Here is a 69,707-nt window from a genome sequence, read left to right as displayed (position 1 = left end):
ACCCAGAGAAAGCCCCACCCAGAGACACACAGGTGCTGGAGAACCGAGCCTGGTCTTCTCATTTTCTATAAGGAGGGCCCAAGCTGAAGACCAGAAGACTGGTCTGGAAGGGCCAGCAAAAGAGGCTGATCGGAAAAGGACGACAGGTTACTCAAAACTGGTGGGGGGGAAGGGGGTAATAAATTAATTAATTAATATTAATTTGGTTTTTTGACAATGAGAAATAGGAGCCAGTTCTAGGCTGCATAAATAGAGGGATAGAATCAGTGGTGAAATCCAATTTTTTTTTACTACTGGTTCTGCGGGCGTGGCTCGGTGGGCGTGGTGTGGCTCGGTGGGCGTGGCTTGGTAGGTGCGGCAGGGCAAGGATACTGCAAAATCCCCATTCCCACCCCACTCCAGGGGAAGGATACTGCAAAATCCCCATGCCCTCCCCACTCCAGGGGAAGGATACTGCAAAATCTCCATGCCCACCCCACTCCAGGGGAAGGATACTGCAAAATCTCCATGCCCACCCCACTCCAGGGGAAGGATACTGCAAAATGCCCATTCCCACCCCACTCCAGGGGAAGGATACTGCAAAATCCCCATTCCCACCCCACTCCTGGGGGAAGGACATTGCAAAATCTCCATTCCCACCCCATTCTGGGGCCAGCCAGAGGTGGTATTTGCCGGTTGTCCGAACTGCTCGAAATTTCTGCTACCGGTTCTCCAGAACTGGTCAGAACCTGCTGGAACCCACCTCTGGCTGTATTGATCTCATAACTGTCAACAGATGGTCTCTAACAGCTGGGGTAATTTTAATCATGGTTTGCCAAGCAAGCCAGATTGGTTTGGATAACACGTCACGCCGAGCCATCCGGCTAGCTCTACAAGGTGTAGACTTTGGCTGGAGGAAGTGATTCCACAGGAAGACCAAAACTAGACTGTATTGAGATAAACTATACGCGGTGGCTCAGTGGCTAAGATGCTGAGCTGGTCGATCGAAAGGTCGGCAGTTCAGCGGTTCGAATCCCTGGCGCCGCTTAGCGGGGTGAGCTCCCGTGACTTGTCCCAGCTTCTGCCAACCTAGCAGTTCGAAAGCAGGTAAAAAAATGCAAGTAGAAAAATAGGTACCACCTTTGGTGGGAAGGGAACAGCGTTCCGTGCGCCTTTGATGTTGAGTCATGCCAGCCACATGACCACGGAGACATCTTCGGACAGTGCTGGCTCTTCGGCTTTGAAACGGAGATGAGCACTGCCCCCTAGAGTCGGGAATGACTAGCACAGTGATGGCTAACCTTTTTTTCGTCGCGTGCCAAAAGCGTGGGGGGGTCGAGCGTGTGCGTGCCCACACCCATAATTCAATGTGCCCCGCCCCCATGCATGCACACACGACCCCCCCGTGATGCCCCCGCTTTCGGCATGTGATTGTACGGTGGGCCCGGTAGGCCTGTTTTTTGCCCTCCCCAGGCTCCAGAGACTTTCTAGGAGCCTGGGGAGGGCGAAAATGGCCTTCCCCATCCCCCTGGAGGCCAGAAACAGCCCGTTTCCCCGATTTCCGGTGGGCCCGAAAGGCCCGAAAATCAGCTGGCTGGCGTACGCATGCATGCTGGAGCTGAGCTAGGGCAACGCTCGTGTGCCCACAGACATGGTTCCGTGTGCCACCTGTTGAACATGTGCCATAGATTCGCCATCACGGGACTAACACATCTGTTTGAGGGGAACCTTTATCTTTATACCAGCAGGACTTCCGTGCCTTGCAGTGGCTTATGGTAAAACACGGGATTCATGGACTCCATGACCACCGTGGCTTTCAAATATTGTTATCTAGGTGAGCGTTTCAAATATTGTTATCTAGGTGAGCGTACCTTTGATCTTGTTTGTGTTTTTTGTAGAACAGGTGTTCTACGATCTGGAGATGGAGGGATTATCCTTCATTGTACAATCGCATCGTGCTTTGAATCCGAGGTGGTAGATAACTCGGGACGCTCCGGTTCAAAGTTCTTTGAACTGTTCATCACAGGTGTGCAATGGGTTGCAAATGATTTCCAGAGGATGTTCCCCAGGTGTGGCAGGTGACTTGATTCAATACCTGATAAGCTGCTTAAATGCTTAAGGGCTTAAGGCGCTGGCTTAGAAACAGAGACTTCTATTCCGCCGTAGACATCAAAGCAGACTCTAGGCGACTTTGAGCAAATGGCCAGGAGTCCATGAGTTCTAGTCCTACCCTTAGGTCTGAAAGAAAGGTGACTTTTCCAGCCCATCACTCTATGGCCAGCCCTCCTCACAGGGTTGTTATTGTTGTTGTGCAGAAAATAGGAGGAGGAAAGGAAGTAGTATGTATGTGTGCTGCGTTGAGTTATTTATAAATCAGGTAACTAAATGGGATAAATGTCAAATAACTAAATGGCAGGAAAGGTGAGAGAGAGAGAGAGAGAGAGAGAGAGAGAGAGAGAGAGAGAGAGAGAGAGAGAGAGAGAGAGAGAGAGATCTCCAAGCATTCTGTGGGCACCGAGAATGACAATTAAGACTTCTGTTTGGAAGTGCCACCAGATATCTGGATCTCACTATCATATGTGGCGGACATGTGTAAAAGCCAAAAAAAAAATATTGGACAAAAATAAAGACACGGTTGGAAAAGATGATAAAACGACGCATTGAGCGAAAACCAGAAATATTTTTTGCTGGGGATTTCCCCCGAAAGTTATAATAAAGAGAACGCATTTATTTAATTATCCATGTTCTAACTGCAGCTAGAATTGTATTTGCACAACATTGGAAAAAGGGAAGAGATTCCTATTGATGAGAAGGTGATTAGGAAAATATTAGAATGTGCAGAAATGAACAGATTAACGCTAGCAATCGAGGAGAAAGAACAAACTGAATATTGTATGATAGAGGAAGTATTTTATCAGTGGTTAGAGAATAAAAAGGGAAACTGGAAATAAAAGGAGAAGTAAAGAAGACTAGAAAATATGTTGAGTTAGAGGTATAAATAAGATGATAATTGTTAGTATGATGATGAGGATAATTATGCTTAATGTCATCATTATTGTATTCTTACTAGAAGACATGTTAAGAGGAAAAATGAATAGGCTTATAATGTTCAACTGTTTAACATACTGTAATTTTAAGAGTAGTGAATTAATATTAATATGAATGATGTTGTAAATGTTGAATTTACAATTTGTCTTATTTTGGGGGAAAACAGGGTATCAGTAAGCACCAAAGGCAATTAAAATAAGCTGACTTTGTATAAATATACAAAAGTATGAAGGCTATTGCTTAACGCATTGTAAGCCGCCCTGAGTCTCCGGAGAAGGGCGGCATATAAATCAAATTAAAAAAAAAAAAAGAGAGGACTGTGGAAAAACCTGATGGCCTAACCAATCCTCCTCCCTCCTATTGAGAAGCAATTCTCCTGGCCGTGCTCCACTGCCTCAGTTTCCCTGGAATTGCAAGAAGGTGACCTACGCTGGCGTTCATTGACTGGAATGGACTGTCCAGAATGCGGTGTGAATTCGTGCAAATCCCACTTTTTCTTTGCCTTTTGCGCCTTGTTTCTGTGCAATTTTAAAACGGAGGCGGCTTTTGGGCACCCCAGGGAAGAATACGCTCATGTCCCATTCACGCCAGCGATAAATTGGCTCAGCGCTGGTCCGAGAACATAGTAAGGCAAGCGAACAAAATACCAAAAGGTGGTTCAACGTGGGAATTTATGTACGCACATGTTACAGAAATAACACATTTCACAACTCACTGTAAATACTTAAGTTTCACACGGGCACCGCTACGCTACTAAAACTGAAACAGCGATTCCAAATTCAGCGCTGTGGCTTCCCTCTTGGCAAAGCATCCTGAAATACTAGGATTTTGGTGCCCCAAAATTTCAAGCAGAAAATTACAGTACTCAAAGAGAGGTCCGAGGGGATGATAATGGCTTTAAGCATTGAGGGCAGATCTGCTCGACGTACACGAAAAACTATACTGCTCCGAAGTTCTCGCTGTTTACCATGGTTCGGGGGCAAACTACCTGTTCGATTCGCCTCTGGGGAAATGGGCGTCCAGTCCTACTATTCACAAAGAAAAAGAAACGATGTACCAGCACATTATCTTCTTCGCTATCTTCTTCACACACTCGCTTCCCTAATCTGCCAAACTCTTTTCTAGTGTACTCTTGACGATTGCGGTCCACGAGAGTTTGACTATGAGAGAGGCATGAGATTCCGAGTGGCGAAATACTGCAGTGGGTGTAAGTTTCTTGGTTTGGTTTTCACTGTGCTCATCGGGGAGGTTAAAACAGCAGAGCGGCCACCGAGAGCTAGAATGCAGGTTGGTGAAGAGGACCTGAGAGCCATTGGCGTCCGTTTTACTTTCTTCTTCCCGAAAGTCCAGCCAAAAATTGAGTCGTAGGTGTACAGCGCCTTTTCTCCCTACCTTGGTTACAAGCCTTAGTCACCAATTCCCCCCCCCTTTTTTTTTTAAATTCACCTTTGGGAACACTTTATTCTCGAGATCGTTCTCCTGTTAGTCGTTGGCCACAAAGTTGAGTTTGGCGTGGGCCTGACCAACCGGTATAAGAAGAGAATGGAAAGGGAAGGAACCAAAAGAGCGGAGAGAAGGGTGCTTGGCACATGGCCGGGGGGGGGGGGGCTCACCTTCTTACCACTTCAAAAACTTCCTCACCCAGCTCCATAGCTTGGTGATCCACAGGTTGACCCCGAGGTCCATCAGGTATTGGATCTCGGGGGTCAGCATTTTGCGGCAAAGTTTCCGATGCTTTTTGTGAATCTTTTTTTTCAAATTGTAGCCCAGGATGCATTTCTTGCCCAGGGGCTGCCAGGGCTGCATGGCGGATTCCTGGATCGAGTTGGCGTCCACGGGGCGGCCTCCGTCGATGCAGATGCTCTTCATCTTCTCGTTCTCTTCGTTCAGCCTGGCGACGTCCTTCGCCATCCTGGCCTTCCCGTAGGCCTCCACTTTGTGCCAGAACGTGGCGTTGAAGTACTGGTAGAGCTTGGCGTCTAGGAGATTCCAAACCGTGGCTTTTTGGTAGAGTTCGTCGGTCAGCTTCGAGACGGTGGACCCGTTGCGGGTGTTGAGCTTGAAGTAGAGAATGTCTTCCAGCTCCCAACACAACAGGTCCTTCAGAAGCACCAGAGATTCGTCGAAGTACTCCAGGAGCATGACCAGATGGAAGCGTCCGTCGATCTCGCGAATGTACTGGTCGACCAGGGGACTGTTGGGGTCCATATTGTTGTCATAGCCCAAGTCGAAGAAAAGGAGGTTCTGGAGGTAGTGCGCGTTGAACCCTTTCGGGTCGTAGTAATGCCAAGGGTCCCTCAGGAATTCAGCCAGCTTGTCATCTCCCAACACTTTCCAGGTCAAAGGAATGGCGCCCCCAAAGTAATGGAAAGAAGACTCAAAGAGGTAGGCCGGATCCCGCAGCACCGTCACGAACACGGCGTCGGCCGGCAGCAGCTTGCGCACTTCCTCGTACTGAAAGCGCATGTGGTTACACACGATGTTGAAGCACACGCCGGGCTGATATCCCTTTACCTGATTTCGGTCAAAGAAAGACGGGTAGTAGAAATCATTACGTCCGTTGGGGAAGGCGAACTTGAGGCGGTGCTTCTCCCCAAAACGGAAGAGGATATTGAGGAGGGTGCTACTGGCTGTTTTGTGGGTCTTCATGAACATGATGTTTCGTTTGGGGAGGCATTTTTCTCCCGGTGAGCCCTGGCTGCTGTTCCCTGAAGCCGAGAGCCGGGCCTGGGTACGGTAGGACGAACATGAATAAGGGATGGGAATCCTGGGTGAAGGAGAGAAAAAAAAGAAAAACAAATGAGGAAAAATAAATGACTCCTTTCCCCCCCCCCCCGAATTCAGGAGACACCGTCACGAACTTTCTCAAATCTGCTTGGCAAAGGTTTGTTCTAGTCCTTCCGTTGGCCTCCGGTCCCCGTCACTAAGATTTAAAGCGTCTGTTAGTGACAGGAAACTGGCAATTTTGGTTGGCAGTTAAAACAAGTACGGTGCAGGATTTTGCAAGCAAAATTTAGCACAGTAAGATCAAAAGAGAATACAGGAGTGGCCAAACTTGTGGAAACCTTTTTGGGAAAAGTGTATTTTCTAAAACTAGTTAATAACACCACTTTTTTTGGAAGGGAGTAGTACAGTGGTGGGTTTCACAAAATTTTCCTACCGGTTCTGTGGGTGTGGCTTGGTGGGTGTGGCTTGGTGGGAGCGGCAGGGGAAGGATACTGTAAAATCACCATTCCCTCTCCAATCCAGGGGAAGGATACTGTAAAATCCCCATTTCCTCCCGATCAGCCGGGACTCGGGAGGCAGAGAATAGATGGGGGGTAGGGCCAGTCAGAATGTTTACTACCGGTTCTCCGAACTACTCAAAATTTCCGCTACCGGTTCTCCAGAACTGGTCAGAACCTGCTGAAGCCCACCTCTGGAGTAGTACCATAAAATTATATATCCATGGAAAGATAATTTAATTGTGAATGCAATGCCATAACTTTGATGAAGGATTTGCTATTAGAATAGCAGTTGCAGTATAAAGAAGAAAAGGGAAACACGTAGAAAAAAACGAGATATGCAAACTGACTTTGTATAAATATACAAAAGTATGAAGGCTATTGCTTAACGCATTGTAAGCCGCCCTGAGTCTCCGGAGAAGGGCGGCATATAAATCAAATTAAAAAAAAAAAATGCAAGGCGTCCCTGCGCCCCCCTCCATCGCTTCCATCACCTCGTCCCGCGTACACCAGATATTTACTCACTCTGTCATGCTGACTTGCAAAGGTGGTACAGCGTACGAATACAGAACCAGCATGAAGCTGGTGAGAAGAGTTCCCAGGACGAGGCCTTTACACATGGACTTCCAGTTCTTCCTTTGGGGCAACATTATGATCGTCTGAAAGAAGAAAACGGAGAAAAACATCGTTTTGGTTCGTTCGCCCGACAAAATCGCCCTACGTCCAAGAAAAGAAAAAAAAAATCAGAAATACGGCTGGAAAGGGGACCTTGGAGGTCTTCTAGTCCAGCTCCCGATGCGAAATGCTAAGCCATGATGCATCTGGATTTTATAGCGGCTTAGCCACTGGCTGACGGCTGCTCTTCAGGAGTTCCAGAGCCTAAACCGATCGTACGAGAATCGGAGAAATGAGAGTTACGGGAAGGATGACGCAGACTTGCGGCCGGTAAACGCAAGCAAGCACGGGAGATCTTGGCTCATCCGAACTACATAAAATCACGAACGGAGAAAATCTAACTGCCTCGATTCTCTTGCCCTGAATCACTGCATTGGATCATTGCCGGGAATGATCCTCCTAAGCCCTGTAATAATAATAATAATAATAATAATAATAATAATAATAATAATAATAATAATAATAATAATAATAATAATAAAAAACAGAAGCATTTAAAATGACAATCAATGACAATCTGAAGGTGCCAAGGTGAACCTACCTTTCCGTTCATCCAGCCTTTTGCAGGTGGAAGGGAGCGAGGCTGAGCGGCGAGATGGATTTTCTGATTAATAATTTAATCTGGAGTGGAGAACACAGAGGCGCACCTACCTATCCGGGGCACTTTGGACTCATGTTTTAGCTGACTTCGTCATTTGTTCCTTATTGTGCTCCCCCCCCACTGCAACCACATCAGAAAGGGGAAGGGGAAGGGGGAGAGCCTCGCTAAGATACCTGCGCATTTGCATACTTGGTCAGCCTGCATACACATACACACCCCGCTGTCTGTTTTGCAGCCGAGAAGAGAGAGTAATAAAAGGCAACGGCACCTGCCTGTAGCCAGCAGGAGTCCAGAGGAATCGAGCTCACCGGCTGGATGGGAGAGAAATGCCGGCTTATTTGCAAGATCCAGAGAATGCCGGAGTGCAGGACGGCAACTGCATTGCACCAGGGTTGTCCTCTGTGGCAGGCCAAGGAAATTTCTCTCCAGGGCCTGCAAAAGCACAAGGCTGGGGAAGGTCACGGCGGGCCTGCAGAGGTGTAGAAGGGATCCATCCCACAACTGGAAGGCGCTGGTGGAGGAAGAGAGCTTGGGAAGGCGAAAGGAAGACGCTTCCGCCTACGGTGTTTTCTATTCACGGATCCTAGTCCAAAGTATCATAGCAATCTTGTTTGAAATCGGATCAAAGGAAAGACGGAGCTAGAGGTTCCGTAACGTCTTCACAATTTACAACCGAGAGATCTAGCCTGGTGTTTATTTTGAGCCTGGAAACCTAAAACAATCCCCCCTGCTTCAAAAAAAAAAAAGGGGGGGGGGAAATACCCCAGAAACAAAAACGACCACAAGAAAAATGCTTTTTTTTTTCCAGAAAAACACGGTAAACAAAATGAAACGGGTCGTATTTTCCTCATCTTCCCCCCAAGATGTTCAGGGTTACGAAGTTAGAGTTCAAAGCAGTAAAATTGCTACCAAAAATAGAAATTCGTAGAATCATAGGGTTAGAAGGGACCTTAAAAGTCTTCTAGTCCAACCCCCTGCTCAAGGCAGAGTCCTTGATACCGTCACAGACAAATTGTTGTCTGAACTTTTTTTTTGAAAACTTCCTCCTTCCTTCTTCTTTCTTCTTTTTCCCTTTCTTCTCTTCCTTCCTTCCTCCCTCCCTCCCATTGTCCTTTTCTTCCTTCCCTCCCTCCCATTGTCCCTTCCTTCCTTCCTTCCTTCCTTCCTTCCTTCCTTCCTTCCTTCCTTCCTTCCTTCCTTCCTTGTGGTTAGAATGCAGTATTGCAGGCTAATTCTGCCGGCTGACAGCAGTTTGATCCTGACCGGCTCAAGGTTAACTCAGCCTGCCTGCCTGCCTTCCTTCCTTCCTTCCTCCCTCCCTCCCATTGTCTTTTCCTTCCTTCCTTCCCTCCCTCCCATTGTCCGTCCCTCCCTCCCTCCCTTCCTTCCTTCCTTCCTTCCTTCCTTCCTTCCTTCCTTCCTTCCTTCCTTCCTTCCTTCCTTCCTTCCTTCCTTCCTTGTGGTTAGAATGGAGTATTGCAGGCTAATTCTGCCAGCTGCCAGCAGTTTGATCCTGACCGGCTTAAGGTTAACTCAGCCTGCCTGCCTGCCTGCCTGCCTGCCTGCCTGCCTGCCTGCCTGCCTGCCTTCCTTCCTTCCTTCCTTCCTTCCTTCCTTCCTTCCTTCCTTCCTCCCTCCCTTCTTGAATCATAGCGCCAGAAGGGACCTTGAAGATCTCGTAGTTCAACCAGGCAGCAAAACCTACTGCATCCTGCACAGATTACTGTCCAATATTTCTTGAAAACCTCCAGCAAAGGAGCACCCACAATTCCATCAGCTTTCTACTAATGATTGCTGTTTTCCCTATAAACAAAACGAATTATGAAGTCTTTTCAGCCAGCACGCTCCATAAGCTTACAATTGACAAGGAAGGCGAGGAAGTAGAAAATGAAGATGATGAAAAGGTGAAAAATAAAGACGAGCCTTATGCAAGAGCATTATTGAGAAACGCTGCTCTTGTATAAGGCCCAACTTTTATCTATTTTTGAAATAACGAATACCATCTATTCTTCATTTCTCAACATTAGTGTTCTGCCCCAGCTCCGGATTTCCGAGGATATTGACACACACCAACAGTCCTTATCAAATTTATTAAGTAGCAAGAATAAACAAAACCACCAAAGGTTGGCAACCAGCCCAGAAAACAAGATATGATAAACCAAAATACTCTGATAATAAATACGAGTTGTTTCCAGCAAGAAACTTACTAACGGCGTGCGACTTAAATAGGCTAAGGGAGTGGCCAATTATCTTCAAGCCTTACTCTCGAAGAGACCTCCTCCTCTTGAGTATCCACTCCTGCCTTTTGGCAGCCCTGCGTGCTCGAGCATTGAGGAGAGGCTCCTCCACTTCGCTCTCTCCACTTGAAGGAGCCTCTGGAGGTTCTGAAGGCCCTGGCTGAGTCTCTGCCTCTGGCACCACATCCTCTTCAGCCTCCTCGCTGTCCGATGCGAGCGCTGGCTGCGCAGGGTGCTAGCGTGACACACCAGCCTTCTCTTCGTCGGGATCAGCCACAATCCGCGCAGGCCACTGGCGGGCCACAACAATTAGCAACTTTAAGATGGTTGGACGTCAAATCCCAGAATTCCCCTGCCGGCATCTTAAACTGCTTAAAATTGCTGAGGTTGAGAAACATCGTGCTCGAGTATTAAAGAGGAGATTAATCCTGTCCCCCATGATAGTCTTTTATTCTTTCAACAAGAACAATGCTTTAATCTATCACATTGCTTTCTCTTGTTTTTCTTAATGGTGCCAACCATAACTCATAACTCATAGCAACCTAGAACTAAGGAGAAACTTCCTGACGGTGAGAAGAATTAATCGGTGGAACAACTCGTCTCCGGGAGTTGTAAATGCTCCAACACTGGAAGTTTTTAAGAAGATGTTGGATAAACCATTTGTCTGAAACGGTAGACTTCTGAACCTTTGCCAAGATAGGCCTTTGGCAGTTTGCCTAGTTGGACCAAGGTTTGAGATAGGACTGAGGAATTTGTGTTGGAAGGAATTTGCTTTAATTTAGTTGAACGACGCTGGGAATGAAGTAAACCGGTCGAATACCACCTCTGGAACAATCCATTTTTATTCTTTCTAACAGCCAAATAACTGGTAGTTTATTTGTCCCTAGTACCCTGAGTAAATCATTCCAAACCCATAAATCAGAAGGATCCAGTTTCTTTCTCTTCCTTGGAGTTTGGTGTCCATTGCTACATATCACCAATGGTTTCCCTAGCTCAGAAGGGAAGGATCCTTATTTTCCAATTGCAGCTTTTTCTGGGAACGCGTCATGAAAAGGCTTTTTAAAGACTACTTTCCTCTCCATCCCGGCTGAAATAGCCTCTCGGGTTGCTTCCCGTTTACGCTATCCTGGTTTTCCAATTTCTTCTCTTCCTTTTCCTTTGGCTGCCACTGAAGTTTGTTGAACCATCCACAAAGATGATTAGAGGGACTGGAGGATGGCGGGTAGAGAAGCTGAAATCCCATCTTATCCGTTTAGTGTAAGCTGCCGTGGGTGTTTCTAACACTCTTATTCTAATGCTATTTGTTTCATTAGTTGCTCGCTCTAATCTGCCTGCTGAAACAACTTGCAGTCTTACCATGCTGAAAAATACGAGATTCAGCAAATAGGCTCGGTAGATTTATTACGCAGCGTTCCAAAACATGGGGAGGGGGGGCCTGAATTTTTGTGCAGTGCAGAGGATGCCTAAGCTCCCAGGAATGACCGTCCTGCTCACTGGCCTTTGTCCACATTCGTCAAGACCTCCTGAAGGAAGGGGTGGGAGGGCGGGCTTTTTGTCTTGCGAGGGCCTGTTTGATACAGCTGAGATTCTCCTCCCCGATGAATAATGAATGGAAACTGTAAATTGATCCTGAATGGGGAACAAGATTCTTTTATTCCTTCCTTGACATTCAACACCACCGCTTCTGTCTCCGGCTGACTTTCTTCCACAGGAGATCCTATAGAGAACCCGGGAGGAACCTGACACAAACTGGCCACAAAAAGACGACTCTCAATTGGCGAGAGTGGTGCTTCTTAGCCTCTCTCTGGTCTGGCCAAAGAAGGGCCCACCTGGAGCTTTGAAAACACAGCTACACTCTTTCCCCCTCCAGGGTCTTTGCCAGTGTGGGAAGTTAGCACCCACTCCCCTCTCCTAAAAGAATGAAATATTCTAGGAAATATGCAAAAAAGGCAGAATATTGTATTTCTCTGGATGAGGGAAGGAGAAACGTGTTTTTAAAGACAAAGATATTTGGTTCCCATTGAGCAAGGCTGGGCCAGCCTACGATAGTGGCCAAAATTGTGAGAACCTTTTGGAAAAGTGTATTTTTGAGGTTTGATGGCTAATAACACCACTTTTGTTGTTGTTGTTGTGAGTTTCAAGATAATCCTATTCCATTGCTAGAATGGCCTAGGAATAGCCCAGACCTTCACCCAATTGAAAATCGATGAATTTTCCGACTAAAGAAACTTGTTAGTCAGAAGCAACCCAGCAATCAAACCTAGTTAATAGAAGCCATCATTCCATCTTGGTTTCACATGATAACAGCTGCAGAACTCAAAGACTTGGTTCACTCCATGGGAAGATGTTGTAAGGCCGTCATTCATGCTAAAGGTGACCCAACTGAGGATTAGCTGACATGGTGATAAATTTTGTATATCTCTTTTTTTTCTAGGGTGATCATTTTTGTATATCTCGGTTTTTTCTACCTGTTTCACTTTTCTTCTGTCACTGCTGTTCTAATAGCAAATCCTTCATAAAAGTTATTGCAGTGCATTCTTGATTAAATGATCTTTCCATTGATATATAATTTTATGGTACAACTCCAAACAAAACAAAAAAAAGTGGTGTTATTAGCTAGTTTTAGAAAATGCACTTTCCCCAAAAGGTTCCCACAATTTTGGCCACTACTGTATCTACAAGACAGAAGACCTTCAGCTCCAGGGTGATGGGATTAAGACATGACCCTCCAGGACATAACAGGATTATCAGTAGAGCTCACCACATGGCACAACCATCTGGAGACAGTGCATCACCCTCCAAGTTTCATCCAAACCTGAGAGCTCAGACAAAGTCAATCTTAACCCCTGACAGCGAACAATAGAATACATGCCCTTGTCAGAGGAACAGGAAGCTGAAGGGCAAAGCCCAAGAGATGGATATTTCTTCCAACGGGCAGCAAAGCCACCACGATGCGGAAATGCCGTGCCCTTGGCCAATAAAGAATTCTATTCTTATGGAAAGACACGTTGATACCTGCTATGGAAGAAGAAGAAAGGCTGCAAAAGTTGATGGAGTTGGCCGAACCGGCAAAACTGACTACTCCGGTTAAAAGAAAAGAACAATAAGTACTTTTCTTTTCATGTGGAAACCGCTTCTGAACTTTGTGCTTGATGTGGAAAAGAATGTAATTTTGACTTTGGGGTTTACAGATTAGATTGATAGATGTTTATAAAAATGACTTGTTCATATTATTATGGAGAAACAAAAAGCTGTGATTTGTCGAAGAAATCAATGCTTCCTTTTCTTTTCTTTTCTTTTCTCTTTTCTTTTCTTTTCTTCTTTTCTTTTCTTTTTTCTCTTCTTTTCTCTTCCCTTCTCTTCTTCTTTTCTTTTCTTCTTTTCTTTTCTTTTCTTTTCTTCTTTTCTTTTCTTTTCCCTATCTTTCCTCACTTCTCTTCCCCCTTTCCCCTCCCTCCTCACTGATCTTTTATTTACTTTTGTATTTTATAATCCTTAATAACCTAATTAAAAAAAATGTTTTTTATTAAATTTTGCCAGTCTACCATTATCTGCTTTGACTCACCTCCATCTGGCTTGAAGTTAAAACCCCTGCACCTGCGCCCTGCCCCCCCCCCCACGCAGGTGCAGCAGAGACCCGAAAACCAGCTGGCTGGCGGGAGGCCCATTCGTGGCGGAGCCGACCTGGGGCGACAGCTCGCGTGCCCGCAGAGAGGTCTCTGCGCGTCACGACAGTGTTATAGTCAAGGATTGTGCCTCCCTAACTTCTATTATCCGTGTTAAATTGCTGCCTACTGTGGCTCGTTTTGCTTGGGCTGAAGGAGAAAATAAATAACTGGCTTTTGCAGAGGCATCGGCCTGGATAATGTAACCTCCGATCAGTGGGTTTTGGTTTTTTTTAATGCTTGTCAGATCTTATGTGGCTCCTTAGATATACAGGTAGCCCTCAACTTACAACAGTTTGTTTAGTGACCGTTTGGAGTTACGAGGGCATTGAAAAAAAGCAACTTTTTTTCCACTCCCCCCCGAGGAAAAAGCAAGCTCTGACACCTTCCAAACTCTGCCAAGCTGAGCAGAACCTTTTGGAACAAAAAGTCCTTTTTACCTGAAGGGTCTTCCTGTACCTGAGGTGCTCTCCCAGAGAAAAGGGCACAACCTATTCCCCCAAAGCACCTGAATGGCAGGAAAAAGAAGTAATGGAGCGAAGACGACCGAGGAGAGAGGCAACCTGGAACTGAGGAGGAATTTCCTTATAGTCCGAATAATTCATCGGTGGAACAGTTTGCCTCCCGGACTTGGAGTTGCTGCTACTCAAGGGTGCCAATCAAGAAAATATTGCACGACCATTTTCCTGGGATGGAATCAGGACTCCTAGATTTGGCTAGGGGGTGGGACTAGAACAGGGGGTCCCCAACCCCTGGTCCGCAGACTGGCATGCCAGCAAACAAGTTGTCGAGCCTGATCTCCTGCTCGACAACACATATGGGAGGAGGAGGAGAGGAGCCCGTGGGAACGCGACCCGAAGATACCTGGAAGCATTGGGGATACTCTTCACAGGAGGCTGGTGATGGTGGCACAGGCTGTTTAGGCAACCGGATGCGTCGGGGGAGAGGATCGGCAGTGAGTGGAAGGATCACGGACGAGCAGAGGAGGTGGAAGCATTTCACGAGCTGGCACAGAGATAATTGATCGCCCATTTGAATGCCTCACTCAGCTGGATATAACTCAGCTGTTCATTATGTGGTGGGACGGGTGGAGCCTGCACGGATGCATAAAAAACGCTGAGAGGCAGTTGCTCTCAGCGCCAACTTTAAACTATTTTAACTAGCGTTGCCGTGGAGCTACCTTGCAGCTGCAGTAAACCATTTGCCAACTCCAGTTTCACAGTGGGTTGTTTGGGGCCGTCAAGGTTTGTTTAGGAAGTTGGCGCTGCTCCCTTTTGTTTTACTCTGCTATCAGCTGATAATTGAGGCAGCATGGCAGAACAGAGCCAGGGGTCCAGGTACCTGATTCAGTGGAGAAGGAACAGGAGCTTACGGAGACTGTAGTACAGGAGGAAAGTGAGACCGAAGGAACGAAAAGCACACCAAGAAGGTGATACAGTTGAAAGCCCAGAGGAGACAGGAACTGGCTTAATGCGACCATCCTCCGGCAATGGGTGACACAGTTCCGCTTTGGCAGGGCCTCGGGGGGGGGGGGCAAGGCACCAGCAACACCCCCTGCAGGAGAGCATTTCCAGGGGTGGCGAGAGCGGAGGTGGGTAAAGGATGAAGAGGGAGGGTGGAGAATGGAGTTACTCCACAGGCCCTGCACCCACTATTATGGATGTTTTAAGAGACAGGTTTGGGGAAGCCAGTTTTCGAGACACGCCATCCTGGCAACCGTGACCAACAGGGTTGGAGCTGTCCACCACATGGCAGGGACACTCTGGGCTGTCTGGGATAGAGACTCGTTTGGCCAGCCTGAAATTATGACTTGAGCAAGCCAGTGGCCGATCCAGGAAGAAGGAGAGTCAGCCCTGACAAGGTACCAGCTTCCTCACTGGAAGAAATTGGCGGCTCTGAAACAAAGGGGCCGACCGGCTAAGGACTACGTGAAAGAGTTTCGAAAGATTGCAGGAAAATTAAGAGCATGGCCTGAACGTTTGCTGGTGCATCAGTTCCGGGGAGGATTGGACCGTGAATTGAGGCAGGTGTGTGTCTATAGAGACTTACCGGTGCATCTAGCCGATTGGTTTAGGGCAGCCATAGACTTAGATGTTGGCTTGAGGGAGTTTCGACCATGAGGCGACACTCCGCTGAGACGGGCAGTGGACAGAATTCCACAAAATAGGGAAACCACCTTTAATTGCCCCCTGGGTAGTTATAAATTCCAAGTTATGCCATTCGCTTTGCATGGCGCTCCGGCCGTATTCATGCAATTGATAAATGAGATTCTGCATGAATATTTGTACCGGGGAGTATTGGTCTATTTGGATGATATAGTCATTTATACCAATACGATGGAAGAACATATCCAATTGGTTCGCAGTGTACTGGAGAAACTGCTGGCAGCCAAATTATTTGTTAAGGTTTCCAAATGCGAATTTCATCAAACCGAATTGGATTACTTGGGTTATAAAATATCGCAGGAGGGGTTAAGGATGGATCCCAAGAAAGTTAAGGCAGTAATGGAGTGGCAAGCCCCGAGGACAAGGAAGCAGTTGCAGAGTTTCCTTGGCTTCGCCAACTTTTATAGGCAGTTCATTCAATCCTTTGCTAAAACCACATTACCTCTAACCAATCTGTTACGCACATGGGATGTGGACATAAAACCAAGGTCAGGACAGCTAATAAGGTGGACCTCTGAATGTCAGAAAGCCTTTGAGGAATTAAAAGCCTTGTTTGCCAAAGAGCTCATATTACAACATCCTGACCAGAATAAGCCCTTTGTCGTACAGGCTGACACGAGTGATGTGGCAGTAGGGGCGATCCTACTACAGAAAAACGAGCATGGTCATTTACAGCCCTGTGCGTATACCTCTAGAAAACTCACTCCCGTAGAAAGAGGATGGGCAATCTGGGAGAAGGAGGCTTTTGCTGTATGCTGGGCACTTCTTACTTGGCGACATTTACTAGAAGGTGCACGGGAGCAGTTCGAAGTTTGGACTGATCACAGAAATTTAATAGCATTGCAAACCTCTAGGAAACTGTCGCCAAAACAGGTGCACTGTTCCTTCCTTCCTTCCTTCCTTCCTCCTTCCTTCCTTCCTTCCTTCCTTCCTTCCTTCCTTCCTTCCCTCCCTCCCTCCCTCCCTCCCTCCCTCCTTCCTGTGGTGGAACAGTGGTTAGAATGCAGGGCTGCAGGCTAATTCTGCCCACTGCTAAGAGTTTGATCCTGACCAGCTCAGATTGACTCAGCCTTCCATCCTTCCAAGGTGGGAAAAATGATGAGGCCCAGATTGTTGGGGGCAAGAGGTTGACTCTGTAAACTGTTTAGAGAGGGCTGGAAAGCACTGTGAACTGGTCTAAGGGCTATTGCTCTTCCTCCCTCCCTCCCTCCCTCCACCCCACCCTACTTTCAAACTCCCAGTTCTTTCTTTTGCTGCTGCTGTTGCTGCTGTGATTATTCATTGTGCGACATTAGTTGCTCCCTTAATATCGTATGTTTTTTGTATTTTTTTGTCGTCTTCTTGTAAAAATGAGGGGGCATGAGTATAATGCCAAAAGGTGGGAGCTCTTTTACCTGCCTGATGAGGGGCTACAGATTTGAGCTCCACCTGTTCTCTCTGCCTATCCTCTACGCTGCTTCTCCCTTCAGCCTGCAGGTTAATCATTAATATGCCCCAGTGGCAGAGAGGGAAGCAATAATAGCTACACACCCATGATGTCCCAAGGTAGGTTTACAGATTTTGCCCTTTAATGTGGAAGCGTTTGCTATGTGACTGTTTCTGTCATCACTCACAAGGGCGTATGGCAACAGGTAATAACTCTGAACAGCATCTGAAAGAAGCAGCCCAAATTTTAGCGTGCTTTGTTTAAACAATATTTTAATTTTAATTTTAATATTCAGGGGCGTGTATGTTTTTTTTTTTTAATCTTGCCTTGCCTGCTTTTTTAGTCCTGGGGAGTTTAATCTTCAACCATCCCTGACATTTGCTGAGTTTGGATTAGAATTATGAGCTGTTAGCTGTTTTGCCCGCTCCTTTTACATAGGATGTAGCTGAGAATTTAGTACAAGGGAAATCAGTGGTGGGTTTCAAAAAATTTTTTACTACCGTGGCTGTGGCTTGGTAGGCGTGGCTTGGTGGGCGTGGCAGGGGAAGGATACTGCAAAATCTCCATTCCCTCCCCACTGCAGGGGAAGGATACTGCAAAATCCCCATTTCCTCTTGATCAGCTGGGACTTAGGAGGCAGAGAATAGATGGGGGGGCGGGGCCAGTCAGAATTTTTACTACCGGTTCTCCGAACTACTCAAAATTTCCGCTACTGGTTCTCCAGAACTGGTCAGAACCTGCTGAAACCCACCTCTGAAGGGAATATGAGAGAGGATGCAAATGAAGCAGATAGATAGATAGATAGATAGATAGATAGATAGATAGATAGATAGATAGATGATAGATCGATAGATCGATAGACGATAGAGATGATAGATAGATAGATAGATAGATAGATAGATAGATAGATAGATAGATAGATAGATATAGATGATAGATAGAGATAGATAGAGATGATAGATAAGATAGAATGGACAATAGATGGATATTAGATGATAGATTGATAATATAGATAGATACTGGTAGATAGATAGATAGATAGATAGATAGATAGATAGATAGATAGATATGATAGATATGATAGATAGATAGATTATAAATAGAGATGATAGATAGATAGATAGATATGATAGATATGATAGATAGATAGATAGATAGACAGAGATGATAGATGGATAGATAGAGATGATAGATAGATAGATAGATAAGATAGATATAGATGATAGATAGATATAGATGATAGATAGAGATGATATAGATAGATAGATATAGATGATAGATAGACAGACAGACAGAAAGATAGATAGAGATATGATAGATAGATAGATAGAGATGACAGATAGATAGATAGATAGATAGATAGATAGATAGATAGATAGATAGATAGATATGCCTTCATGCACAGAGTTTGGTTGGAGCAAGAATTCACCAGGGCTAAAACAATACCAGTCAGTTAGAACATAGAATATAGCATAATGTATAGCCATCGAAGTTGACTCAGCCTTCTGTCCAACCTTCCGAAGTGGGTAAAATGAGGAGCCCGGATTGTTTGGGGTGGGGGGCAAGAGGCTGACTCTGTAAACTGCTTAGAGAGGGCTGTAAAAGCACTGCGAAGCGGTATAGAAATCCTAAGTGCTGTTGCTTATAACAGGGTTGGAAGGAACTTTAGCGATCCAGTCTAGTCCAACCTCCTGCTTCTACCATCCCTGTCAAACAGTTCTACAGTCTATTCTTGAGCACCTCCAGTGATGGAGCCCCCACAACTTCTGAAGACCATTATTGGAGCAACGTCCACAACGTCTGGTGGCAAGCTGTTCCACTGATTAATTGTTCTCCCTGTCAGGAAATTTCTTCCTTAGTGCCAGGTTAGATCGAGGTTTCCACCCATTACTTCTTCTCTTGCCCTCCAAAGCTTTATAGAATAGGTTCCCCACAGGGGTGGGTTCTAATTTTTTTTACTACCGGTTCTGTGGGCGTGGCTTATTTTGTGGGCGTGGCTTGATGGTCATGTGACAATTATTTAGGATTTAGCAGAGGTGCTGGTCTACCAGGCTTTTAACTGCATGCAGAGCTGTACCGATCTACCCATTTATTTTTGCAGGCACTGATCTACTCATGTATTTTTGCAGGCACCGGTCTACTCATTTGTTTTCTTTTAACACCGATCAGCCGTAGGGAGGCCCTTTGAAGCCCCGCGGCAAGAGTTTAAACAGTTTTTTTCCCTCTAGCCATCAGCTGGGACTCAGGAGGTAGCAATAGATTGGGGGTGGGGCCAAATAAAAGATAAGAATAACACGGGGGGGCAGAGGGGGGCAGAACCGGTTCAGTGACGTCATATCGTCACCGCTACCGGCTCGGCGGAACCGGGCGGAACCCACCACTGGTTCCCCACCCCACCCCACCTTCTCTCTGACAGCCTCTCAAGTACCAGAAGAGTCCTTTTCTTCACGAGACTAGACTTACCTAGCTCCCTGAACCGTTCATTGTACGGTCGGACTTGCAGATCCCTTCTCATCTTGGCGGCTCTTCTCTGCACCCGTTCTAGGGTCTCTCGGGATCTTGTTTTCGTAGAACGGTGACCAGAACTGGACGGAGTTTTGCCCAAGTGTGGAAAGACAACCTCCCTTCCAGTCTGAATTTAAAGCCCTTCGGATAAGCGCAGCCAGTTAAAACCAGCTTTACATCTTTTCAAGCAATCCCGGAAGAAGTAAGTCGGTCCAAAAAAAAAAAAAAAAAAAAAACTCCAGGCGCTGATATATTTTTCTTATCAACTGGCACACATGTCAATGTATGCAAACATACCTTTTCCCCTGCTGGAAATCACCTCGCTGTTACAGCGGTGGCCAAAATTGTGGAAACCTTTTTGGGAAAAGTGTATTTTTGAGATTTGATGGCTAATAACACCACTTTTTTTTTTTTTTTTGGTGAGTTTCAAGATAATCCTATTCCATTGCTAGAATGGCCTGGGAATAGCCGAGACCTTAACCCAACTGAAAATCGATGGAGCCGACTAAAGAAACTTGTTAGTCAGAAGCAACCCTGGAGCCTTGGTGGCGCAGCAGACTAAACTGCTGTTGTTAAAGTAGCACTTAGCTGCCAGCTGCCTGCAATTACTGCGAGTTCAATTCTCACCAGGTTGTTGTGGCCCCACCCTCTGAGCCTGTCCCATCGGAGGAAGAAAGCTCCGAGCATGAGGAAGAGGAGTCAGCCAGGCCTCCCTCTCCAGGCCCCTCCCCTCTGGCATTGTCTCAAGTGCCGGCCGAGGGAGAGGAGACAGCTGATTCGAGTCAAAGTGATAATGACACATCATTCCTGGACGCACACCTCCGAAGGCGTGATAAACGTTTGCAGCAGCTTGGGAGGCATGCTAGGGATTAGAACTGAGTCACTGGACCACACCCCAGAGACCACACCCCAGAGACTATATAATAGAGAGTGGTGGTCAAGGATCTTTTGTGACGAACAAAGCAAAACCTTGGACAGTCACTAAAGCCTCGTCCGGAACTGCTGGGAGGAATATTATTTCTGTTTGGACTTTCTTGAACGTTGGTATCTTATCTGTCTGTTTGTGAAAATAAAGTAACTTGGCAGACGGTGTGTCTATCGCTGCCAAGTCGGAGATAAGAACTGGGTGCGTTCCAAAGTGTTTCCTTAACCCTTGACTGGCTGTGTGTGTGTGTGTGTGTGTGTGGGGACGGGGACAGATCATCGGTTGACTCAGCCTTCCATCCTTCCGAGGTAGGTAAAGTGAGGACCCAGATTGTGGGGGCAATAAGCTGACTTTGTATAAAATAGAACACCGCTTAGGGGGGCCCAAAAAGCCCTACTAAGCAGGTATAGACAAAAGAATGAAGGCTATTGCTTAATGCATTGTAAGCCGCCCTGAGTCTCCGGAGAAGGGCGGCATATAAATCGAATTAATAAATAAATAATAAATAAATAAACCAAAGCAATAAAACCCAGTTCATAGAAGCCATCATTCAATCTTGGTTTCACATTAGAATAGCTGCAGAACTCAAAGACTTGGTTCATTCCATGGGAAGACGTTGTAAGGCCGTCATTCATGCTAAAGGTTACCCAACGAAGGATTAACTGACGTGGTGATCCTTTTTCTATATCTCGTTTTTTCTATGGTGATCATTTTTGTATATCTCATTTTTTTCTACGTTTCACTTTTCTTCTTTATACGGTAACTGCTATTCTAATAGCAAATCCTTCCTAAAAGTTATTGCGTTACATTCTTGATTAAATGATCTTTCCACTGATATATAATTTTATGGAACTAGTCCCAAAAATAGTGGTGTTATTAGCTAGTTTTAGAAAATACACTTTTCCCAAAAGGTTCCCACAATTTGTATATCTCGTTTTTTCCTATGGTGATTTTTGTATATCTCATTCTTTTATGGGGATCATTTTTGTAGCTCTCGTTTTTTCTACATGTTTCTCTTTTCTTCTTTATGCTGCAACTGCTATTCTAATAGCAATTCCTTCATCAAAGTTATGGCATTGCATTCTTGATTAAATGATCTTTCCATTGATATATAATTTTAGGGTACTACTCCAAAAAAAAAAAAAAAGTGATGTTATTAGCTAGTTTTAGAAAATACAACTTTTCCCAAAAGGTTCCCACAATTTTGGCCACTACTGTATATGAAATATCACCCCGCTGTCCAGTTTTCCTCTCCTGTCCGCATTTCCCATCCCCTGCTGTAGTTCTGCAAAAATAACCTGGGTGTTTGCACCTTACCTTTTCCCTCTCTTAAGCCCTTTCTTGCACGCCTTCTTCTTTGCGAGGGTGTCGAAGCGAAGCTTGCCAAGGAAACCTGGATGATGCTTCTCCGACATGGAGCAGCCTCTCTTCAGGGAGATCCGTCCCAGGTGCTCCAGAAAGCTTGTTCTAGCTCTTCGAACCCAATTTCTCCCACTTGGGGCTAGCTCTTTCCCTCGGGAATTTCAAGGGACCCTCCCTCCCCCATCCCCTGGACAGAAAACGTTCAGCAGTTCAACTCCAGCTACTGTACTGCCACCCAGGCTGACTCTCCTCCCACTTTCTGCGGCACAGAGGAGACATTCACCAGCCTCCCAAGCCCGCACCGGAACAAAGCGACTGCTTGTATCTCGCTGCGGGACTGGCATCAAGAAAGACATTGTTCCTGGCATAGCTGCTTTTTCTTTCCCTCTTTCTCTAGCTAGGAAAGGCAAAAGCCAGCAGACTTCCCCCAGCCCAGTCTTATACTACAGGTAGTCCTCGACTTACAACAGTTCATTTAGTGACCATTCAAAGTCTCTCTCCCTCTCCCTCTCTCCTTTCTCTGTGACTCTGTCTCCCCCTCTCTCTGTCTCTCTGTCTCTGTCTCTGTCTCTGTCTCTCTCTCTCTCTCTCTCTCTCTTTCTCTGTCTCTGTCTCTCTGTCTCTCTCTATCTCTCCCTCTCCCTCTCTCTCTCTCCTTTCTCTGTGACTGCCTTTCTCTCTCTCTCTCTCTCTCTTTCTCTGTCTCTGTCTCTCTCTATCTCTCCCTCTCCCTCTCTCTCTCTCCTTTCTCTGTGACTGCCTTTCTCTCTCTCTCTCTCTCTTTCTCTGTCTCTCTGTCTCTCTGTCTCTCTGTCTCTCTGTCTCTCTGTCTCTCTCCCTCTCCCTCTCTCTCTCCTTTCTCTGTGACTGTCTTTCTCTCTCTCTCTCTCTCTTTCTCTGTCTCTCTCTCTCTTTCTCTGTCTCTGTCTCTCTGTCTCTCTCTATCTCTCCCTCTCCCTCTCTCTCTCTCCTTTCTCTGTGACTGTCTCTCTCTCTCTCTCTGTCTCTCTCTTTCTCTGTCTCTGTCTCTCTCTATCTCTCCCTCTCCCTCTCCTTTCTCTGTGACTCTTTCTCTCTCTCTCTCTTTGTCACTCTGTCTCTTTCTTTCTCTGTCACTCTTTCTCTGTCTCTGCCTCTGCCTCTCTCTCTCTCTACCTCTCTCTCTCTCTCCTTTCTCTGTGACTCTGTCTTTGTCTCTCTCTTTCTCTGTCACTCTTTCTCTGTCTCTGCCTCTCTGTCTCTGTCTCTGTCTCCCCCTCTCTCTGTCTCTCTGTGTCTCTCTCTTTCTCTCTCTCTCTCTCTGTGTCTCTCTCTCTACCTCTCTGCCTCTGTCTCTTTCTCCCTCTACACCTCTCTACCTCTCTCGCCGTGTTAGAATCAGCAGTTAGCTAGCATTGGTGTTACTTTTTTCAATGGTGAAAAAAGTAAGGTTCTACATTTAGGTAAGAAAAACAAAACAACAGGTACCGTATATGTGGTACCTTGCTCAATAGTAGTAACCGTGAGAGGGATCTTGGAGTCCTAGTGGACAACCATTTAAATAGGAGCCAGCCATGTGCAGCAGCTGCCAAAAAAGCCAACACAGTTCTAGGCTGCATCAACAGAGGGATAGAACCAAGATCATGTGAAGTTTTAATACCACTTTATAAGGCCTTGGTAATAAGGCCACACTTGGAATACGGCATCCAGTTGTGGTCGCCACGATGTAAAAAAGATGTGGAGACTCTAGAAAGAGTGCAGAGAAGAGCCACAAAGAGGATTAGGGGAGGATTGGAGGCTAAAACATATGAAGAACAGTTGCAGGAACTGGGTATGTCTAGTTTAATTAGAAGAAGGACTAGGGGAGACATGATAGCAGTCTTCCGAATATCTCAGGGGCTGCCCCAAAGAAGAGGGAGTCAAGCTATTCTCCAAAGCACCTGAGGGCAGGACAAGAAGCAACGAGTGGAAACTAATCAAGGAGAGAAGCAACCTAGAACTAAGGAGAAATTTCCTGACAGTGAGAACAATTAACCAGTGGAACAACTTGCCACCAGAAGTTGTGAATGCTCCAACGCAGGAAGTTTTTAAGAAGAGGTTGGATAACCATTTGTCTGAAGTGGTGTAGGGTTTCCTGCCTAAGCAGGGGGTTGGACTAGAAGACCTCCAAGGTCCCTTCCAACTCTATTATTCTATTCCTATGCTATGCTATGCTATGCTATGCTATGCTATGCTATGCTATGCTAACATCTGCAGTGTTTCGACACTTGCCAGAAGCTAAAGAGATTGGCCACAAAAGTTTCATTTGTAGGAAGTGTTGGACTAGCAGGCCGAATGTGGCTTTTATCTGTTGAAGGATTCATGACTCACTTGGAACTTACTGTGTAGGATGCACATTTCTTGTCCCCGAGATAGCATCTCCTTTTCAGGAAGAAGAGGCCCTTGCAAAAATCAGAGCTAAAAGCAGCCATCAAAGCAGTTACCTGAAAAGTGCTTTTTGAATCGTGGGATTGGATTCTCCTCTTCTCTTGGAAGCTGCAAAACAAAAATGCAAAAGATTCTGTTAGAGCTGAAATACTTACGCAGTCTTAATAGATTCCATTCTACATCAGATACTGTGTGCAATTTGTTTTTCTTTTTTTTTTTGCCAATAATCTGTTCCAAATCAAATGACACCGTTGCGAGATTGCTAAGAGAATATTCCTGTTTCTTTTCTGGCCTGGACGACAGTTGAAATTTATGGCATTGCTATCTTTCTCATTGTTAAAGAGATTTTACGAGAAGAGTCCTCCATTCCTCTAACCGCAATTAAATACCTTATGCCACCAGACTCCAAATTTTGGGCTTAGACAATTTAGAACTACGCCGACTTCAGTCTGACTTAAGCATAGTACATAAAATTATCTGCCACAATGTCCTTCCTGTCATTGACTACTTCAGCTTCAACCACAACAATACACGAGCAAATAATAGATACAAACTCAAGGTAAACCGCTCCAAACTCGATTGCAGAAAATACGACTTCAGTAACAGAGTGGTCAATGCCTGGAATGCACTACCTGACTCTGTAGTTTCTTCCCCCAAACCCCCAAAACTTTAACCTTAAACTGTCTACTGTTGACCTCACCCCATTCCTAAGAGGTCTGTAAGGGGCGTGCATAAGTGCCTACGGTCCCTGTCCTAATATTCCTTTTTACTCTTACTCTTTTCATGTATTCAAATTATGTTTATACTTTCACCTGTTATCTTATATACGCTTGACAAATAAAAGCTTATGACTTATGACTTAAGTTGATTCCTAAAAGAAAACATTTTGAAACATGTTCAGGTTCTTGAAGAAGTATGATATACTGAAGCAGGCTTGTTTACCAGTAAACCCAAGTTTATCTGTGGTTAATCTTCTAACAGCAACCATTTATGATTCATGACACTGGACAAGGTATTACAAGAGAACAGCTCTGCTAATGTTCTGGTAAGACATCGAGAGTATGAATTTTGCAGTCAACCAACTTCGTCCCAGGTGAGTGTAGACTGCTATCTTGAAGAAGACAATCCCAGTTCATATGGGAAAATTCTAAACGTAAATTTAGAATTCAGAAGCTCATATTTACCTGTGCTATTTTCTCTATATAAATTATTTTTTAAAGAAGAGGCCTTTAGACTTGGAATCAGTCCTCCACCCCCAGCCCCCGTTTAATCTTACTTTGTGGGAAGGCCTATCTTCAATTCAGTATGATGTTTCTTCCTGGCAAACAGAGGGTTCAAATTAGAATTTTATAAACATCTCAGCACAATAATATTGTGGAAAAATTGCCCTGAATATCCTAAAACCAGGAATCTGGAAGCATTTCCCACCCCCCAACTAACAAATGTTGTTAAACTTTTAAAAAGGGACTTGTCTGAAATGTCTCCTGCAGGGGGTTGGACTAGAAGACCTCCAAGGTCCCTACCAACTCTTATTCTGTTACTAAAATGCAGACAATTTTTATTTATCAGATGCATAGAGTTGCGGGAGTGATGTAGGGTTTAAATTGGGGGGGAAGGGGAAATGGCGGGTGGGGGAAAGGGAAGACAGATTTTATGCAAGTATAAGTTACGTGTGACACAAGAACCCTGTTGGTTAGTAATGTGTTTGTTGTGCACATATTAGATTGCCTAAAAAAGGTTATTTGTTTGCTTTTAAGGTCTGTTTTTTCTATAAATTGTTATTTTGCAGCCTACAATGGTTGGGGCTATCAGACATCTTGAAAAAGCAGGAAACGTCATCCTTTTTACTATTTTTATTTTTTTATCCTTTTTATTTTTTATATTTATTTTTATTCTTGATGAATGTATTTTATTCTCCTTATGTACACTGAGAGCTGTTCTGTCCTCCTCCCTTACATCAAAGGCACCACAGACAAAACACTAGAGCTCAGGATGCTACCACACAACCCATTACCCAGGTCGTTACAACACAAAAGACTAATGGGCACACAGCCAGGACCTCGGCCACACAGGATGTAGTAATCTGCAAACATCAACTCCATCAACTAATCAAGATGTAACAACACAGCCAACCAACCCGCTTACAACAACAAAGCCAGCACTCCCCACCTCCCCACCAGTATTTACAGACGGCATCTCCGATCACGCTTTGCTCGCACATGCACGAAGCCGAAGACACCAGCCTGAAGATGACGAGTAGGACCTCGTTGAAACGTCGCCAAGATACTCTCAATCTAACACGGGAATAGACCCGAATTCGCCAAGACTTGCATACCTGTACCCATGAAAATCTACGAAAACATATATATACGTTTATATTATATATTATGAATTATATAAATGTATATATGTATATATAATTTATATATATATATATATATATATATATATATATATATATATATTATATTTAATTTTTTATAAATTTATTAAAATAAACTTAAAATATAAAAAAGATCTATATATCGATTTATAGATGTAGATATACAGATATATAAATTTATTTGTATCTAGAGCTAGATTTGTTTTTGTATTACTTTTTCTCCCTCTACTGTTTCAAAAATATATATATATTAAAAAATCCTCTTCGTAGTCTCGTATCCTGAAGCATTTTTAAGCTTATTCTTGCTTTTTTGCCTTGCCATATAAATTTCCTTATTGTCTTATTTAAGTATTGAAAATAAGTCTTTTTTTTCTAATGTTTTTTTAAAAAAATTACGTCAATTTTTTTTATTATTAAATAAAGGCCAAATATTTTTTAAAACAATAAAACAAAAAAAGATGGTTAGCTCGCATCAGCTAGGTTAACACAACGCATAAAACCTGATGGTATCAATCATAGTTTGTCAAGGGAACCAAATTAGTTGGGCTCACACTAAGCCACAAGCCATGGTTTACAACAACAAACCATATTATTGCTTTAACCAGGTAAGGAACTCAGCAGCAAACTACCAATATGGTATCATTTCATATATCAACTACATCAAATAGATAAAACGAATAGTACTACAAGGATCTTATTTTGCAGGACATTGAAAAAAACAAGATGGCAGTCAGACCCCTGTTGAATCCTCATTTGCGGCCGCCATTTTGACTTTTTTGACCCACCATGACTTCTTGGCTTCATGGGAGAGCACCTTCCCCCTCATTTTGGTAAAGATATACGTAGTAACTGCCTTTCATCCAAGACATTAGGGCCCATGCTTGCAATTCGCCATAGCTGCCATTTTGCTAAAAATCGCATTTCTTTAATCCAAAGGCCCAACGGAGCCCAGCCAAGGATCAACTGCTCTCTTCCTGTGCGTCACTAAGCCATCGTTTAGCCCAAATTGATCCCAAAAGCCACAATTGGCTGGGTTCACACATCATGACACCACATGCTCGAGTGGGGAGGTTCCCTTGCTCAGCCCAGCCGACATTGCAAACCATAGCTGAGGAGTCGGCTGGCTGGAAATGACCAGTAAACCACCATTGAAGCAGGCCGTGGCATAAGGCCACGGGAGACCGTCACACAGCTGGGCCCAGCCCCATGGCAGCTTAGCCAGGATGGCAAACCATGGTCTGTTGGAAAGGCCTGTGAGGAACAGCCCCATGGTGGCTTAGCCAGGATGGTGAATCGTGGTCTGTTGGAAGGGCCTGTGAGGGACAGCCTAATGGCAGCCTAGCCAGGATGGCGAACCATGGTCTGTTGGAAGGGCCTGTGAGGGACAGCCTAATGGCAGCTTAGGCAGGATGGCGAACCATGGTCTGTTGGAAGGGCCTGTGAGGGACAGCCTAATGGCAGCCTAGCCAGGATGGCGAACCATGGTCTGTTGGGAGGGCCTGTGAGGGACAGCCTAATGGCAGCTTAGGCAGGATGGCGAACTGTGGTCTGTTGGAAGGGCCTGTGAGGGACAGCCTAATGGCAGCCTAGCCAGGATGGCAAACCATGGTCTGTTGGAAAGGCCTGTGAGGAACAGCCCCATGGTGGCTTAGCCAGGATGGTGAACCGTGGTCTGTTGGAAAGGCCTGTGAGGAACAGCCCCATGGCGGCTTAGCCAGGATGGCGAACCGTGGTCTGTTGGAAAGGCCTGTGAGGAACAGCCCCATGGCGGCTTAGCCAGGATGGTGAACCGTGGTCTGTTGGAAACACCTGTGAGGAACAGCCCCATGGCGGCCTAACCAGGATGGAGAAATGTGGTCCGTTGGAAAGGCCTGTGAGGGACAGCCTAATGGCGGCCTAGCCAGGATGGCGAACCATGGTCTGTTGAAAGGGCCTGTGAGGGACAGCCCCATGGCAGTCTAGCCTGGATAGCGAACCATGGTCTGTTGAAAGGACCTGAGGCGAAGAAACAAGAAAGAAAAGCAAAATCCAGCCACCTCGGACTGTCCTCCATTGACCTGCTGCACTGGGTCCAGTAAAGAGGCCGGAATCCTGGCTGGGCAGTTTGACCTTTTGCCCTGAATGACCACCACCAAGATGGAGGCCGAGCAGCCCGAGGCCAAAGGGGAGAGCCTGGGCAGCTTGCCTGCAGGGGCAGCCCCCAAACCAGCCCCTCAGATGGGACCCAGGCCTGGCATGGCTGCCTGGGGTTGCAAGAAGCTTGCCATGGCTAGGCCGGATGTACCCCCCAAACTCCATTTGTGCTTGGGGGACAGATGGGGAGCCATCTCCCCATCTGCCCCATGGCACCCCTGCCCATCTGTGGGCGATGGGGGGCTCGGGATCAGGATCCCATTGGGGCATCCCACTGGCTTTTGATGGGCTGGGGCGAAGCCCAAAATGGCGTCCCTTCAGTTTTGGCTGAGACTCCATCCTCCGGGATTGAGCTGAGCTAACTGGGTTTTTGCTCCCTAAACGATGGCTAAGCAAACCATTTAACAGATTAACCGAGTTGGAAGGGACCTTGCAAGTCATCGAGTCCAACCCTCTGCCCAAGCAGGAGATCCTACATCTGCCTCTACCTAGGATCGAACTCACAAACCTCTTGATCGTGATTCATGGTTTAGCGAGTGCCTCGTTACTTCATGCTTATTTTTAATTTGCTCTTTGGGTGACTGTCCTGTTGTGACGGCTGCCTGGCTTGGCTTGATCGATGCCTTTATTTTTTGGATTTTAAGAGTGTGGGTTTGCTGTGAATAGACAGCTTCGGCTGCTGTGGTTGAAATCTTTTGTCTAAATCAAAATTAAAAATTACGGGCTAGGCTTCTAATGTGCTTTGGAGCCTGGCAGCATTGAAAAACCAAGAGCCAAAATGGATGCAAAGGGTAAAAGTTATTTTAGGAAGGGAACAAGGAAGAGTCATTGTACCTCTTTAAATTCTTGGGATGATTTGAACCCTTAGCTGTGTGTTTTCCCAAGCAGAATTATTATACTTGATATTATTTCAGGCAGGAAGAGAGGGATGAGTTGATAGAGAGAGAAATGGAGATTTGGCTGGAATCCAATGGGGGGAAAAATGGTATGTTTGAAAACAGGGTGGATTTGATTTAAATCGAGTTAATTTAAATCATGATTTAAATCACTAGTAAAAAGGCTTGATTTAAATCAACTCGATTTAAATCATAATTTTTAAAGAGCCAGTCATCTCTGCTACTCCTTTGACCCACTGTTGACTCACCGATAGTCCTAGTGTTGCAGAATATACAGCCTCCTGCTACATAACTAAGCTCCATTTCATGCTGAATAAACTAAATTATTTACGTATCTTAAATAGAAAACTATCTTACGATAGATTTTTACCCCAAAAGTTTTTTATTAAAATAAATTCGATAAAGATCAAAAAAATCCGATTTAAATAAAAAAAATCCGATTTAAATCAAAAAAATCTGATTTTTTTTTTTAAAAAATCATTGATTTTTATCCACCCTGTTTGGAAGTCTATGCACAGAGCATTATCCCACATGCTGCTTTTCTTGGCTGGTTTATGGCAGGAACATTCAGCCTGGGGTCTCCGAGTGGCATGCAGCCCCCCCCTAGAACTATGGCATCGGCCCTCCAAAATTTCAGACCGTATGCTTAATGCAAAAGAACAAAATTAATAATTGCATGGGAATGAATCCCATTCGAGTAATTTAAATGAAATCCTTCGCCTTGATGAAGCTTGTATTTTATTGATACCTTCCGTTTGTTTTCCACCTTTTCTCTACAATTCAAGGCGGCGTCTATGAAAAGTTGGCCCTAATTTTACCTCTTAACAGCAGCCCTGCAAGGTAGGCAGGGCTTAAGACAAGTGAATACACGCCTTGGTCACGTCCTGCTGTATTTGCAACGTGTTCTGTACCAGATTGCTCCTGAAAACCATCCAGAAGCTTTAATTGAAAAATAACCGCAACAACGTCGTACGATTGAGTGGCGGGACTGGCGCGAAGTGCAATAAGTTCCATGGTGCAATAGGATTGGGTGTTTGCTAGCAGGATTCACCGGGATAGGGATTTTTTTGTTTTTCACTGTGAGTTGTATTGTGTTGGGGTGGGGGTAGGAGTGCACGAAGGGCAGCTCAGCCAATCTCCTAGTACACATGTTGTACTCTGACAATAAAGGGTTGAATTCGAAATTGAAAATCTGAAATTTTCAAAGTTCAGTTTAATAACGCCTCGTTGCTGTAATTTACAACCAAAATGCAAAAAACACGCGGACTCCACAATGGCTGCAAAATGAAACAAGTGTTGCTGGCTAGAAGATACCCTCCAACTGAGGTAGAGCCGAACTATCTTAATCCCGGATTTTATTTACACGCATAAAAAGATTACCTTGAACGACTCTTAAAATAACGTGTTAGGCAAGAACTTCAAAAATGTTTATTCTGTGCAAAAACTAAAAGGGGAAGAAGGGAAAAAAATAACCCTCTGCTCAGAAAGCAAACCAATTTTCTGATTCCAGATAGGAACCTTGTTTGCTATTTTATGTATCCTTGGCAAAGCGGGACTGTTCGTGACTATTTCTCTCCTCAAAAATAACATTTCTCCATCCAAGACTGGGGATCTAGCTTACCGTCTCACTGACGCTGGTACAGTGGGTGTGACAAAGACAAAAACTGAATGGAATCAAACATTTACACGTCTTTTCAATAGAATTTCCCTAAAGAAATCAGGGTACCGTAGACCCAGTTCTGATTAGTTCCGTTTTGGAGAGGGCAAAGCCCAAAGAATCAGGAATTCCAATGTTGTCCATCTCCAACGTGAAAGATCCATCTTTAGGTCCCAGGTCCACTTTCCAGGGCTGCGTTGTGAAATGTTAGCCCAAAACGAGATGGGCTCTTCTATTCCCGTCGTGCCTTCTTGCTTTTCTTCTTTTCTGATTTTACTGCCGCATCGTGAGCTTTCCGTTTCTCTGCCAATTTGTTGGCCTGAAAAAAGAAGAAGAAGAAGAAGAAGAAAATTGCTAAGTCCAATTCTCACAGAGAAGTTCCTTGAAAGATGGGGCTCTGGCAAGAGTCCAAAAAGCTCGGAAGACAAAACCTCTGGTCCCGGTGACCAATCCAGATTGGATCCTGCAACATTATCCTAGGACAGTGATGGTTAACCTTTTCGTCGTCGTGTGCCAAAAGTGGGGGGAGTACAGGGGGGTTGTCCGTGTGTGTGCCCACACCCATAATTCAATGCCTCCCCAACCCGCCCACCTGTGCATGTGCACACGACCCCCCCTTTGTGCCTCCCCCGCTTTTGGCACACGACGGCAAAAAGGTTACCTGTGGGCCTGCTAGGCCCGTTTTTTCGCCCTCCCCAGGCTCCAGAGGCTTTTTTGGAGCCTGGGGAGGGCGAAAACAGCCTTCCCCACCCTCCTGGAGGCCGGAAACAGCCAATTTCCCGACTTCCGGTGGGCCCAAAACTCAGCTGGCCGGTGCGTGCATGCACGCTGGAGCTGACCTAGGGCAACGCTCACGTGCCCAGGGATATGGCTTCGCGTGCCACAGGTTTGTCATCACGGTCCTAGGACATGGATAGAGAATTCATTCATAATTCTCACAGTTCCCAAAGAACCTCAGGAGGGAAACTGAGCAGAGCAAAAAAAAAGAAGAAGAAAAAAAAAAGATACCTCTCTAATTTTGCGCTTCTTCCCAAACATTATTTTTTGGTAGAGGTATTTCTCTCGTTTCTTCATCATCATGATGGCCAAGCGTTTTTCCTCGCTCTGCTGTTCTTGCATCAGCCGCTCCTTATCTTCCTTCACAACCTGGCCAGGTGTCACCTTCACTGGGAGATTCTGCGACAAGAGGAAATTACGCGCTCAAAAGATAGTTTCAGTTAACCCGGAGAACAAAACTTTTAGGAAAACTTTCCCAAGTCAATGCTAGAAGGCTTGATTTTAATATAATAAATATAATAAATATAATATAATATAATATAATATAATATAATATAATATAATATAATATAATATAATATAATATAATATAATTAATATAATAAATATAATATAATATAATATAATAATATAATAAAATATAATATAATATAATATAATAAATATAATATAATATAATATAATATAATAATATAATATAATAAATATAATATAATATAATAAATATAATATAATATAATAAATATAATATAAAGTTAAAGTTAAAGTTAAAGTTAAAGTTAAAGTTAAAGTTAAAGTTAAAGTTAAAGTTAAGTTAAGTTAAGTTAAGTTAAGTTAAGTTAAGTTAAGTTAAGTTAAGTTAAGTTAAGTTAAGTTAAGATAAGATAAGATAAGATAAGATAAGATAAGATAAGATAAGATAATATACTGTGTTTCCTCGAAAATAAGACCAGGTCTTATATTAATTTTTGCTCCAAAAGACGCATTAGGGCTTATTTTCTGGTTAGGTCTTATTTTGGGGGGAAACACGGTACTAAAGGCATCCATCTGGCTGACAATCTTAACTGGGGCTTATTTTTGGGATGGGGCTTATATTACGAGCATCCTGAAAAATCATGCTAGGGCTTATTTTCCGGTCGAGTCTTATTTTCGGGGAAACAGGTTAATATACCCAGGTTGCCCCCAAAATAAGACATCCCCTGATAATAAGCCCAATCGGGCTTTTGAGCGCATGGCAATAAGGCCAAGTGCTTATTTCAGGGTTCAAAAAAAATATAAGACAGGGTCTTATTTTCAGGGGAACACGGTAATTAATATTATATAATTAATATTATATAATTAATATTATACACACACTTACTGAGTCACTCTGAGATTGACATCAGTTCTCATACGGTGAACAGATTTCATGAACTACAAAATATAGGTAATCCTTGACTTACAGCGGTTCATTTAGTGACTTGCTCAAAGTTACACCGGCACCTGTAACCCTTATTTTTTTTACTATGACTGGATTCAATCAACGTCCTACCACTTTCTGACTTCATAAATAAGCATCTTTTAGGATACCTTGTTCTGAGATCGCTGTGCTTCCATTTTGCATAGTTTCCCTTCATCTTCCTTGTCAGAATCCTCCTCTTCCTCCTCCTCTTCTTCCTCCGAGCCTTCAGTTGCACCTTCATCCTCTCCGCCGCTCTCTTCTTCCTCTTCCGACTCACTATCTTTGGCTACTGAAAAGATCCAAACCGTGTTAAAGTTGTTGCTGAGAAACCCCAGAAGGTATTCTCAGCTCACCCACCCCCTAAAAATGCAACAGGTTCGTCAGAAACCCAGGAGCCGCTGGATACCTGGTTTTTCACCCCGTTGCAAGGCCAAAAGTTTCAGCTTCTCTGGGGGCATGTAGTCCCCTTCTTTCTCCGAGACAAACGGGGAGAGGTGAGGGGGCAGCATTACGCCGGGGAAGTAATCGGCCACGGGAAGGCATATCTTGGCGTTGACCGAGTCAAAGACCCACTGAGGCTGGAGGTAATATCTGGGGAGAAAGGAAAGCCAATAAGAAGTGGGCGTATTAGAATGTCAAATTGTACATTGCGGTGGCGCAGTGGTTAGAGTGCGGTACTGCAGGCGACTTCTGCTGACTGCCGGCTGCCTGCAATTTGGCAGTTTGAATCTCACCAGGATCAAGGTTGACTCAGCCTTCCGTCCTTCAGAGGTCAGTAAAATGAGGACCCAGATTGTTGGGAGCAAGAGACCGACTCTGTAAACCGCTTAGAGAGGGCTGTAAAAGCACTATGAAGCGGTATATAAGTCTAAGTGCTATTGCCCCCACTTCCTTCCTTCCCCCCCCTTTCCTTCCTTTCCCCCCTCCCTTTTATCCTTCCTTCCTTCCTTTCTTCCTTCCTTCCGGTTAGAATGCAGCCTTGCAGGCTAATTCTGCCGACTGCCAGCAGTTCAATCCTGACCGGCTCAAGATTGACTCAAGCTTTCTTAAAATCTGATGTCCGTTTTTTGGCCTACCAAAGGGCAGAGTTCTCACCTTCCAATCACTTGCTTCTCTACATTTGGACGGTCCACTATCTGGTGGGTGATGCGGGGGTCCGTAACATCGTAGGTGGCGCCAATGCAAACAGACTTGTCCCAGGACACTTTGCCCCCAAAGCATCTGGTGAAGGAGAGGCGGGGGTTAAGCCAGATCTAGTGACATGTTTTACGTTCAAATGCACATTTACTGAATTTCTCGGAGTATAAAATGCACCTTTCCTCCCCCTAAAAGGGGGTGAAAATTTAGGTGCGTCATACACTGAATGTAGCCCCGCCCACCCACTGGCACCCACCCTTTGGCCTCTGCCTCCCAGCAGTTTACCTCCTTGCAGCAAGCAGAAACAGCTCCTTTCAGCTTCAGCACAGGCTAATTATCACAAGTTGATTGAATCGGCAAAGGCTTACACACCTGATGACAAAGGCTAAGGGTTCGCGAGGCACCTCCCGGTTGAGAAAGAACTGCAGCCCTTCGAAGAGCTTCTTCTGTTTCTCCAAGTCCTCTTCCTCCTTCCTCCTGGTCTCTTCTTGTTCTGCAGTCTCCTAGGTAGAGAGAGAAAAAGCTCTATCGACCCCCTTCTCCGTGTTGGAAAGGTTATAAATCTATCTATCTAATTCCTTCTATCTATCTATCTATCTATCTATCTATCTATCTATCTATCTATCTATCTATCGTGTTTCCCCAAAAATAAGACGCTGCCTTATATTTTTTTGAACCCTGAAATAAGCGCTTGGACTTATTATCAGGGATATCTTATTTTGGGGAAAACAGGGTATCTCAAAGTACAGTCTCCCCAACATCCTGTCTCTTGGGAAGGTATTTTCCTCTGACTCCCCAAAAAAATGGGGGGTGTCACTCACCCCTTCCACGGGGAACTCATCCACTTCGGCTTCATCCTCTATGTTGGGGGCAACGACTCGAGCGAGGCTGGTGCTGAGAGCCGACAGTTTCTAAGGGAGGGTAAAAGAAAGAGAACCATGAAATTGATGGGCGACTTAATCCAAGTCAATTTAAGCGAAGCACGCAGCTCATGTAGATACCCAGAATGGAAGCAGGCTGGCTGGGGAATTCTGGGAATTGAAGTCCACATATCTTCAAGCTGCCAAGATCGAGAAACACCGACATAGAGACTGCAATGTTCCTTAAGGAACGACGTGGAGGAAAATTTGGAAGGATAGGATTGGGCATCCGTGTTCTCACCTCTAAGGTGCTCTCGGAGTCCAAGGCGTAAGCTTCTCCATCCTCTGGCTTCTTCTCTACTGAAGAATGGCCTTCGATCTAAAAGAACAGAACACGGATACGGCAGTGGTGAAATGTAAAAATTGTTACTACCGGTTCTGTGGGCGTGGCTTGGTGACTGGGTGGGTGTGGCCAACTTTTTTTTTTCTTTTAAAAGCATTTTTTTCTACAACCTCTTCGGCCGAAGAGGTTGCAGGAAAAAAAATGCTTTTAAAAGCCTCTGACGATCGGGCAACTCAGATGGGATCGTCAGAGGCTTTTAAAAGCATTTTTTTTCTACAACCTCTTTGGCCGATTTTAAAAGCCTCTGACGATCCCAGCTGAGCCGCGCGATCATCAGATCCTTTTTTTTTTCTTTTAAAAGCATTCTTTCGGCAGAAGAGGTTGTAGAAAATGCTTTTAAAAGTAAAAAAAAAAGCCTCTGATGATCACGCGGCTCAGCTGGGCATGGAGGGGGGACTGCAGGGATTTTTGTTACCGGTTCTCCGAACCACCCACCGCATTGCTACCGGATTGGGCGATCCGGTCCGAACCGGGAGCATTTCACCCCTGGGATACGGGGAGGTAGTCCAGACAGGCCACTCAAACCACGAGGGATAAACACGACTTGTTATTTTAAGGTTACAGTCCCAGACCCTTGCAAACATTTTTTTGGAATATTTCTTTTTTTTAAAAAAAGGAAGCGTTGGGTAGAGCTTAATATGAAAAAAGGAAGTTGGAATCAGTTACAGGTAGACCCTGATTTACAACAGTTCTGTTTAGTGACTGTTGTGAAGTTACGACAGCCCTGGAAAAAGTGACGAACGGAACAGAATAAAACAGAACACTTAACAACTCGTGTTGCAACGATTCACTTAACAACTAGGTCAAGAAAGGTCGTAAAATGCACTTAACTAACGTCTCTCTTAACAACAGAAATGTGGAGCTCAACTTTGGTTGTAAGTCGAGGACTACCTGTACTGAAAATACCACTGGTATCGAAGAGCTGGGTCACTTGGAGTTCCTTTCCAATTCCTTCTCTTTCCTCGGGCATCAATAATGTTTTGCCAATGGGCTGGCCTATTTTTTTTTTTTTAAGGCCATCTCTGTGTGTGTGTCTCTCTCTCTCTATCTGGGTCAGTTGCCCGTTAAGAAGATAAACTGGGCTTCTCAGTAGCTTGTCTGCTTCACTCACCTTCGGGGGATAGTGCAAGTTGAGTGTCTGGTAGAGACGAAAATTGACAAAGCCAAGGAGAGTGGTGTAGAATTCAGTGAAAGTAGCCATAACCCTATAATCCACATCTGTCGGGTGCTGGAAGAAAGTCAATCAATCAATCAATCAATCAATCAATGTGCAGAAACTTTTTTTTTAAAAAAAAATCTAACTCCCAGTTCTATTTATTTTTTTGTAAACAGGAATATATATATATATTTTAAAGGAAGACCACAACAATACACGAGCAAATAATAGATACACACTCAAGGTAAACCGATCCAAACTCGATTGCGGGAAGTACGACTTCAGCAACAGAGTGGACAAAGTCTGGAATGCATGACCTGACTCTGTGGTTTCATCCCCAAACCCCCCAAAACTTTAACCTTAAATTGTCTACTGTTGACCTCACCCCATTCCTAAGAGGTCTGTAAGGGGGCGTGCATAAGAGCACCAGCGTGCTTACGGTCCCTGTCCTAATATTCCTTTTTTACTTACTCTTTTCATCCATTCAAATTATGTATATACTTTTACCTGTAATCTTATATATTCTTAATAAATAAATAAAAATAAAAAGTGTTGGGTATGACTTAATATTTAAAAGGAAGCTGAAATATGTACCCATGAGACCACCACCAGAAGGGGCCATGATTTCACGGGCTGCCTGCATTCCCGCAGATGGGAGTTTGTTTGTTTGTGTGGACTGGTTTCTGGCATGCCGGGGACCCCTGTTCTAAGCTATCCTTCCCAAATCAGGTGGGAAGTTTGATGGCTTTCTCAAAAGTTCACCAGGTGCAACGGCCAGCTCTCCTGCACACCTGGGTTAATCTTTCGGGACACGTGTATGAATATGCATTTCTACGGTTAACACAAAATGCAAGATCGACCTTCAAGGCAGCCTGTAAATCAGGGACTAGAGCAGGCAGCTTTCTGGGACACCTGTCAATCTGCATAACCTTCCAAGGCCATAAGCTTAGGTCAAAGACACAGCTTTCTCTTACAAAGTCCCGAATCCGATTTTCCAGGAAGGAAGTTTGTCATTGCTCTAACTCTCGAGAGAATTGGGACTGAAATTGGAATGTTGGTTTGTTAAGTCATTGCAGTCGTTAAGTCAAGGCACCAGGAGACTGGACTTCATTTTATGACAGTTTTTAACAACAGTTGTTAAGCGAGTCATCACGGTCAATTAAGTTGTACAGTTGTAAGTGTGAACCCACTTCATTCAATGGACTCTTTTTTTTTGCTGGAAAATGCAACCGTGTGACACTGCAATCGGTTGCAAATGTGAGGTGAGTTGCCAGCACCCAAAATACAATCGGGAGAGCGTTTGGGGTGGGGTGGCAGTTGAAAGTTCAAGGTCATAAGTAACTTTTTGGGGAATTTTTGCTTTGAATGTTCATTAATTGGCCGTCATAAGTCAACCTGCATAAAGTAAGTTTACACGTGCAATACTTAAGATCCTAAAGTTGATAGAATTTTTATTTACTTACTTTTAAGACTTTTTAAGCTTTCTAAATAACATTGACGTTCATAATTGGCAATTAATTTACATAAAGATTATTGCAGCGGAACCTGTGGCTGAAGTAATGAAATATATCAAGATTGATCACATCACAATCAATGGAAAAAAGAGATCTTACAGGCACAAGAAGGGATGCCTGGGTCGGTGATCATTAAGAAGCAAAATATAACGTGTTTTTTTTAAAAAAAATGAGAGAAATGCTTTGTAAATAAGCAAAGACAGTTCTCTGTGTCCAAGCAACTGGCTTCTAACAATGAAACTCCATGCTTAGAGTTAATTGTTAATTGCCATTTTCACCTTGGATTTTTTTTTTAAAAAAAAAGTTAATGATTTCCTTCCCATGAGAACACTGAACACTAAACACCAAGCATGAGAGTTCGGCACGCAAAAAACAGGAAGGAATCTGCCTTCTGGTCAAGAATGCCTAATTCTGTTCAGGTACATAACAGAGTTGGAAGGGACCTTGGAGGTCTTCTAGTCCAACCCCCTTCAAGCAGAAGACCTTATATCACTCCAGACAAACAGCTGTCCAGTCTCTCTTTAAACACCTCCAGTGATGAAGTACCCACAACTTCTGGTGGCAAGTTGTTCCACTGATTATTTGTTCTCACTGTCAGGAAATTTCTCCTTAGTTCTAGGCTGCTTTTCTCCTTGGTTAGTTTCCACCCGTTGCTTCCTGTGCTGCCTTCAGGTGCCAAACAAGAGGGAGCTTGACTCCCTCTTCTTTGGGGCAGCCCCTGATATTAAACGATATTAAACAGCCCTATACTCACGTTGTGGGAGAAGGCATAGGGCATTATCCAGGTGACGAGCTGGCCCAGCACCTCAGCCTGGTAATAGATGCCCTTAATGGAGAGAAAAACCTGTGGGAAAGCAGAGAAAAACAAACTCAAGTCAGGAAAACAACCCAAGAGCCTAAAATTGCAGACAGGAAAGAAATGACTAGCACAGGGTTGGTAAATCTTTTTTGGGCTCAGGCGTGTCAATAATTCAAAAAAAATAATAATGCCTAACTCTGCTGGCGTGTCACCCTTTTTCCCATGAGCAAAACAGAAATAATGCTTTACATAGTCACTTTTTTTTTAAAAAAAAAAATACAATCCAATTGTGTGTGTGTGACACATTCACCCACCCCCAGGATCGATGCCACTTTTGTTAGGGCAGTGTTCCCTTTCGGTTGACACGCTCTGCGGCCTGCCCGTGCCTTCTCCGAGGCCCACGAGGCCTTCCGGGAGATCCACGGCCTCCGAACACCTCACAAATATATGACTTTCGAATGCTCCAGAGGCCGCACAGCAGCCTGGCCCTCTCATGTGACTTTTGGAAGCTGCACAAGAGCGCATCCCTATTCGGGCATGGCCTTCACAGTCTCCAAAAGCAGCACGAAACCACGAGCTTCGGCGAATAGTTGTTGGTGAATACTGATGTACCGCTTGAAACATCATGGTGTGTCAGCTTAAAAACGTGTGTCATAGGTACGCCGTCTGTGGACTAACAGGTCCGATGACTTAATTCTCATGGCATGTATTCATCATTATCATTTAATGATCCTATAATCCATTGCGGGGTGGAGTCTGGGCAACTGAATGGAGCTAGCAGAGTGTTTACTGGCCGGATGCCTTTCCTGTCGCCAATGTGGAGTTTTGTTCGGCAGATATATTTCTCATTGTGCCCAGAGAGAGAAATATCTGCCTCTACCTAGGATCGAACTCACAGCCTCCTGATTGTGAGGCGAGAGCTCCACCCCTAAGCCACCGCACCACTCTTATTCTCTTGGCATGTATTGATCCGAGGGAAATCCATCAGCATTGGTGTCTCCAAAGGGGCCCTTCCCAGCTCACCTTGCGAAGACCGCGCGAGGCGACGACGTAGTTGAGGAACTCCACGGTCAGCCGACGACACAGCTGGATGGTCTGGACGTGACACTTGCCGGTGCGCGGGAAGGTGGAAAAGAGGACACACATGGAGAGCGCATCGTCCAAATCTCGCAGGGCGTCCACGAAGGTTGGGTATCTGCAGCCATTTGAGAAGAAGATGAGAAGTTCAAGCACCATCTGCCTCTCTAGACGCTTGTGGGAGTGAAGTTGCAAGTATCATTGCGGCTTCCTGCTATTAGGGCTTAATCTGCCAACAGGAATTGCCCCAAATCTGTCGTGCAATCTTGCTTAACCAGGTTTTGTTGAACGAACTGTAATCGTCTGGATAGCCATTCAAGTCTAAGCAAAATTTTATACATACCGTATTTTTTGGAGTATAAAACGCACTTCCATCCCCTCCCTAAGAGAGGGTGAAATTTTGAGTGTGTCTTACACACCGAATGTAGCCAAAAATGTGAGGCACGGAGGCAGCGATGGTCTGTGGCAATCCCTGCAGCCTGGAACAGCTGATTGGAGACCGATCCACCCGCCAATCAGCTGCTCGTGCTGAATCAGGCGGCAATAATATGCTGAAGCTCAGCTGCCGTTTGCTATTTGATGCAAGGACTCAAGAGTTTGCAGCAGCAATCCCATCCAGAAAGCACACACAAATAACTGATTCAGCAGGATTCAATAACTTCTCTTTATATACAATATAACACATGAAGTAAATATACAATACCAAAAGCAGGTTTTCCAACGTGGTAGTAAATACGAGCAAAACACAAGCAGAGGAGAGGAGTTTCAGTTTCAGTTTTGAGCAGCAGACTAGTTTAGAGCTCAGCACAGACTCAGAGCTAAGCCACGCCCAGGCTCCTTGCTGTCTCCTTCCGTGTTGCTCACATAGCAAATACTGTTTCAGTTTCCAAACAGCCCTCAACTCTCTCACATACTGACAGGACGCTAGCCAGACGAATACCGATGGATGCTGGTAAGCAGAGGCAGAATTTCTTTTTCTTCTTATTTTCCTCCCCAAAAACTAAGGTGCGTCTTATACTCCGGAGCGTCTTATACTCCGAAAAATACAGTCATTGCAACCCTAGAATTCCCCGACGATCGTTTGAAAACTGCTCCTTTTCCCCTCCCAAAGCCAGGAGAGATTATTGATCTTGAGGGTTGTCAACTCTTACCTCTCTTTGATGATGTGGTCCAATTTATAAGCCGGCTTGTTGTCTTTCAGGCGCTGCACTGTGTTCCATTCGCTCTTCCCGTAGGCTTTTCGCAACTTGCGGACAAACACCTTGTGGGGAGAGAAACATTTTACAGCCCCACATTTCCCAATGTCCAGACCACAATTTTAAGGGGCTGGACTGCTATCCACCAGCACGTTTCCTTCCTCTTCTTCAACAAGGAGACCCCGAGTCTTTGGCTTGTTTTCTTTTATACCAGGGGTGTCAAACCCGTGGCCCCCAGACCGGATGTGTCCACGCGGCGGCCACGCCGACCCCCCCATTTTAGCCAAGGGGGAAAAAAGTTGTGATACGTCACGTGATGACGTGAGTTTGACGAACCTATTTATGCTACCCTGTTTCCCTGAAAATAAGACATCCCCTAAAATAAGCCCTCCCCGAAAATATTTAAACGCAGAGCTGGAAATCACGTAGGATGGCAAGAGGAGCCCCATCTTGCTCCACGTGCCCCAAAATAATAAGACCTCCCCGAAAATAAGGCCAAGAGCTTATTTCGGGGTTCAAAAAAATATATATATAAGATAGGTTTTTATTTTGGGGGAAACACGGTAAGCATATATCTTTTACGTATTATTTTTTCATTTCTCTTATGACCGTATGACTCTATTTCACAGACGTCAAATGCTTTAAACTTCTCACCCAGAACGCTAGATTTTAAGGCTGGATAAAATGATCCCAAGAGTCCCTTGGACTGCAAGGCGATCCAACCGGTCAGTCCTGGAGGAGATCAACCCTGACTGCTCTTTAGAAGGCCAGATCCTGAAGATGAAACTCAAATGCTTTGGCCACCTAATGAGAAGGAAGGACTCCCTGGAGAAGAGCCTAATGCTGGGAACGACGGAGGGCAAAAGAAAAAGAAGGGGACGGCGGAGAACGAGGTGGCTGGATGGAGTCACTGAAGCAGTCGGCATGAGCTTCAATGGACTCCAGGGGATGATAGAGGACAGGAAGGCCTGGAGGAACGTGGTCCATGGGGTCGCGATGGGTCGGACACGACTTCGCGACTTAACGACAACAAAATGATCTTAAATTAACTTTGCCACTGGCGCCCTGAGTTGCAAGTGAAAACTGTGCCGATCAAATAATTAACACAGGAAGAAAAAGCATTCCAGTAAGTTGCAGAACAGCAATTTTTGAAGTGCCAATCACTCCCACCCGCCCCGTCCAAAGTGGCTGTTACGCCCAGAGGTTCATCTGCAGCTTTTAATCAGTTCCGGGGTCCCCCCTCCCCCAAATCGTGATACCTTATAGTCCCGGAATTTGTTGACAATGGGCTCATGGAGAAGAAATTTTATGTCTTTCAAGAGGTAAAACGTCCGGGCGGCTGTTGATCCCTTGTTCACCTTCTTCTTGTGTTTGGGCTCGTGGGGATAAATCCCTTTTAGGATGCAGAGTCGCCTGGAAAAACGAAAACGGGTGAGAAGACGGATTTGCTACCTTAAAGTCTTGGCTGGCTTCACATTTAAAGATGGGGATGCAGTCTTGTGTGTCCACCGTTAACTTGGAGTGGCGGCAGGCGCCAAAAAACTCAACGACCAAATCACAATCTGAATCATGGATTTATATATCTTGGCAATCTCCTAACTTTTGGATAGCGAAATGGGCAGCACCATCAGGCGTTGCCCCGAAGAAGAAATGGGGTGGTAGTGGTAGCTATTCTCCAAAGCAGCTGAAAGGCAGGACAAGAAGCAACCGATGGAAACTAAGCAAGGAGAGAAGCAACCTAGAACTAAGGAGGAATTTCCTGATAATTAGAAAAATTAACCAGTGGAACAGCTTGCCACCAGAAGTTGTGGGTGCTCCATCACCGGAGGCTTTTAAGAAGAGGTTGGACAAGCATATACATTTCATAAATAATTAAAACAAGCATCTTGTGTGAACTCAACCATCACTTAAGCCCAGCGTGATCCTTACCCAATATTTCTCGATCTCCAAATTTGTCCCACCTCCTCACCCTCTCCCCCCTCCACCCCACTTCAGTTTCTACTCCATTCCTACCAAAGGCATCACTGCACCTTCCCTGCACAACTAGAGCAAGTGACACCCACGGCAGACCACTCAAAATCTCTTGGCCGTACCTGAAGTCTGGAAGGCTGAGCTGCAGTTTCTTCCGAGCTTTATTTCTGGTGATATAGTTGGTGGCTGAGCCCCTCTCGTACTTTCGTAGACGGGCAGGGAAAAAAAGAGAGACAAAGCAGTTAATTAGCTCTGGCCTGCCAATAACTTCTCGCCTTACTGGATGTGGAGCCTCCAGATACGCTGCAGCTCCTTGACTGGCACGTTTGCCCAGCTGGAAGATGCCAAGCAAAAAGGCCCCCCAAGAATTTGATGTCATGATCTATGACCGACCAGTTCAGGAAGCTCAAACTGCCCAAGGAGCTGCTGATCCAGTTCTACAGAGGAATTATTGAGTCTGTCATCTGCACCTCCATAACTGTCTGGTTTGGCTCTGCAACCCAACAAGACAGACACAGACTTCAGAGGATAATTAGAACTGCAGAAAAAACAATGGCTACCAACCTGCCTTCCATGGAGGACCTATGTACTGCACGAGTCAAAAAGAGGGCTGGGAAAATATCTATAGACCCTTCGCAACCTGGACATCAACTGTTTCAACTCCTACCCTCAAAACGACGCTATAGAGCACTGGACACCAGAACAACTAGACACAAGGACAGTTTTTTTCCCAAACGCCATCCCTCTGCTAAAGAACTAATTCCTTCAACACTGTCAAACTATTCACTGTCTACACTACTATTAATCTTCTCATCATTCCTATCAACCATCTCCTTCCACTTATGACTGTATGACTGTAACTTTGTTACTTGTATCCTTACGATTTATATTGATATTGTTTCCTGATTGCTTATTTGTTCCCTATGACTATCATTAAGTGTTGTACCTTATGATTCTTGACGAATGTATCTTTTATGTATACTGAGAGAGTATGCACCAAAGACAAATTCCTTGTGTGTCCAATCACACTTGGCCAACGAAGAATTCTATTCTATTCTATTCTAATTTCCCCCTATTCTATTCTATTCTATTCTATTCTATTCTATTCTATTCTATTCTATTCCCTCTCTATACCCTATTCTACTCTACTCTATTTTCTATCCTATCCTAAATTCCTCTCCTCTCCACTTCTAATTTCTATTCTATTCTATTCTATATTCTATTCTACTCTACTCTACTCTCTATCCTATCTCATCCTAACCTAACCTAACTTCTTATTCAATTCTATTCTATTCTCTATTCTATTTTCTATCCTATCCTAATTTTCTCTCCTCTCCTCAATTCTATTCTATTCTATTCTACTCTCTCCTTTCCTCTCTATCCTATCCTATCCTAAATTTTTAGTCTACTCTACTCTCTATCCTATCTATCATCCTAACCTAACCTAACTTCTTTTTCTTTTCTTTTCTTTTTTTCTCTTCTCTTCTCTTCTCTTCTCTTTTTTTCTTTTCTTTTCTTCTTTTCTTTTCTTTTCTTCTTCTTTCCTTCTTTCCTTCCCTTTCCTTCTTTTCTATTCTCTATTCTATTTTCTATCCTATCCTAAATTCTTATTCTTATTCTATTATTCTATTCTATTCTATTCTATTCTATTCTATATTCTATATTCTATTTTCTCTATTCTATTTTCTATCCTATCCTAAATTCTTATTCTTATTCTATTATTCTATTCTATTCTATTCTATTCTATTCTATTCTATTCTATTCTATTCTATATTCTATTTTCTATTTTCTCTATTCTATTTTCTATCCTATCCTAAATTCTTATTCTTATTCTATTATTCTATTCTATTCTATTCTATTCTATATTCTATTTTCTCTATTCTATTTTCTATCCTATCCTAAATTCTTATTCTTATTCTATTATTCTATTCTATTCTATTCTATTCTATTCTATTCTATATTCTATATTCTATTTTCTCTATTCTATTTTCTATCCTATCCTAAATTCTTATTCTTATTCTATTATTCTATTCTATTCTATTCTATTCTATTCTATTCTATTCTATATTCTATATTCTATTTTCTCTATTCTATTTTCTATCCTATCCTAAATTCTTATTCTTATTCTATTATTCTATTCTATTCTATTCTATTCTATTCTATTCTATTCTATTCTATTCTATATTCTATATTCTATTTTCTCTATTCTATTTTCTATCCTATCCTAAATTCTTATTCTATTCTATTCTCTTCTATTCTGAGCGGGGAGGCTCGGCCCCATCTTCCCAGGAGCTCTGCGTGGGCGGGACAGAGACACCACCACCCCCCGAGAGGCGACTCGCAAGATGCGTGTCGGCAGGCGGCTAAACCCGGAAGTGGCGTGTCTGCATTCAGACGTTTTTTCCAATACACGTGAACAAAAAAAAGAACCGTGAACGCTTTTTTTTCCCCCCCCAGGGCGGCTCAGTGACAGCCGCCGAGGCTCCGCTTTTCGCTCCACGCCCTTGCGGTACCTTCTTTTTCTCCAGGCCGCCCATCGTGACCGACCCGCCGCTTCTCCCCCTCCGCCTTCTGCCCACGTGGAGAGGCTTCCTGGCCAGGCCTTTAAGACCCGCCCCTTCCGCCCTCGGGAATCCCGCCCCTTCCGCTCCTCGGAGGGGTTGTCCACTTTAGTGCCTGAACGGGAGTCCGGAGGGGCCGCTCTACGGGCCTCGGGAGCGGACGGTTGTAAACTCCGCGAGGCAGGAAGATGTGCTTTATTCCCCGGGTTGATCAAACCGAGAAAATCTCCCCGGAGCCCGCTGTTTCGAGCAGGCACCAAAGTAGAAGGTCGGAGAGGGGTCCTTTGGAGAAGGGTCCTCTCTGAAGGTGGGGGGGGAGCGTGATGGGGATTGGCTGTCCGGGATAAAGAGGAGGCGCACGAAGTCGAGTTTTTCCGCGTCTCTCTGCTGCCCCCTGGAGGCTTCTTCATGGACCGGGCTTGCTTTGCTTTGGCGCAAGCGCAGAAAGACTGAAGTGTTCTTGGAGATACAGAAAGGAGAGAGGAGGGGAGGGGAGGGGAAGGGAGGAAAGGAAAGGAAAAGGAGAAAGAAAAGAAAAAGAATAGAAGAAGAAAGAAAGAAAGAAAGAAAGAAAGAAAGAAAGAAAGAAAGAAAGAAAGAAAGAAAGAAAGAAAGAAAGAAAGAAAGAAAGAAAGAAAGAAAGAAGTGTGATGGGGATTCTGAGAAATATATTTCATAAATGGAGAAATAAGATGATTAATTAACGTTACGCTAAGTAACTAGGAATTAAAGGGCAGATGGCGATATTTTTCATATATTATGTATTAAGAAGAGATTAAGATAAGATTAAAAAAAATAGGGAAAAAGAAAATTATGGCTGAAACCGAAATAGGTAAATTGTATTTGGAAAAAAAAACAAAGGAAGATTGGAATGGACGATAAAATTCAATATATAACTATGTTATAAGATGCATAAGATATGACCTGGTCAACATTCTCTTCATAAAATATGTATGTAAAAGAAAAATTAAATAAAACTTGTTTTTTTTAAAAAAAAACTGGTCTCACAAATGTATCCACAATGTGTTTCCCAACATTAAAGCTACACTCTGACTTGATCATTTAATCACATTCAGGAGTTGTAATGGACATCATCACAAAACCCTTTGTTAAAAACAAACAAACAAAACCCTATTTTAAAAGTGACTTTGGTTCAGTGGCAATTGAGATTCTAGCTTTAAAAAAAGGAATCCCAATACTGTAGGCACAGATCCTTCTATGCCTGCAGCTTTCGTTCCTTCCCTGATAAGAAATCTTAACTATCCTCGATTTATTTCAATGCTGTTATCTGTTTCAGATTATTATTAGAGGATATATTTTTTTTCTCGGTCTAACACAACTTGTCCTACACACTTGTCCTCTGCCCCGCCTTCCAGATCTCTGCTCTGGTCTCTCAACTTTCTTTTTTTGTTTAAAGCCACTTCCTGCAAAAACAAAAAAACAGCTGACTTCAGCAGCTGGGAGGGGAAAGCAGAGATCGTATGACAAAGGATAAACAAGAAATCGTGGGAAAAGTGAATCTCCCACAACTCAGTTTCTGGCTCCTCATGAGAATTCGAAAGAAGACCCCACTAGAATAAAATAAACAGCCAGTACAATTAAAGGTAAGAGGCATGAAGGAAGCCCCTGGTCATTCAAAACATTGAAGTTTTACCCAACCTGGTGACCTTCAGGCATTGTGAGGCTAGAGGGGGAGATTTCCCCAAGAAGCATGAAAAGAGCCAGATCTGAAAACGGCTGTGTTATCAATCTGCCTGTCTTTTTTTAAAAAAAATTGCAAAATTCGGCCCCATTGGATTCAGTCGGGACTTATTTCTGGAGAAACAACATTGCCTTTCTCCAGTGAGGAAGCAGATCGAAAAAGAAGGGTGAGACAGCCTCAGTTTTTAAGTTTCTCTCTTGCTACCGGTCGGGTTGTCTCTCGATTCAACGAACCTGCAAACTAGCCAAACACATTTGAAAAGGACGGGCTGAAAAAAATCACTCCTTAGGGAGGGTGTTATAGGGAGAGCCTGCTGAATAAACTCTGTTCTGGTTAACCATGTAGAGAGAAGATTATCTCGCAGAATAACTTTCAGCAAAAGAAGATGTCAAAAAGATGTGGAGACTCTGGAAAGAGCGCGGAGAAGAGCAACAAAGAGGATTAAGGGACTGGAGGCTAAAACATATGAAGAACGGTTGCAGGAACTGGGTATGTCTAGTTTAATGAAAAGAAGGACTAGGGGAGACATGATAGCAGTCCTCCAATATCTCAGGGGCTGCCCCAAAGAAGAGGCAGTCAAGCTATTCTCCAAAGCACCTGAGGGCAGGACAAGAAGCAATGAGTGGAAACTAATCAAGGAGAGAAGCAACTTAGAACTAAGGAGAAATTTCCTGACAGTGAGAACAATTAATCAGTGGAACAACTTGCCTCCAGAAGTGGTGCTTTGAAAAATTGCTTGACCCCCTCTTCTTTGGGGCAGCCCCTGAGATATTGGAAGACTGCTATCATGTCTCCCCTAGTCCTTCTTTTCATTAAACTAGACATATCCAGTTCCTGCAACCGTTCTTCATATGTTTTAGCCTCCAGTCCCCTAATCATCTTCGTTGCTCTTCTCTGCACTCTTTCTAGAGTCTCCACATCTTTTTTACATCGTGGCGACCAAAACTGGATGCAATATTCCAAGTGTGGCCTTACCAAGGCATTATAAAGTGGTCTTAACATTTCACGTGATCTTGATTCTAATCCCTCTGTTTATGCAGCCTAGAACTGTGTTGGCTTTTTTGGGCAGCTGCTGCACACGGCTGGCTCCTATTTACAGTAAATGATGAAATATGGGAAGATATGGGAAGCTCCCGGTCTCCCACTGCAGCCTCTCGCCGACTCCATCCGGTTCCATAAACCGGCCTTCCTCATCCTGAGCCAAGAGATCGAAATGTGATACAGGATGCCAAAGTCCCCTTCCAGTCTCTCCCGTCTCTGTTTTTCTTCCGACTCAGCCAAAGTCCTTTTCTCTTTTGTAAGATTCAGCCGTTGCTCCGGAGAGGATGCCGTGACCCGGATCGGTCCTTACGGCGATCAGTGATCTGGGATTCCTGAAGAGAAAGCATTTTTGGGACAGTCCACGCCATTTTCCTGCCGTGGTCTCTGTCGGGATGGGTTTTCCGTGGCTCCAACTTCCCTTCCTTTTCCTCTTCCACCTCCTGTTTACGTCAGTCCAGCTGTGCCGTAAGTCTCTTTGTCTTTATGATTAAGATTGTCAGGAAGTGCCAAAACTGGAAAGCAGAAAAAATTCCTACGAAGGGAGAGGTAAGTAAGAAAATATTAGAATGTGCAGAAATGAGTAGATTAACCTTAGCAATTAAGGGGAAGGAAGAATCGGAGGATTACAACGTATGGGGGCAATTTTGGGCCAATGGCTGGAGACTGAATATAGACAATAGGCAATGTAAAAGTAAGGAATATGGGGGAAATATGTTGTAATGCATTCAATTTAAATGTAAGAGGAAAGATAAATATGTATTAAGAAAATGATGATAAATGTTGAATATGATGACACAAAACTTTTTGTACCCAGATGTTACACTGATTGATTAATGATGAATTGTTAAAAAAACACTTTTACAAAAAAAAAAAATAACCTCAAAAATAACCACACAGAGAGAGGACACATTCTCGTTGTTAGGAAATGAGTATTACCTACTTTGTTGAGTTGGCAATATATAAACCATCAATATAGTTTTAAGACTGCTGTATTGCATCATACTGTGTCCTGATTGGTAGCCAATTTCCTGTCGCTAGTACGGAGTTTTGTTCAGCAGATACATTCTCATTGTGCCCAGAGAGAGAAATATCTGCCTCTACCTAGGATTGAACTCACAGCCTCCTGATTGTGAGGCGAGAGCTCCCCCTCTAGGCCATCGCACCACTCTAATCTATTTTTCTTTCTTTCTTTCTTTCTTTCTTTCTTTCTTTCTTTCTTTCTTTCTTTCTTTCTTTCTTTCTTTCTTTCTTTCTTCCTTTCTTTCTTTCTTTCTCTGGAAGAAATCCCTGCAGAAAACCTCCAGCTCATCCAGTCCCTGAATTCGGAGCTCCTAAAGGTAGCGGGCGATGGGTCCCAGGAGCCAGACCCCAGCCTCTATTTGGCCCTTCGACTTTCCAACCAGCATAATTTGGAGAAGGAAAGGGAGTATCTCAACCGACTGTCGGATGTCTTTCAGCCTCAAAGCAGCCGGTAGGTGCAGCCTAATCACAACCCAGAAATTTGTCTTGAAAAATTCTTCCAAGCAAAGAAGAAAAAATGCCTTAGAAATTCTTGATGGAAATGTAGAATTCCTGCACGGGCGTATTTATTATTTACAGAGAGTTCTCGACTTACGGCAGTTTGTTTAGTGACCGCTCAAAGTTACAAAGTTCCATTCCATTCTACCCTACTCTCCTCTCCTCTATTCTCCTTCCTTCTTTCCTCTTCCTCCTCTTCCTCCTCTTCTACCCTCTTCTCTTCTCTTCTCTTCTCTTCTCTTCTCTTCTCTTCTCTTCTCTTCTCTAATCTTCTCTTCTCTCCTCTCCTCTCCTCTCCTCTCCTCTCCTCTCCTATCCTCTTTCCTCTTCCTTCTATTCTATTCTATTCTATTCTATTCTATTCTATTCTATTCTATTCTATTCTATTCTATTCTATTCTATTCTATTCTATTCTATTCTAGTCTAGTCTAGTCTAGTCTATTCTAGTCTACTCTACCCTACCCTACTCTACCCTACCCTACCCTACCCTATCCTATCCTATCTTATTCTCCTTCCTTCTTACATTCTATTCTATTCTATTCTATTCTATTCTATTCTATTCTATTCTATTCTATTCTATTCTATTCTATTCTACTCTACTCTACTCTACTCTACTCTACTCTACTCTACTCTAATATATTAACCCTGCAGAATCCCTCCCAGCCCACAGAGAAAGAATTTAATGATCCGGTTTCTTGTCTTAGCAGCTCCGGGATCCCTTCCGATCCCAGCCACCGGAAAAAACCTGGGACAGGAGAGCTGGCTTTGTACCTCCTCGCTCTGCGGGCTGCTTGTCAGAACATGGACACCCCAGAGAGGAACCGAGCAGTGACTCAGCTGAAGCTTCTCTTGAATAGAGAAATGAAGCACATCGGTGAGAACGGGGTCAGCCCGAAGAATTCCCAATCACGGTTATTTCAGAGGGTTTTCTCCCACAAGGATAACAGTGTTCATCCAAGACCGTAAAATTAGAAACGACCAACTTTGAAGTTGGTGCCCCCAATCCTGGCCAAATGCTTCTTGTCCTGCCTTCAGGTGCTTTGGAGAATAGCTTGACTCCCTCTTCTTTGGGGCAGCCCCTGAGATATTGGAAGACTGCTCTCATGTCTCCCCTGGTCCTTCTTTTCATTAAACTAGACATACCCGGTTCCTGCAACCCTTCTTCATATGTTTTAGCCTCCAGTCCCCTAATCCTCTTTGTTGCTCTTCTCTGCACTCTTTCTAGAGTCTCCACATCTTTTTTTACATCGTGGCGACCAAAACTGGATCCCATATTCCAAGGGTGGCCTTATTACCAAGGCCTTATAAAGTGGTATTCACGTGATCTTGATTCTATCCCTCTGTTGATGCAGCCTAGAACTGTGTTGGCTTTTTTGGGCAGCTGCTACACACGGCTGGCTCCTATCGAAATGGTTGAGGACGGAAGGATTTCATTGTTCAGCAAGCATCTTTCTCTACACCTAGGGCACAAGGAGAAAGGTTACCCCATCACCAACTATTTCCAGTACAGCTTGGGGATCCTGGCTTTGTGCGTTCATAACAAGAGGACCGATCCGGAGGTGATCCGGAAGCTGCTGTCGGCTGAACACCATGACAGATTTAATCACCACCAGACACTCTCTGTAGGTAAGATCAGCCTGGCCCAAATCTTCCAGGTGAAGGTGCTTTTTTTTTTTAGCCTTTTGGCCAAATTTTCTCTCACTTAAGGACCGTGTGACTGGCTTAACAACCGCAGCGATTTGCTTAGCCATTGTTTAATTTATTGTCATTGCACCCAGTACAATGAAATTAAATGCCATCTTCAGTGAACATTATACATAAAATAAAATAAAACAAAACAAGAACACCCCTCCTTCATGTTCTATGCAATTGAATTGAAAACCTCTGATATTGCACTTCTACTATACAGTAAAATTCAATATATAGTTACCGCTCTGGGATAGAAGCTGTTTTTCAGCCTATTGTCCTTGTTTTTCTTGTCCTGTACCGGCTGCCAGATGGTAATAGTTCAAAAAAAAAAAAAAAAAAAAAAGGGTACCCAGGATGAGATGGATCTTTTAAGAATGTTTTGAACTTCCTTAAGGCAGTGGGAGCTATAAAGTTTTTCCAAGGAGGGGTGTGGCAAGGAAGGTGTTAAAATGGTGCAAAAGTCACTGTCTCGGTTAACAACGGAAACGTTGGGCTCAGTTGCGGTCGTAAGTCAAAGTCTATCTGAATGAATTGAGTCCAGCTGTGGCTGGAAAGAAACAAGGTTTTCTTAAATGAGCTACAGATTGATTGATTTGTTGGGATGCCCGGAGCTGTTAACCCTGGTTCACAATTTGTGTTCCAACAATGTGTCTCCTCTGTAGTCATCTCCTCCCAGTTGGGTGGGATTCATTGAAGGGCCTCTGGGGCCGAACTGACAGTCTTGGGACCTCACCCCATCCTTCTTTTCCTCTCCTTCACTCAAGACACGGAAGCCATGGCCGGCTTGGCTTTTATCTGCTTGGAACAAACCCCCGGATACCCCCACAATCTCCAGGTCAGCGTAAGCAGGGCTGTGAAACGAGCAAAAGCAAAGATCCTGGAAGCTCGGACTCAAGATGGGGTTTATGGGAACATCTACAGCACCCCGCTGGCGGTGCAGGTGAGGAGAGGGTGGGGTGTCCTGTCCCTGGCATTGTCTTCCTTGATGGTAGGGGGATTTCTTTTGGGGTGCAGGTCATTTATTCACGATTAATGGCATACAAGAGGGTGAGCGATGTGGTAGCCTAGAGGTGAAGATGCTTTGCCTCCCGCTCGGAAGGTTGAGAGATCAATCCCAGGCAGCAACAGATGTTTCTCTATCAAGGTGGAAAGAGAAAATATTTGCTGTGAACCCCGCGTAGGCATCAGGAAGGGCATCCGGCCAGTAAATGCTCAGCTCCGTTTAGTCTCCCGATTCCACCCTGAATCAAGGAATTGGAGGGATTACCAAAAAAATGACATATAAGGGGGCGCGATGGCTCAGCTGTTAAAGACACCGAGCCTATCAGCAGGAAAGCTGACACCCTGGGTTCAAGACACGATGAGCTCTTGTTCCTGCCCCAGCTTTTGCCCACCTAGCAGTTCGAAAGCATGCAAAATGTGAGTAGATAAATAGGTACCACCGGGTTGGGAAGGTATCCACGTTCCTTGATATAGTCATGCCGGCCACATGACCACAGAAGCGTCTTTCGGACGATGCTGGCTCCCGTGACTAAGAAACGGGGCTGAACACCGCCCCCTAGAGTCAGACACAACTGAACTTTTACTTTAATGACCTATAGAGGGCGCTTTCTTCTCTAATCTTGGGTGAACTTGTTTAGCTTTGCCATTTGTTTTCCGTTAGTTTTTGAGCGCTGTCGGAATGAGGCAGAACCAACAGGAGTTCTCCAGCGGCATGGAGGCCCTGAGGCAGAGCCTGGAACAGGGAGACTTTCAAAACAACCTGATCCGGTCACAGCTGCTGCCTGCCTTGTATTGCAAGAGTTACCTGGATGTTGCCAGCATGACGTGCCAAACTCAAACAGGTAAGGGAGAGAGAGAAGGGAGGGCACCGAAGCTGACTTTGGCTGAAGGGGAAGCGCGACTGATTAGAACAAGGGCATCCAGGAGTGGCCTTCAAAAATTTTAGCAAGGGGTTCTCTACCTGGTTGCTGGGTGGGTGTGGCCATGGTGGGCGTGGCCTAGTCGGCCTCCTGCACCATAGTGGGAAGGGGGGATTTGCCCTCCCTAGGCTTCAGAGGCTTTTCTCGAACCTCTGGGAGGGCGAAAACGGCCTCCCCAGGCACCGGAGGCCCTTCCTGAACTTCTGGTAGGCCTGTTTTTCACTCTCCTTGAGCCTCCGCGCACACCCTGCACTTACCTGCATCCAAAACAGGCCATGTGGGGACTCCTGGGAGGGGAGGGGAGGGGTGGGCGGGGCCAGCCAGGAGTGGGATTTGGGGGTTCTCTGAACTGTACAGAATCTTAGCTAGAAGTTCTCCCGAACCCCTACGAACCCCCAGCAGCCCACCCCTGAATCCCTTTCATTCACAATCAGCAAGGCCTGTCCAAACAGTTTTTCAAAGGAATATTTATCAACACAGTCCTTATCTCGCTTGGCAAGCTGCCACGTAATGAGTTTCCAAACGCAGGGCAAGGCCAAACTTGGTACAGAGTCTCTCAAGAGTCACGGAACGAACGAATTGTTTCCTGCAAAAGCCCCCTCCCCGTTCGCTCCTCTTTTGTTTCCTAGGGGAGGGGGCCAATCTCCTCCAAGGTGTGGCTTTACTCCCAAGTCGGCCCTGATTTCTGAGTTGTTCTTGTCTTCTGGCAGCTCTGCACATGCGCACACTGGGAACAGGCTCCAGCTGTTCCTCTGCCTCACTGCCATCTATCTCCCTCTCTGCCTCCAACGCAAAACCCTCGTCCGAGCTTTCTCCAGCCCCCAGGACTGGCTCATGTTCCTCCCCAGCCTCCTCACTGTCCGACTCTGCTGCCAGCTCCGTTGGCCACCGGCGGGCCACAACAGCTGGCTGGGGAATTCTGGGAGTTGAAGTCCACCCATCTTAAAATGCCTAAGGTTGGGACACACTGTTCTAACCAGGAAATCGTTTCTGATTCTTCTTCTTCTTCTTCTTTTCTTCACAGAAAGTTCAGTCCCTGATCTTTCCCTGCCGAAACCTCAGGGGATCGATCCGACACGGAATATTTCTATCCGGCTAGAAGCAAGAAAAGCCTCTCAGTTACTGTACCAGCATGTCGTGGTGGTTCCTCGGGGATCGTCTCTTCTGGAGGTCCTGGAAGCTGCAGCCAAAGACGTTCAGCAGCCTTTGAGGTGAGCGCCTCGTTCTCAGGTTTCGGGTGGGCAAGGGGAATTGGCTAGAGGACGGGGTGGGAAGATGGCTGCTTTGGGACCTGGGTGTTTGGCCCAGTCGCCCAGCTGGCTTTCAGGTCAAAGGTGGAACTAGAACTCACAGTCTCCTGGTGGTTGGCCCAAAGTCACCTAGCTGGCTTTCGTGCCTAAGGCGGGACTAGAACTCACGGTCTCCTAGTGATTGGCCCAAAGTCACCCAGTCACTTTCATGCCTAAGGCGGGACTAGAACTCACGGTCTCGTAGTGATTGGCCCAGAGTCACCCAGTCACTTGCATGCCTAAGGCGGGACTAGAACTCACGGTCTCCTAGTGATTGGCCCAAAGTCACCCAGTCACTTGCATGCCTAAGGCGGGACTAGAACTCACGGTCTCTTAGTGATTGGCCCAAAGTCACCCAGTCACTTTCATGCCTAAGGCGGGACTAGAACTCACGGTCTCGTAGTGATTGGCCCAGAGTCACCCAGTCACTTTCATACCTAAGGCGGGACTAGAACTCACGGTCTCCTAGTGATTGGCCCAAAGTCACCCAGTCACTTTCATGCCTAAGGCGGGACTAGAACTCACGGTCTCGTAGTGATTGGCCCAGAGTCACCCAGTCACTTTCATGCCTAAGGCGGGACTAGAACTCACGGTCTCCTAGTGATTGGCCCAAAGTCACCCAGTCACTTTCATGCCTAAGGCGGGACTAGAACTCACGGTCTCGTAGTGATTGGGCCCAGAGTCACCCAGCTGGCTTTCACGCCAAAGGTGAGACTAGAACTCACAGCCTCCTGGTTTCTAGGCTAGCGTCTTCACCACTAGACGAAACACTCAACCAGTAGATAAAATAATAGACTCTTGTTGGTTTCCTAGTCTGGTCTACCTCAAAGGGCTAACAGGCAGCTTTCCTGATTTGGCCAGATGGCAGGTCCAGAAGCCCAGATCCTTTTGGAGAGTCCCGGATTCCAAAAATCCTCGGAACTGGGGTGACCTGATGGGCAGACTTTGGATTAGCAGCATTCCCAGAGTCCCCTTTTTTCTCTCATCAGGAGAAGAGCAGAGCCGGAATAAAAATTAATCAATGAATTTAACTAATCCCTAAAAACTTATTTTTTTTCAGTTAGCTCGTCTGTCTTGATTTTAGGGTTAGTTTTAAAATTTTAATATTGATTTTAAATTGACAAGTTTTAAATTACGGGCCAAATTTATAAATTATTTTAACTTTATTTTTTAACTGCGATGTTATGTATAGATGTTTTTATTTTGGCTGTTCACCGCCCTGAGTCCGAAAGGAGAAGGGCGGTATAGAAATTTGAATAATAAATAAATAAATAAATAATAATCCAATTCCTAGAGAATTTGGGCATCTTCATAATTCGGATCGTCTCGTTCCTGCAAAAAAAAAAAAAAATTGTCTCGGATGTAGCCTAACGATGCTTTGCCCGGTTTTCTTAGATGCTGGTTCTCTTTTTTTTTGGGGGGGGGGGTGCGTGAAATAGGTATGAGACCCAGAAAACCCTCTCCGGCCCCATGCTGACGGGAGTGATGGGGGAGAAGCCTCAAGAAGGCGAACGGAAGTACTGGAGGCTCCTGCGGCATCCCAACAGCAGTTTGGACCAAGGTGAGGGCTGGACGTTGGGTTGGGGGCAGGGCGGTTGTAGGGGTGCTGTTTCTGCCCCAGCTACGGACCCCAAAGAACGCAGCACACACGAAGTCCGTTCAAACCTTAGTTTACTAAATAAACCATGTTTTTTTTTACAACAACGGCATTAACAGCCGCCAAGAATTCCAAGAATAATAACTGAAAGCTTACTGTGGTTGGCAGAATGCCCAGAAGCAATTTGCAGGAAGCTGATAAGATAAGACAAGAGGGAGGGGGAGGGGGTGGGAGGAAGAGGGGGTGGGAGGGAGGCGGGGAGAAAATGTTTGTATTTTTGATAAAACTTTTTAATAAAAAAAAAAGATAAGACAAGACACAAAGGAGAGTGAACGAAGTTGTTCCCTGCAAATTGTTTCAGTCGGCGTTCTTCCTTAAATAGGCTAAGGGAGTGGCCAATTAGCCCCAAGCTAATTGGTGATCCTCAGATAGCTGGAATATAATTTGGGGCAACCCTACAGATTATCCTGTTTCCTTCCTCCTCATAACAGCAACGAGGTGTTTGCATTTCTGCTCCTCAGGTATCGCCGAATACATCCCACAAGATCAAGAGCATATTATTTTGAAGATGACTTCTTGGTAGAGATGGATCCCACCGCTGGTAGGCCCAGCTGTCTCTTCACAAACGATGGGCATACGTGCGGACTTGTCCTCGGAGAATTGGAGCACGTTCTTTTCCTCCCCTCTTGAGGACTAGGATCTTGGTTGTTTTTTTTTTAAACGCCTCTTTTGATTTCAGTCCAAAGTCCAGTGATGGAAAGAAAGAAAGAAAGAAAGAAAGAAAGAAAGAAAGAAAGAAAGAAAGAAAGAAAGAAAGAAAGAAAGCACAAACACAACAACAAATCATGACCTACAAAATGTAAAATTTTGTTAAAATTGAAAATACAAAGAAGGAGAAATTGGTTCTAAATCTGTGGCTAAAGGTTTTATAATTGCTCAAGAGCCCAAATGGCCTTAAACCTGTGGATCAAGCTTGACATCACCCAGGAGATAATTTGGTGTAGTGGTTAGAGCCCGAGGCTGCAAAACTTGCACGAAACTAGTAATCGTGGTCTCAGAAACCAAGTTAATACCCGAAAAATAATGAGTGGATTTGAATGAGATAAAAAAGGAAAGGGACAGAAAATGTGTTTGATTTATCCTGGGAGTTACTCAAAAGAAGTGTTTATAGTACGGGTGGGAATTCCTATAAAAGAAACAGTAAAATAAAACCTTGGATTGTGCAAGAGAATAACTTCTTCCCTGGGAATTTGTAATAATAATCTAATCATAATCATAATCTGTCTATCGGAAATCTGTTATCATGCTTCTTGTAGATCTTCTCTTCTAAACAGACCCAGAATTTCTCAGCCTCAAGGACTTTAGGAAGTGGGGACTGCAACTCCCAGAATTCCCCAGCCAGTTTGGAGTTGAAGTCCCCCCCTCAACTTTGAAGAGAAGGTGTAAAAAGAGAGAGAGAGTAACAGACTTCCCAGACGCCAAGAGATATCCCGGGAAAGGGTCTACGTAGTCTATGGTACAACACCAAGCTTTCCGTTTATCGTTCTTTTTATAAGGTGCCGAAATTCAGCTTTATAAATCAGATGGAGGATGGATGGATGGATGGAAGGATGGATGGATGGAAGGAAACAAGGATGGATAGAAGGATGGAGGGATGAATGGATGGAAGGAAGGAAGGAAAGGAAGGATGGATAGAAGGAAGGAAGGAAAGGAAGGAAAGGAAGGAAAGATGGATGGATGGAAGGAAGGATGGATGGAAGGAAGGAAAGGAAGGAAAGATGGATAGAAGGAGGGAAGGAAGGAAGGATGGATGGATGGATGGATGGATGGATGGAAAGAAGGAAAGGAAGGATGGATAGAAGGAAGGAAGGAAAGATGAATGGATGGAAGGAAAGGAAAGATACGAAGGATGGATGGAAGGAAGGAAAGGAAGGATGGATCGAAGGAAGGAAGGAAAGATGGATGGATGGATGGATGGAAGGAAGAAAAGGAAGGAAAGATGAATGGAAGGAAGGAAGGAAAGATGAATGGATGGAAGGAAGGAAAGGAAAGATAGATACGAGGATGGATGGAAGGAAGGAAAGGAAGGATGGATCGAAGGAAGGAAGGAAAGATGGATGGGTGGGTGGAAGGAAGGAAAGGAAGGAAAGATGGATGGAAGGAAGGAAGGAAAGATGGATGGATGGAAGGAAGGAAGGAAAGGAAGGATGGATCGAAGGAAGGAAGGAAAGATGAATGGATGGAAGGAAGGAAAGGAAAGATAGATACGAAGGATGGATGGAAGGAAGGAAAGGAAGGATGGATCGAAGGAAGGAAGGAAAGGAAGGAAAGATGGATGGATGGAAGGAAGGAAGGAAAGGAAGAATGGATAGAAGGATGGAGGAAAGGAAGGAAGGAAGGAAAGATGGAAGGAAGGAAGGAAAGATGGATGGATGGATAGAAGGAAAGGAAGGATGGGTAGAAGGATGGATGGAAGGAAGGAAGGAAGGATGGATGGATGGATGGAAGGAAGGAAGGAAGGAAAGATGGATGGAAGGAAGGAAGGAAAGATGGATGGATGGAAGGAAAGAAGGAAAGGAAGGATGGATAGAAGGAAGGAAGGAAAGATGAATGGATGGAAGGAAGGAAAGGAAAGATAGATACGAGGATGGATGGAAGGAAGGAAAGGAAGGATGGATCGAAGGAAGGAAGGAAAGGAAGGAAAGATGGATGGATGGAAGGAAGGAAAGGAAGAATGGATAGAAGGATGGAGGAAAGGAAGGAAGGAAGGAAAGATGGAAGGAAGGAAGGAAAGATGGATGGATGGATAGAAGGAAAGGAAGGATGGGTAGAAGGATGGATGGAAGGAAGGAAGGAAGGATGGATGGATGGATGGAAGGAAGGAAGGAAGGAAAGATGGAAGGAAGGAAGGAAGGAAAGGAAGGATGAATAGAAGGAAGGAAAGGAAGGATGAATAGAAGGAAGGAAGGAAAGATGGATTGAAGGAAGGAAGGAAGGAAAGATGGATGGAAGGAAGGAAGGAAGGAAAGGAAGGATGGATACGAGGGATGGAAGGAAGGAAGGATGGAGGGATGGATAGAAGGAAAAGAAGGATGGATAAAAGGAAGGAAGCAAGGGTGCCTCGCCAGGAGGGTCGCATTCGGGCGGGACAAAAGGCAGCCCCCGCTGGATTCCTCCTGCGCGCGACTTTGCGCAGCCCACTGTGGGGGCCGCTCTGCGCCGGGGCTCCGCGCGAGGCGGCCAGCAGAGGGCGCGGCCGAGGCGGCCGCCTGGTCCAGCTCCCGCAGCATCCGCGGCCGATGCGCCTTCGGGGAGCGGGAGCCGCGAGCCGTTTCCCCGCCTGGGCTGAGCCCATCTCCATCGGGGCAGGGCCGCGGCGGGGCGAGGCGCGTTCCCGCTCCAGCCCACGCGCGCCGGGGCCGCGCCTGCCCAGCCCAGCCGCAGCGCAGGTAAGGGTCACCTTCAGGCAGCCCTGGCGGGATCACGCGTGTCGGGGACACGGGTGGGAGTGGAGGGGGGAGAGTTTTGGCCCGGAGAGGCCGGGAGGGGAGCAGCCCCACCGCCCGCCAGTCCCGTTCCCACGCAGGAGCCGTGGAGACTGGGCTCCGGGGTTCCTGCAGGGATGCGCGGGAGGGCCTGGAGGGAGCAGCCCCGCATGGAGTAAAGCTAAGGTGGAAGGGGAAAGAGCCCTCCCCCCCCCCTCCTCCTCCTCCTCTCCGCAAACTCCACTCCCTTCTAGCACTGATGATGTAACCTAGTTGGGTGATGAAAGGTCTTCAGGAAAACAGCCAAGCTCAGGGAGCACCAAGGACCCCAAAGTCCTTTTCCTCCTCCTCCTCCTCCTCCTCCTCCTCCTCCTAATCCTCCTCCTCCTCTCTGCAAACCCCACTCCCTTCTAGCACTGATGATGTAACCTAGTTGGGTGATGAAAGGTCTTCAGGAAAACAGCCAAGCTCAGGGAGCACCAAGGACCCCAAAGTCCTTTTCCTCCTCCTCCTCCTCCTCCTCCTCCTCCTCCTCCTCCTCCTAATCCTCCTCCTCCTCTCTGCAAACCCCACTCCCTTCTAGCACTGATGATGTTACCTAGTTGGGTAATGAAAAGTCTGCAAGAAAACAGCCAAGCTCAGGGAGCACCAAGGACCCCAAAGTCCTTTTCCTCCTCCTCCTCCTCCTCCTCCTCCTCCTCCTCCTCCTCCTCCTCCTAATCCTCCTAATCCTCCTCCTCCTCTTGGCAAACCCCACTCCCTTCTAGCATTGATGATGTTACCTAGTTGGGTAATGAAAAGTCTGCAAGAAAACAGCCAAGCTCAGGGAGCACCAAGGACCCCAAAGTCCTTTTCCTCCCCCCCCTCCTCCTCCTCCTCCTCCTCCTCTTCCTCCTCCTCCCCCTCCACCCCTCCTCCTAATCCTCCTCCTCCTAATCCTCCTCCTCCTCTCTGCAAACCCCACTCCCTTCTAGCATTGATGATGTTACCTAGTTGGGTAATGAAAAGTCTGCAAGAAAACAGCCAAGCTCAGGGAGCACCAAGGACCCCAAAGTCCTTTTCCTCCTTCTCCTCCTCCTCTCTGCAAACCCCACTCCCTTCTAGCACTGATGATGTAACCTAGTTGGGTGATGAAACGTCTTCAGGAAAACAGCCCAGCTCAGAGAGCACCTCAAAATCCTCTCCCTCTGAAGGTCAGAATAAAGCCAATCAGGTCTTCGGAACCAATGGATCCGATCGAATAATTAATTATCCCATACGATTTCACTCGGCAGCTGCCCGAATCTGTAAACAGGTTTAATAATGAAACACCTTGTCAATAACATTGGTGATGAAAGCGACGCAGCTTTGAGTGTTGGCTCAAAAGCAAGACTTCTTCAGTTGGATAGAAAAAGTTTCTGGTTATGTGTGTGTGTGTGTGTGTGTGTGTGGAGGGGGAGACACCCTGTTGTGTGGCTTTCTCCTTGCAACAAGCTAAGCGTGGATGGTGAGAAGGTCCCTCGGTGGCTGCTGGGTTTCTAGGACGACTGGAAGTTCAGGAACATCTTGACTCAGGTTTTCCTTGCCTTTCCCCTCCTCATTTTTTTTAAAAAAACAATTTATTTCTGCAGCCACAAGCCTTGGATGAGCTGTCCTGGCCAGCCCCAACTTCCCTCCCTCCGTCTGGCACTGGCACAGGATTGGCGCCTCGGGGTAAGATAGTGTCCTCTCGGCCAGATTCACTCCCTGGTTACCCGAAGGTGGAGCTTCCTGCCAGCCTAAAACTTGGTGTCACTTCTCCCTCTCTGCTGGGATCCTCGCACGTGGCCGAGCCCAAGCCGGCCGGCTGCAGGAAAGGGGGAGCGGGCCCTGGGCGTGCCAAAGAGGCTGGAAGGCAACACAGCTGCGACACCAGGGGACGGAGGGAGAAGGCGGCTCAACTCCTTTTTCCGAAGAGTCGAAGGAGAAAGTCTCCGGCTATCTTTGCCACGCGAGGAGTCTTGTTTTGTTTCCAAGTTCTCCAAACAAGTTGGGAGTTCCCAACCCGTTCCAGACAGGCCTGGGAGAAGACCACAACGCAAGGAAAGGAAATCTGATCCCGGTGACTCACAGGGAGGGACAGCGGAGAGCGAGGAGGCGAAAGGAAGGATCGCTCGGAAGAAGCACCGCCACCAAAGGATTCCAGTTCTGAGGAAGGGGCAACTGAACAGCCCTCCTTCTTGGCCTCCAGACCAGCAGAGACCCTCCCTGGGGTCTCCAGATTTCGTTCCCGGTTGCAGAACTCAGTTCTGCCCGTGCCGTCTTTACTTTACTACTTTTACTTTTATTGAATTTGTATACCGCCCTACTCCCGAAGGACTCAGGGCGGTGAACAGCCATAGAATAAAACATTTAAAATTTAAATTTTAAATATAAATGTTAAATTTAAAATAGAATAAAACGAATGAAATAATTTGGCTGAAATTTAAAACCCCAATAATTTAAAAACCAAATTTAAAATTGCCATTAAAAAGGGGGGGAAAGAAAACTTAGGTCAGGCCAGCTTGATGAAATAAGAACGTCTTGAGCGCGCGACGGAAGGTACGCAGATCCGAGATCTTCCGTATCTCCGGGGGGGGGAGCTCGTTCCAGATAGTAGGCGCCCCCACAGAGACTGGGCCGCCAGTCGACATTTTTTGGCCGTCTCAGATCGCCGTCTCCAATGTGCCTGCCAGCGGGGAAGAAGCACGATGCCGTGATGGGCTCGGCCGCCGAAACTTGGCCTCTCTCGCCCTGGAAGCAGGATCCCGGGCAGCGCTGGGGGCTGAGGCTGTTTTCCCGGTGGCGCCACACTCTGCCCTTGGTGGCCACCGTCCTGACGTGGCTGGCCACGGGCTCCACCATGTCCAGCCTGAACAAGTGGATTTTTGCCGTCCACAATTTCCGTTACCCGGTGTTGCTGTCTTCCTTACATATGCTGACGGCCGTGGTGGTAGGCAGGCCCCTCGACAGGCTCCAGGCCGGAAGATCGGGGCACCCGGCTCTCCATCCCAAAGCCCAGCTCCGGGTTTTCCTGCTAAGCCTGACCTTCTGCGCCAGCGTGGCTTTTGGGAATCTGGGGCTCAACCACGTCCAGCTGGACTTCGCCCAGATGGTGTACACCACGACTCCGCTCTTCACCCTGAGCCTCTCGGAGCTGCTCCTGCGGAAGCGCCACCACCCGCTGCAGTACGCGGCCATGGGCCCCATTTGCTTGGGGGCCTCCCTGAGCTTCGTGGGGGAGGTGCACTTCGATCAAGCCGGCTGCTGCTTCCTCTTCGCCGCCACTTTCCTGCGAGGCCTGAAGTCCATTCAGCAAAGTAAGTGACCCAGGGGAGTCGGCGAGGCAGGTGCTCTCGAAGGGGGCCGCTAGAAGGTGGGCGGGCCCCTGAAGTCCACCCATCTTCAAGTAGCCATGGTTGAGAAACGTTGTCCTACTGTTGATTGGCTAAAGCTCTCTGTCTGTCTCTCTAATCAATCAAATCAGTTTGTCTGTCTGTCTCCATCTATCTATCTATCTATCTATCTATCTAATCTACTGTATATATCTATCTCTATCTAACTCTATCTATCTCTAGCTCTAGCTCTACTTCTATCTATATGTATATATCTCTATCTCTATCTAACTATCTATTGTATATATCTATCTCTATCTATCTCTATCTCTACCTCTATCTATCTATATGTATATATCTCTATATCTATCAAACTATCTCTACTGTATATATCTAACTCTATCTATCTATCTCTATCTCTACCTCTATCTATCTCTATCTATCTCTATCTATCTATTTCTATCTCTACATCTCTCTCTCTCTCTGTCTGTCTATTTATCTATCTATCTATCATCATCTATCATCTATCTATCCATCCATCCATCCATCCATCTATCTATCTATCTATCCATCCATCCATCATCTATCTATTCTATCATCATCTATCATCTATCTATCCATCCATTATCTATCTATCTATCTATCTATCTATCTATCTATCTATCTATCTATCTAATCTACTGTATATATCTATCTCTATCTAACTCTATCTATCTCTAGCTCTAGCTCTACTTCTATCTATATGTATATATCTCTATCTCTATCTAACTATCTATTGTATATATCTATCTCTATCTATCTCTATCTCTACCTCTATCTATCTATATGTATATATCTCTATATCTATCAAACTATCTCTACTGTATATATCTAACTCTATCTATCTATCTCTATCTCTACCTCTATCTATCTCTATCTATCTCTATCTATCTATTTCTATCTCTACATCTCTCTCTCTCTCTGTCTGTCTATTTATCTATCTATCTATCATCATCTATCATCTATCTATCCATCCATCCATCCATCCATCTATCTATCTATCTATCCATCCATCCATCATCTATCTATTCTATCATCATCTATCATCTATCTATCCATCCATTATCTATCTATCTATCTATCTATCTATCTATCTATCTATCTAATCTACTGTATATATCTATCTCTATCTAACTCTATCTATCTCTAGCTCTAGCTCTACTTCTATCTATATGTATATATCTCTATCTCTATCTAACTATCTATTGTATATATCTATCTCTATCTATCTCTATCTCTACCTCTATCTATCTATATGTATATATCTCTATATCTATCAAACTATCTCTACTGTATATATCTAACTCTATCTATCTATCTCTATCTCTACCTCTATCTATCTCTATCTATCTCTATCTATCTATTTCTATCTCTACATCTCTCTCTCTCTCTGTCTGTCTATTTATCTATCTATCTATCATCATCTATCATCTATCTATCCATCCATCCATCCATCCATCTATCTATCTATCTATCCATCCATCCATCATCTATCTATTCTATCATCATCTATCATCTATCTATCCATCCATTATCTATCTATCTATCTATCTATCTATCTATCTATCTATCTATCTATCTATCATCTATCCATCCATCCATCCATCCATCCATCCATCCATCCATCCATCATCTATCTATCTATTCTATCATTATATTTGGGGCCTGGTGGCTCAGCAGACTGATAGCATTGTGATTAACATCTGCTGCTTGCAATTACTGCAAGTTCGAATCTCGCCAAGGCTCAAGGTCGACTCAGCCTTCCATCCTTTCTAAGGTAGGTAAATTGAGGACCCAGTTTGTGGGGGCAATAAGCTGACTTTGTATAAATATACAAAAGGATGAAGGCTATTGCTTAACGCATTGTAAGCCGCCCTGAGTCTCCGGAGAAGGGCGGCATATAAATCAAATTAAAAAAAAAAATATCTATCCATCCATCGTCTATCTATCTATTCTATCTATCTGTCATTCTATCATCTATCTATATGTATCTCTATCATATCTCTCCCTCCTCTTTCTCTCTCTTTCTCTTTCTCTCTCTCTCTCTCTCTCTCTCTCTCTCTCTCTCTCTCTCTCTCCATCCATCCATCAGAATAGAGCTGGAAGGGACCTTGGAGGTCTTCTAGTCCAACCCCCTGCTCCAGCCCCCCCCCATACCGTTTCTGAGAGATGGCCTGATGACTCCCACATCATCTCCATGGTCAGGCGATTTACCTTCGGATGTTTGGCAACCGGTTCATATTTATGACGGTTGCAGCATCCCGGGGTCATTTGATCCCCTTTTTACGACGAAGTCGGCAGGGAAGGCAGCTTCGCCTAACAACCATATTTAACAACTGCAGGGATTCCCTTAACAACTGTGGCAAGAAAGGTCGTAAAACGGGTCGAAGCTCACTTAACAAATGTCTCGCGTAGCCACGTAAACGTTGGGCCCTATTGCGGCCGTAAGCCGAGGAGTAGCGGAAATGTCTTGGGAGTTTCTTTTGGCTGCATTGGCCAACGGGGACGGTTGCCCCTGGCCTTCTGTGGGCCCAGATCCTGAAGCTTTGCTGATATCTCTCCCCCACCCCTTGTCTGCCCCACAGGTACCCTCTTGCAGGAAGAGCACCTGGACTCCTTGAGGCTCTTGTGCCTGACTTCGCTGCCCAGCTTCTGCCTCCTCTTCGTGGCCGCGCTGGGCATGGAGGTGGGCTGGGCCTGGGACGGCCTGCTTACCTACGAGGCCAACCTCTGGACTTGCGTGCTGCTCAGCTGCCTGGGCTCGGTCCTTTACAACCTGGCCAGCTTCTGCATCCTCTCGCTGACCTCCGCCCTGACTATTCACGTCCTGGGGAACTTTAACGTGGTGGGCAACCTGCTTCTCTCTCATTGGCTTTTCGGAAGCCACCTGACTTTACTGAGCTACGTGGGCATCGCCCTCACTCTGCTGGGCGTCCTCATGTACCATCACTCCGAGGGGATCGCCGCTTGCTGGCGCTCGCGGGCGGGCCCAGCCAAAAAAGATTAGGTGGGCGGGGTGTGTGTGTGTGTGTGTGCGTGTCAGAATCGGCTGGAACAGCTCCCTTTCTGACGGCGAGCTCATCCTCCCTTTCTGCTGGCCTTGAGATCTCCCGTAAATCCTATTGGCGGTCAGGATCGGCAAACAACAGCCTGCATACGGGAAACCCCTATTGCGGGCGGAGTAAAACCACTATGGGCTGAATAGGCACAACAAGCAGAGCCGTGGATTATGGCTTAGGAGTCTCAAAAGCGGGGGTCGCGTCACCTCTTTTGAGTCTCAACCCCTGGATGGCTTAGATTAAGCCAGGAGTCAGCAACCTGCAGCTCTGGAGCCGCATGTGGCTCTTTCACCTATCTGTTGCGGCTCCCTGTCACTCAAAATATGTATCGCAACTGCCAATGTGTGACACCTGCCGGCACATGATTTATTGAGCTTTTCCATCCCCGGTAGGCCAACCATGGATACATCCAAGAAAAGAAAAGTTTCCGAAGAAAACAGAAGGTTTAATTCAACTACATAGGCTAGTTTTGTGGCCGCTCAAGAAATCGACAGGCACGGGAAGGGTTTTTGTGGCTCCCGGTGTTTTCTTTTCTGTGGGAAACGGGTCCAAATGGCTCTTTGAGTGTTTAAGGTTGCCGACCCCTGGTTTAAGCCATCTAAATTGGGCTAAATCCGGTCAAAAAGCTTTGAGAAGGAAGCTTTTTTTCTCTCCCTCTCTCTCCAAACAGGTCCCTGTGATTTGAATGATTTTGTAATTCCGGGCAAGAATTACAGTAAACGGTTTTTAGGAAATACTTTTGCCTGCCCGGCACAGGTGAGTGTGAGACAAATTCTGATTTTTCACAAAAAGACAAGAGGCCAGAAAGTTTTAGCTTTATGGGTGTTTTTTTTTTTTTTTAAGTTATGGAGATTTCCAAGTTTGTCTTCTAAAATCTGGTCTTTGGAAAGAGAAGAAGTTATTTTTCATTCAGAGTTGTGTTCGTCAACCTTGGCAACTTAAAGATGGGCGGATTTCAACTCCCACAATTCCCCAGTCTTGGCTGGTTCAGGAATTCTGGGAGTTGAAGTCCGCTCATCTTCAAGTTACCAAGGTTAAGAAACATTGCTTCATTAGACGCCGTACAGATTTAGTGCATCTTTCGCAAGGTTTGTTTATGGTTTATAATATTTATTTTTATGCTGCCGTATTTCCCAGGGATTCCTGGGGATTTAACTGTAATTCAAAAACACATCAGAAGGACACAACTTTGGATCTGAACAAGGTGCCAGGATTATTCTTAGCAGTGGTGAAATCCGAACCGGTTTGCTAACGGTTTGCGGGTCGCGCATGGACGCCGCGCGCCGAACACATGCTGAGCACGAGCATGTGCAGTATGGGCCAAAAAGGAGGCTTGGGAAGGTAAGTAGAACAGCGAGGGGAGGGATCAGCTGTGCCGCATGATTTAGCTTTGCCAGAAAGCAGGAAATCCTGCTTTCTAGCAAAGCTAAACCCCGCGGCACAGCTGATCGTCAGAAATACCGGTTCAGAGGAATCGGTAGCTTTTTTTAAGTACTTTTTAGTTTTTAACTACTGGTAGTTTTTTATCACTACCGGTTCACCGCAAACCGGAGCAAACCGGTAGCATTTCACCCCTGATTCTAAGCGATTATGTTGGGAGAAGTCAGGCAGGAGGAGGGGGCTGCAATTTTGAAGCTGATGGCCACTGTTAGGGTGTGTGTAAATAGTATTTGTTGCTTGTGCAACGAGCAGAGCAGAAACACACAGGGAAGGAGATAAAACGTGCAGCTCGTGTGAGAAAAATACTTTATATACAAGATAATAAGCAGTCTCGGTGTAGGTAAAACAGTCCAAGGTCATAAACAGTAATATCAGTCCAGCAAGTATCTTCCCTTACCAAAGCAAACAGACTTTAGTAACTCTTGGTATACAGTACCATATAACAATTCAGTCTAACACCAATCAGCAGAAAGACGCAGGAAGCAACAGGAACAATCAGGAACAAAGAATGCTTCTCTGCGCTGCTTATTTATGCACTGTAGCCTAATTACAGGGTTCAGCAAACCCTGATTACGTGGCTCAGTTGTTTCTTAAAGAAACAGATATATTGCCTGACCAACAAGTTAGGAGTAAACTACAAGCTGAACCTAACAGCCACTTTGGCTTTGAAGGGAGTTGATGTGACAATCAGGCTGGGGAAAGTAAGGCCAGGGGTCCCACCCCTTTTGGAAAGAAAAACCTGGCCTGGCCTGTTAGAGTAAAGGAACATGTGCACAGAATTCCTCCGGTCCAAATTATATCTGGGTATTCTTAATTTTGATAGCACCCGTAGTCTGCTTGCACAGAAGAGATTCTTTGAGGGGTGGGATTCGGGTCCGTAGTTTAAATAAGGTCACCTTTCATCATCATCTTTTAACAACTCCATAATCCCTTGCAGGGAGGAGTCTGGGCAGCTGAATGGAGCTGAGTGTTTACTGCCCGGATGCTCTTCCTGTTGCCAGTACGGAGTTTTGTTCAGCAGATAAAATTCTCATTGTGCTCAGAGAGAGAGAAATATCTGCCTCAACCTAGGATCGAACTCACAGCCTTTCCGATTGTGAGGCGACAGCTCCACCTCTAGGCCACCGGCACGCCTCTTAAATAAGGGCCCCTTCGCACAAGTGATTTCGTGACACACGTCATCACCTCAACCCTGTGGGTCCTATCAGGGTGTGTCAGTAATTGTACATTGTTACACGCAGAAGACGATCTCAAATCATCTGCTTTTCCCGCCTGGGGGTTGTTCGTACAGGAAGGGAGGGGAGTGTCATTGTACGGCCGTCATAACAAAAAAAAAAAATGGAAATGTTGTGGCTGCGTATCTTTCTGTACCCAGACTGGCTGCGTAGAGGACATTAAACTACGGTTTGTTTAAC

At 45.3% G+C, this 69,707-nt stretch overlaps 4 protein-coding genes across 7 annotated transcripts; 2 read left to right on the top strand and 2 right to left on the bottom strand.

Annotated features, from left to right (window-relative positions):
* Positions 1–4,644: 4,644 nt before the first annotated feature.
* Positions 4,645–14,461, bottom strand: LOC139326306 (galactosylceramide sulfotransferase-like). The gene is made up of 3 exons (XM_070956471.1): positions 14,294–14,461; positions 6,777–6,910; positions 4,645–5,794 (listed from the first exon to the last, which is right to left on the bottom strand). The coding sequence occupies exons 1-3, from the start codon at positions 14,459–14,461 to the stop codon at positions 4,645–4,647; spliced, it is 1,452 nt and encodes a 483-aa protein (XP_070812572.1).
* Positions 14,462–30,802: 16,341 nt separating this feature from the next.
* Positions 30,803–46,207, bottom strand: LOC139326303 (pescadillo homolog). Of its 2 annotated transcripts, XM_070956468.1 has the most exons (15): positions 46,132–46,207; positions 43,741–43,820; positions 42,907–43,060; positions 41,603–41,712; positions 40,398–40,569; positions 39,330–39,419; positions 37,017–37,133; positions 35,804–35,881; positions 35,464–35,553; positions 35,015–35,145; positions 34,601–34,726; positions 33,912–34,096; positions 33,634–33,794; positions 32,296–32,463; positions 30,803–31,606 (listed from the first exon to the last, which is right to left on the bottom strand). In XM_070956468.1, the coding sequence occupies exons 1-15, from the start codon at positions 46,153–46,155 to the stop codon at positions 31,520–31,522; spliced, it is 1,773 nt and encodes a 590-aa protein (XP_070812569.1). In that variant the 5' UTR covers positions 46,156–46,207; the 3' UTR covers positions 30,803–31,519. The 2 variants fall into 2 exon arrangements, with proteins under 2 accessions (XP_070812569.1, XP_070812568.1); XM_070956467.1 differs by lacking the exon at positions 46,132–46,207 and having other exon boundaries at positions 43,741–44,091.
* Positions 46,208–47,681: 1,474 nt separating this feature from the next.
* Positions 47,682–58,112, top strand: LOC139326298 (transcobalamin-2-like). 3 transcript variants are annotated; one of them, XM_070956461.1, is made up of 10 exons: positions 47,682–47,783; positions 49,184–49,387; positions 50,216–50,393; positions 51,145–51,314; positions 51,905–52,066; positions 52,894–53,069; positions 53,793–53,973; positions 55,076–55,262; positions 56,780–56,901; positions 57,459–58,112. In XM_070956461.1, exons 2-10 carry the CDS (start codon positions 49,315–49,317, stop codon positions 57,518–57,520), a joined length of 1,311 nt encoding a protein of 436 aa, XP_070812562.1. In that variant the 5' UTR covers positions 47,682–47,783; positions 49,184–49,314; the 3' UTR covers positions 57,521–58,112. The 3 variants fall into 3 exon arrangements, with proteins under 3 accessions (XP_070812562.1, XP_070812561.1, XP_070812560.1); XM_070956460.1 differs by having other exon boundaries at positions 50,204–50,393; positions 51,148–51,314; XM_070956459.1 differs by having other exon boundaries at positions 50,204–50,393.
* A 4,990-nt stretch (positions 58,113–63,102) lies between these two features.
* LOC139326310 (solute carrier family 35 member E4-like) lies at positions 63,103–66,800 on the top strand. The gene is made up of 2 exons (XM_070956483.1): positions 63,103–63,739; positions 66,379–66,800. The coding sequence occupies exons 1-2, from the start codon at positions 63,103–63,105 to the stop codon at positions 66,798–66,800; spliced, it is 1,059 nt and encodes a 352-aa protein (XP_070812584.1).
* Positions 66,801–69,707: the final 2,907 nt, after the last annotated feature.

This window comes from Pituophis catenifer, unplaced genomic scaffold (assembly GCF_029215685.1).
Source record: "Pituophis catenifer annectens isolate HBS135680 unplaced genomic scaffold, rPitCat1.0.hap2 SCAF_38, whole genome shotgun sequence".
Lineage (NCBI taxonomy): Eukaryota > Metazoa > Chordata > Lepidosauria > Squamata > Colubridae > Pituophis > Pituophis catenifer.
Note: the sequence above shows the minus strand (reverse complement) of the source record. Positions and strands in the feature narration are given on the sequence as shown.

Bases quoted from the DNA above. Each gene is read 5' to 3' on its own strand.
- LOC139326306 (XM_070956471.1), bottom strand. From the start codon at position 14,461: ATGGGCGATCAATTATCTCTGTGCCAGCTCGTGAAATGCTTCCACCTC. The intron at 6,911-14,293 runs GTATCTTCGGGT...TTCTTCTTTCAG, and splicing joins AGTATCCCCAATGCTTCCAG to ACGATCATAATGTTGCCCCA. The intron at 5,795-6,776 runs GTGAGTAAATAT...TCCTTCACCCAG, and splicing joins TTGCAAGTCAGCATGACAGA to GATTCCCATCCCTTATTCAT.
- LOC139326298 (XM_070956459.1), top strand. From the start codon at position 49,315: ATGGGTTTTCCGTGGCTCCAACTTCCCTTCCTTTTCCTCTTCCACCTC. The intron at 50,394-51,144 runs GTAGGTGCAGCC...TTCTTGTCTTAG, and splicing joins TTTCAGCCTCAAAGCAGCCG to CAGCTCCGGGATCCCTTCCG. The intron at 53,070-53,792 runs GTGAGGAGAGGG...GTTTTCCGTTAG, and splicing joins GCACCCCGCTGGCGGTGCAG to TTTTTGAGCGCTGTCGGAAT.
- LOC139326310 (XM_070956483.1), top strand. From the start codon at position 63,103: ATGTGCCTGCCAGCGGGGAAGAAGCACGATGCCGTGATGGGCTCGGCC. The intron at 63,740-66,378 runs GTAAGTGACCCA...TCTGCCCCACAG, and splicing joins CCTGAAGTCCATTCAGCAAA to GTACCCTCTTGCAGGAAGAG.
- LOC139326303 (XM_070956467.1), bottom strand. From the start codon at position 43,997: ATGACATCAAATTCTTGGGGGGCCTTTTTGCTTGGCATCTTCCAGCTG. The intron at 43,061-43,740 runs GTACGGCCAAGA...TCGTTTTTCCAG, and splicing joins CTCAGCCTTCCAGACTTCAG to GCGACTCTGCATCCTAAAAG. The intron at 41,713-42,906 runs GTATCACGATTT...TCTCCCCACAAG, and splicing joins ACAAATTCCGGGACTATAAG to GTGTTTGTCCGCAAGTTGCG.